The 72,089-nt window shown below is 38.6% G+C and overlaps 5 protein-coding genes and 2 long non-coding RNA genes across 7 annotated transcripts; 1 reads left to right on the forward strand and 6 right to left on the reverse strand.

Annotated features, from left to right (window-relative positions):
• The first annotated feature begins 9,699 nt into the window (after nt 1-9,699).
• Nucleotides 9,700-10,200, forward strand: LOC104236566 (ethylene-responsive transcription factor CRF1-like). The gene has a single exon (XM_009790511.2). It carries the CDS (start codon nt 9,700-9,702, stop codon nt 10,198-10,200), a length of 501 nt encoding a protein of 166 aa, XP_009788813.2.
• Nucleotides 10,201-15,380: 5,180 nt separating this feature from the next.
• LOC138877907 (uncharacterized) lies at nt 15,381-16,063 on the reverse strand. Its single transcript, XM_070157551.1, has 2 exons — nt 15,980-16,063; nt 15,381-15,878 (listed from the first exon to the last, which is right to left on the reverse strand). Exons 1-2 carry the CDS (start codon nt 16,061-16,063, stop codon nt 15,381-15,383), a joined length of 582 nt encoding a protein of 193 aa, XP_070013652.1.
• A 6,215-nt stretch (nt 16,064-22,278) lies between these two features.
• On the reverse strand, nt 22,279-23,203 carry LOC138877160 (uncharacterized). The gene is made up of 2 exons (XR_011402496.1): nt 22,914-23,203; nt 22,279-22,765 (listed from the first exon to the last, which is right to left on the reverse strand). It is a non-coding gene; the product is annotated as an uncharacterized lncRNA (long non-coding RNA).
• A 10,148-nt stretch (nt 23,204-33,351) lies between these two features.
• On the reverse strand, nt 33,352-33,942 carry LOC138877908 (uncharacterized). The gene has a single exon (XM_070157552.1). It carries the CDS (start codon nt 33,940-33,942, stop codon nt 33,352-33,354), a length of 591 nt encoding a protein of 196 aa, XP_070013653.1.
• Nucleotides 33,943-36,354: 2,412 nt separating this feature from the next.
• On the reverse strand, nt 36,355-38,292 carry LOC138877909 (uncharacterized). Its single transcript, XM_070157553.1, has 2 exons — nt 38,154-38,292; nt 36,355-37,649 (listed from the first exon to the last, which is right to left on the reverse strand). Exons 1-2 carry the CDS (start codon nt 38,290-38,292, stop codon nt 36,355-36,357), a joined length of 1,434 nt encoding a protein of 477 aa, XP_070013654.1.
• A 33-nt stretch (nt 38,293-38,325) lies between these two features.
• On the reverse strand, nt 38,326-38,910 carry LOC138877910 (uncharacterized). The gene has a single exon (XM_070157554.1). The coding sequence runs from the start codon at nt 38,908-38,910 to the stop codon at nt 38,326-38,328; it is 585 nt and encodes a 194-aa protein (XP_070013655.1).
• An 819-nt stretch (nt 38,911-39,729) lies between these two features.
• On the reverse strand, nt 39,730-44,623 carry LOC138877157 (uncharacterized). The gene is made up of 2 exons (XR_011402492.1): nt 43,948-44,623; nt 39,730-41,456 (listed from the first exon to the last, which is right to left on the reverse strand). It is a non-coding gene; the product is annotated as an uncharacterized lncRNA (long non-coding RNA).
• Nucleotides 44,624-72,089: the final 27,466 nt, after the last annotated feature.

A 72,089-nucleotide genomic window follows, 5' to 3' on the forward strand; every position in this document is an offset into this window, starting at 1 on the left:
TCTAGCACCTCTATCCCCACCCCTAGCTGGCGGAGCGGGCGGTGGAACACCTGGTGCCTGAACCATAGCACAGGAACCCTGCTGCTGCGACTGAGTACCCTCCAATCTCGGATAATCCCTCCGAATATGACCATACTCACCACACTCAAACAATCCACCTGAGTATTGCGGCTGAGGAAACTGAGACTGACCCTGGCGACCTAAATGACCATCCCGAAAACTCTAGAGCGGGGTACACCGATAGGAGCTGGTGGTGCATTGTAGGGATACTGATCAGAATACTGCATATGAGAACCACGACCACCTGAAGCGATGTGAGAAACCTGAAGTGCTGACTGAAAAGGCTTAGGAGGATGGCCTCTACCATATGAATCCTTGCCTCCAAACGAGGCACTACTGAATCTGCCTGAATGATGAGGCCTCTTGTCAGACCCCTGACCACCTCCCTGCGACAGAACCATCTCAACTCTACTGGCCACATTGGCCGCCTCCTGAAAAGAAATCTCACTCCCTGACTCCTTAGCCATCTGAAGACGAATCGGCTGAATAAGTCCCTCAATGAACCTCCTCCTCCTCTCTCTCTCTCTCTCTCTCTCTCTCTCGGTGGGAAGTATGATAAGAGTATGACGGGCCTAGTCGATGAATCTGGTCTCATACTGAGTAACGTCATAGAACCCTGCTGGAGATGCTCAAACTGCCTCCGATAGATCTCTCACTGAGTGATAGGGAGAAACTTCTCCAGAAATAGCTGAGTAAACTGCTCCCAAGTCAAAGCTGGTGATCCAACTGGTCTAGCCAAATAATAATCTCTCCACCAAGTCTTGGTGGATCCAGACAAGCGGAAAATAGCAAAGTCGACCCCATTGGTCTCCACTATCCCCATGTTCCTGAGAACCTCATGACAGCTGTCTAGATAATCCTGGGGATCCCTAGAAGATGCACCGCTGAAAGTAGTAGTGAAGAGCTTGGTGAACCTGTCCAATCTCCACAAAGCATCGGCAGACACAACTGCTCCATCACCAGTCTGAACTACCACATCCAGCTGAACTGATCCAACTGGCTGAGTTGCTGGAGTCTAGAACTTGGGAGCCATCTGCTCCAGAGTGCGAATAGCAGGAGTCTAAGCTCCTCCTCCAGCCTGAGAGATGACTGGTGCTACATGAAGCAAGCTTGCCCGAGTGACACTCTCCATAAGGCCCACTAGATGGACCAGAGCATCCTGGAGTACTGGGGTAGCAATAAACCCCTCTGGGACCTGAGCTAGGCCCACCGAAACTGTCTGGACCGGAACCTCATCATCAAAGTCAACCTGAGGCTCCACCGCTGGTGCTGCTGCTCTGGGCTGAGCTCTGCCCCTACCTCGGCCTCGCCCTCTGCCCCTCGTGGGAACTACTGCTAGGGGCTCGGGGATACTGATCAGTGGATGAGGAAGCGCATGTTCTCGCTATCTGCGAAAGAATAGAGTAAAAATTCAATTAGCATTGAGAAACCAAACCGCACGACAGGAAAGAATAAATGCGATGTTTTTCCTAACTCTATAGCCTCTGGGGATAAATGCAGACGTCTTCGTACCGATCCCTCAGACTCTACTAAGCTTGTCCGTGAATTGTGAGACCTATGTAACATAGAGCTCTAATACCAACTTGTCACGACCCGAATTTCCCACACTCGGGAGTCGTGATGGCACCTACTTGTGAAAGCTAGGCAAGCCGAGTATTATAGATTCACTAACTCTTTTATTTAGCCCTTTTTAACCGTTTAAATTAACATGCGATCAACAGTGAAATATTAATGATAATTAAATACATGCAGAAGATGTAAACTAATAACTTAACCAAAAATAGGTACGATAATACCAAGTACATCACTCCCCGGAACCGGTGTCACAATATTACTGATCGTCTACGAATCCTACAAACAATTGTCTGGCAAAAAAGATACAATCTGTCTCTGAAGTAAATAAAAACAGAATATAACGATAGAAGAGAACATTGAGGCCTACGGACGCCTGCAGGACTACCTTGGGATCTCTGACTGGACTGAAGGCAGCCACCCAAAGCTATGGTCCAAAAGTTGCCGCTCCGGGATCTGCACACTATGCAGAGTGTAGTATCAGCACACCCGACCCCATATGCTGGTAAGTGCCTGGCCTAACCCTGGCGAAGTAGTGACGAGGCTAGGACCTGACTACCAAATAAACATGTGCAGTTATATAATATACAACGAAAAATAAAACAGAAATAAACATATAAAGATGGGAGGGAGACATGCTGCGGGGGAATATCATTTACCAACAGTAATTTAAGAGAAAACATAAAGAACAATTTAGAATTCACAGCAAAATAATAAGGAACTCGTAACCAACTAATAAACACTTTTATTATCTATTGTTGCGGCGTGCAACCCCATCCAATCATATTATTGTTACGGCGTGCAAGCCGATCCAAATATATTATTGTTGCGGCATGCAACACGATCCAAATATAATATTGTTACGGCGTGCAAGCCGATCCAAATATATTATTGTTACGGCATGCAACACGATCCAAATATAATATTGTTACGGCGTGCAACCCGATCCACATATACAGTTCAACACCAATCACAAAGAATGTCCCGGCAAGGGATCAATAAAGAAACGACACTATCCCGGCAAGGGAATTGACAGTATAAGTAACTACATCCCGGCAAGGAAAAATCAGCTATAACCAAACTTGTTCCAACATCTAACTTCCTCAACTAGCACCAATACTCAATCATAAGTAATTTTCACGAGAACAATCATAATCCTTGCTCAACACAGAGAATCAACAACTTAGGCATTCGTAGTATTTGTTAAGACAATTTCAATTTAAGACTCACGGTCATGCTTGATACCAATGTATAGATACTCTTCACTATGCTTATACGTCGTACTCCACAAGTAACACGTAGCAAATAGGACACAACTCACAATCCCTCAAGCTAAGGTTAGACCAAGCACTTACCTCGAACTTCCACGGCCAACTCAAGCCTCAAACACCGCTTTTCCTTTTGAATTTGGCTCCAAATCAATTGTATCTAGACATAATCGACTTAATAACATCAATAAACGCTAAACAATTCAATTCCAATGCTTAATTATAGATTTCCTATCATTCTTCCCAAAAGCCAAAATCGACCCCGGGCCCGCTTGGTCAAAAAAAGAGGTTCGGACCAAAATCCGATCACCAATTCACCCATGAGCCCGAATATGTAATTAGTTTCGAAATCCGACCCCAAAATGAGGTCTAAATTCCAATTATACAAAAAGCCTTAACTCTACCCAAATCCCTAATTTTCTACCATTAAGAACATGATTAGGCCTAGAAATCTAATGGGTGTTAATGAAAATTGAAGAAAATGAGTCTAAGGTTACATACCTATGAATTTGTGGTAAAGTTCTCTTTCAAAAATCGTCCCATTTGGAGTTTGGAAGAAGAAGTTATGAGTTTTGGGCTAAATCACGTATGTGTTCTGTTACTGTTTAAATGACTGGGCAAAATTAGTCTCTGCGATCGCGACAAGGAGTATGCGATCGCATAGGGTAAGGGGGATCGGGCATTGCGATCGCGGACAACGAAGTGCGATCGCATAGAGGAAAAATGGTTCCCTTCCCAGGCTTGGTTTAACCCATTGTGATAGCGGGAGAAGCAATGCAATCGCATAGAACAACTGGTGACCCCCCAGAATTTACTCTACGCGATCGCGGAAGTAACTATGTGATCGCATAGCACAAATTAGGGCCCCCTGAAATTAAACTATGCGATCGCGAACCTTCTTATGCGATCGCATAATACAAAAGGACTGGACACCAGCAAACAACAGAAAACCAGATTTTCTAAGTCCAAAAACACTCTGATGCCTATCTGAAACTCACCCGAGCCCTTGGGGCTCCAAACCAAACATGTACACTACCTCAAAAATACCCTACAGACTTACTCGTGCGATCAAATCGCCAAAATAACATCAACTATGAATTTAGCATCAAAATCATGAAATCACTTAAGAACTTCAAATTTTCCAATTTTCTCAAATACGGTCCGATTCACGTCATTTCAAGTCCGTTTCTTACCAAATTTCACAGACTCGACTTAAACCACATATAAGACATGTACCGGGCTACGAAACCAGAATTCGGGCCCGATACCATCAAATTTTAAACACATTTCATTTTCAAAAACTCATAAATATTCCAGGAAATAATTTTCTTCAAAAATTCATTTCTCAAGCTTGGGACCTCGGAATTCGATTCCGGGCATACGCCCAAGTCCCATATTTTTCTACGGGCTCTCCGGGACCGTCAAATCACGGGTCCGAGTCCGGGTCCGTTTACCCAAAATGTTGACCGAAGTTAACTTAAATTCATTTTAAAGTCAAAAATTATCATTTTTCACATATTGGCTTTCCGGCTATACACCCGGACTGCGCACGAAAATCGAAATGATACTGAAAGAGATTTTTAAGACCTCTAAACGCAGAATTTATTTCTAAAACAAGTGATGACCCAAAAGGTACCATATCCAAGGGTAAGTGGGTCATCACAAGGTCAAATACATAAAAGTTCTTTTTAAGAGTAAGTGGTGGTCAAAGTTGAAGTCATGACCTTCCTCTGATTTGGTACCATATCCAAGTGTAACTTATTTAGAACTTTTAGGAACAAGTATGAAATGTTAACTTACAAACATATTAGTAAGCGTTTAGTTATAGTTTGTAAATTAAAACTATACTAATAATGTAAAAATATTTTATTTCACTATAACAAAATTACTTACGTACATCATTAATAAATTAATTCCATCTTAAATCGTTTAACTTAAACTTGTGAGTGGTAAATTTACTTACACTTGCCGTGCAAACCATAGGCTAGTATTTGAGTTTTGTGTTAATTAGCTGCTAGCTGAGCAAAAGGTTTGACTGCAGTAGATAGAAATTGAAAAGCAAATTCTGTAGTGATAATGATGAAACAAGTACTGATTAGTGTGGAACCGCACTTTGTCGCCTGAATTTTTGGCTTACCTAGTAAGTAATAATCAAACAGTTATTGCAAACTACTCCCTCCGTCTAATTTACTGCTTCCTCCGGTCCAAAATAAGTGATTTTTTGGATGTTTTCACACAGATTAAGAAATTCATCTTTTTGCATTAATTAGTAATGAAATTAACCATATTAACCTTTACTATCTCACATAAACACTCATAACACATATTCCAACACTAGTTACTCCAAGGATAATGTAGGAAAAAAATAATTAATTCATTCTTGAAATCTGGAAAAATCACTTATTTTTGGACCACAAGAAAAAAGCCAAAAAATCACTTATTTTGGACCGGAGGAAGTATGTGTTTCTCTTATTTGACTAAACGTGCAATTTAACAAGAAGAAAAAAATTATATTTTTAAATTGGATATTCATACAAGATATTAATTTCTCCGAGATAGACTAGGGACCTGTTTCTTCATAGATATTTTTTTATTTTTTCCAAAAAAAATTTCAAATACATGTTTGCCCATAAATTTTTGCAAACTTTTCGAAAATGAGTTTTTCAAAAGTTAAAAACGTGATTTTGACCACCTTTTTAAAATATTCAGTAATTTTATTTTCCTACTCATAAATCTGCAATGTTTTTTCAAGTGAATTGCATATCCAAACATAATTTCAAATTTTAAATATCATTTTTAATTAACTTCTAATACTTTTTTTTTTTCAAAAATTACAATTTTAATGTCCAAACGCCTACTAGATGTCACATAAGTTAAGATGAACGGAATAGTTCTAACACCTAAAACTTCCTTTGTTTCACTTTATATCTTAGTTTGACGATGCAAGAAATTTAAAATATGAATTATTTTTGAATTTTGTAATCTTAAATTAAAGATATTTATAATATATCAAGGAAGCAGACTCACTTGTTGAGCAAAGAGTGGCATTCTATTTTAAACAGACTATGGATAAAAGTAAGATACATAAATTAAAATCTAACCTTGAAGCATTTTTTTAAGACTCTTCTTCATATGTTGAAAGATTATTGAAAATTATATTTTTTACAAAATATTTATGATTTTTTTTTTTTGTAAAGTCTTTTCATATCTTTGAAGTAAATACCAGCTAAGATATTGGCACCTATATCTATTGTAAAGAATACATAAGACTAATAGAATTTCTATGCTCAATATAGGTAGATCAAGAAGGTCTTAAAAAAAAAATCACGTAAATGACAATTTTGACAAATTTCAAGGAAGCATGACTCTCTTATTAGACCTTATAGTTCTTTATTTTTATTTTTTTTTATTTTTTTTTATTTTTTTTTTCTGTTGGTAGTTTCTCTTGATAGGAGATTATCAAATTATGTAAGGATCGCTAACTGATCGATTCTTATCTTATTACCGAATTAAATATTATGTTATACTTAATATAGTCAACGAAATAAATTATTAATCGAGATATGCGGGGAATCTTAAATGAGAGGTATTTCAAACATTAGCGTCAAGGGTTGAAATCTAGCTTTTACTTACTCTATAATTGTAGCTACCTAGAATGTAGCCTAGCTATAGGTCAATGAAATCTGAAAGGAAGAAAACTTGCACCAACTCCGATCCTTGCAGTTGGTGAATAGCTTCTATTCTGTAGAGTAGCTGCGAATTTGTGTAAAATGAATTACGTTCCCATCGACTCCAAATGGTTAGTCTTCTTGGATGTTGAACAGTTACTATCCAGTTTCTTCCCAGGAGTACTTTTATTGGCAAAATGTCGAAATTGAAAATTTTACCCAGTTACATATTTTTTGGGTTTTACACTTAGTGGGCGTTTGAACATAAGAATTATAAATTCCGAAAAAGTAAAAAGATTCTTAAATGAAAATAATATTTGAAAATTTGAGTTGTGATTGGACATGAATAGAATTTGGAGCGATTTTTGAATTTTTGTAAGTGATTTCCAAAAAATTCCAAAATGCAACTTTAAGTGAAAGTTAAAATTTTCATTGATAAAAATTGATTCAGAAAAAAGTAATTTTTTTTTTCGAAAAAAACAAAAAATTTCTTATGACAAAACGGGCCCTTAATGTCCGCTATACCGGAAAATGTTCTTTACTAAATTAAAAAATAATTTATTTTTAGAGATTAATGTCGAACCTCTAATTAAGGTGGAGATCATATTCATCTCACAACTCTAGATATAAAATTTTACCCACATATATGAAATTTTATCCCGATTAAGTGTGACATGCACTGCATTCTTTTTGAGATCATTTGGTTAGTGGAACATGGGATAATATCCCTGGAATAAAATGTGAAGTTATTTATCATGTGCTTGCTTATATTTTTAATTTGGAATTAATAATTCATGGATTAATTATATACCGCAATAAAAGTATAATCCTATCCCACATTAAGGGTGGATAACATTACTGGGATTACATAATCCCGAGATTTAACACTAAAATATCAAAGATACTCTTCTCCTAGGTTCTTTTTTCAAAGTCCCTTAAAAAAATCAAGGTTAAAATTAAAATAAAAGTTTATTCCAACTTATCTAATATTAATAAAATACTACATGCTATCACGTGTATCTTGTTTTTGGTACGAAGTAATTTATGTTTGACTAATTAATTAAAAAAATACTTTTGAGCAGTAATTAATGTTTGACCAAATTTTTAAAGAGTGTTTTTAAATATATTTCTCAAAAGTATTTTTTGAATTTTTTTTTTTTGGGAGAAACTATTTTTTTTGTTTTTGCTTCTCAACAAACTGCTAATACTTCTAATTAAAAGCACTTTTTCATTTCAAAAGTTTGAATACTTTTAACCAAAAAAATTCTTTTGCTAACCAAGAAAAAGGTTAGCAACGCCAACTGCATTTGCTATAATGCAGGTGGTTTTTGGAGTAATTGATCTCCAACGCTGCTATATTTTTAGCTGCAAAATGGGGATGAATAATATCACTCCAATTTGGAGTAACACTGTTCATCTCATCCATTATTATTTCATATTACTTTATTATTTAACTCTTTTAATTTATCTCTTTATAGATAATTAATTATGTTAATATCTTTATAATTTAATCTTATATCTTAATTTTGGCGTATAATTTTGATTAATTAATTTTTGTACATTTATTATTTTTATGTAAAATGATAATTAATTTTATTATAAGTTATAATTCTACAAAAACATATAATCATCTCAAAAAATGAACGGTGCAAATATAAAATATTTGATGTTGCTATTGAAAGGTGCAAATATAAAATATAAGATGCTGCTAAAATTAAAAAGTGAAGATTAAAAATACATTAAATGAATATAAATTATATGTGATGAATATATAAAAAAGAAAAAAGATAGATTTTTTTTAATAAGAATAAGAAAATAAAAAATAATATTAAAGAGAGAGAAGAATATAAAATAAAATATATATTTTTTAAAGTAAAAAATAGACTAATGGTTGGAGTTGGAGATGGGAGATATATCCCGCCAAAATAATTAGTCGAAAGGTTTATAAATATCTTTATTGAGTAGATAGATTTCTCTGTTATTAGAATGATAAAATTAAATTTTCGAGTCGTCTTCAAAGGAGCTCAACAAGATGGTGGTCAGCAGTCCACTTAACAAAGAATTAAATAATTGTTGCTACCTAAGTTTTATTTTGTGTCTCATACAACTAGTGAAGTTGTATGAGACTCATTTTTGTCTCAAAAATTTGTAGACCCCAATCTTACACTTTTGGATTCAGAGAAATCTGAGTTCACAAAATTGTGAGACAAAAAAGTTGTCTCATACAACTAGTGTCAGTCGTACGAGATACAAAATATAAATTTTCGCCCATACCAATCAATATGTACCAATTGTCAGTTGTCAGCAGCCAGCCCCCTCGAGAATTAACCGCCGGCGTCAGAGGACCTCTTTCGCTGTAATTTGACTGCATTTACTCTCCTTGGACCCTATCATCACCTCGCATTTGATTTTCAACTTAACCCGCCGCCGTTTCCTTCAACTCTTATTTTTCCGAGACTTTTCACGAACATTACACTTTAAATCTTGATGCACATCCTATTAAAATACTTGGTCGCTATAGAATCAAGTGTCAAATCGAGGTGAGACGTGTTTAGTCAAACATAATTTACAGTAGTAATTTGTATAAAATATTAAAGATTAGCAATGTTACATGAGAGAGAATGTCGGGCTATTAAAATTCTACACATTTACAAGTTGAATGTTGCATAAATATAAATACTAAAATGAATGTATGATCATACAAGAATAACTAGATATATATAAAATCACATGAAAGGAAGTTGTTTTAAAGGATTTATACTTTATGAGAATTAATGTAAACTTAGCAAAAGAAAGATGCATTAATAATTAAAAAAATTATATAAGTGATGTTTATTATCATTAGTTGTTGAGATATGTATTAGACATAGCGGCATCGAAGAAAATGACGATCTTAAAATGAAAATCATAATATTAAATTCTCAGTTCCCCTTAAACTAAAAACTTAAGCCATAAACTAATAATCTAAAATTCTCAAATTCTGTCGGTGCAGCTATAAATATCACTTAAAACCTCTCAGCTGACCAAACCCTTTAGTCACTCTCTGTGATTAGTGGATTTTTGTCCCTCGTTTCTCTTTTGTTCCTTACAACTATACATTGGTCGTGCTCATGGTCGCTCAAAGTTCCACCATGTGCGGCGGCGATGGCGGCGGCTCTCAAGGAAACACTCGTCAGCCTGTTCGAACAACAAAGGAATCGCACTTCCGCGGCGTTCGGAAGCGGCCATGGGGGCGGTACGCGGCGGAGATTCGCGATCCATGGAAGAAGTCGCGGCGTTGGCTCGGTACATTTGATACGGCGGAGGAAGCTGCACTAGCCTACGATGAAGCCGCACGGAGTCTACGTGGACCCAGGGCGAAGACAAATTTTGGGCTAGATGGGCTTGCCGCAATCGGCCCACCACCGGCCCTACCAAAGCTTCCAAACTGGTGCTTTAATGCCCTTTATGGCTCTTACCTTGAAGATAGGAGCAGATTTGGTACAGGTGAGACTACGGTAGCGAGTTCTGAGTACTCGGGTTATAATTTAGAAGGCGTTGGTGTTGTAATGAACGAACATGAGAAGAAGACGAAAATAGAGAAGAAGAAACCGTTCTTGTTCGATCTAAATCTCCCTGCCCCACTCTTCTAATCAGCTAGCTTATTAAGGGTGGATTCGGTGGAAGAATATTCGGCATTATATGTTTATACCAAGTTAAAATACGTATAATCGTAGTAATTAGTTTGTAGTTTCGGCCAATGAATTAGCTTATGTGCGGTGAAGGACAGTATAAGCCGCAAAAGTTGGACAACAAAATCCCTAGTTTTAGAGTAAGATTTATCTCACGTTTTTTGAAATCTATGACTTCACTGTGTATTTTGTACAGCGGATACCACATTTCATCACTAATGACAAGCTATGATATGATATTAATACAACGTGCTTGTCAATTTGCGTTTATTTGTTTAATTTATGTTTATTATCAGTTTACTAAAATTGTTACACTAGCAATTTAATTTAACATACTGTAAAATGTTTCCGTTTCAATTGTGAGGTAGTTAATTTTACTTAATTATTAGTTTTTATGAACTTGCATTGCACGTTAATAATAACATATAATAGTGTATTTAATTATTTATGTGAAGGCACATCAAATACAATAATTATTATAATTCCAAAATTATCACTACATTAGCACAATATGTGAATTCACAATTATTGCAAAACATATGAACCTGCAAAAATGATCAACATAGTCATGTTAGTTAGCTAATATTATTATGTGCTTATAATTTAGAAATATGCAATGTGATGATACTAATCTAAGACTTTTATGGATGATATTTTTTTTTTGTCTATGTTCCCTTCTAATGTGTTGGTTGCTCGTTATGACTAGAACACTTGTTGTCGATGGTGATATCCCTATGGAAAGTACAAAATATAATTGTTTATATGGAAAAAAATATTGCAATAAATACAATCCAACATTTGAGATTATTTTTCCTATACTTTATTTATTCTCATTGCAAAGTATAAGCATACAAAAATAAGTTTCGGATAAATTTAAAAGGATATTCCTTATTTTTATGAGGGCAAAATTAAATTTTGGGGATAAACACATTCGTTGAAGCACATTGACCCATCATGGTTTCTTGTCACGACCCAGAATTTCCACCATAGGGACCATGATGGCGCCTAACATCACACTTGCTAGGCAAGTCAACGTTAAAGTATTATTAACCAATTTCTTTTACACTGCAGTGATTAAAAATAAACAAGCTAAATCAAGTAGGAATAAATGTGGACCTAAGTAAATAGCATCTTTGTTTATATATTATTACCAATACTATTGATATTACTACCCAAAATTCGGTATCACAATCTACGAATACACTATGATTTTTTACATACATCAGACTGAAAGAAATTACAACTGTTTTGAAAATAAAGAAAAAAAAGTAATATAGAGATGTAGAAGGGGATGTCAGGACCTGCGGACGCCAGCAGGACTACCTTGGGTCTCCTAATTGAAAATATCTGCAACCGACCTCTCGATCAGCCACTACCTGCTCCAAAATCTGCACAGAAAGTGTATAGCGCAGTATCAGTACAACCGACCCCTTGTACTGGTAAGTGCCAAGCCTAACCTCGACGAGGTAGTGACGAGGCTACGACGGGTCAAGTATAATATAACCTGCATACAGTGTATAATAAAAGCAGAAAGAAGAACAGGACAAAATAAAACAGTAACTTGCAAGGAATAAATATAGAACTCAAGTGTCTTATCCGGTATCCAACTATAACCAATCCTTAAGTAAAATGCAAAGCTACAGAATAACTTACACAATAGAAGAAAAACACATAAACACATAAACTGATGCGGCGCACATCCCGATCCCACTATATATCAATGTCAAAATGAATATTCACCCTTATTACTCCATATCAATCCACCCTTATTCCTCCTGTTGCAGCGTGCTACTCGATCCCACCGTATAATAGCATTTCACCCTTATTCTTCCTGTTGCGGCGCGCAACCCGATCCCACCATATAATAGCATTTCACCCTTATTCCTTCTCAATATATCACCCTTATTCCTCCTGTTGCGGCGTGCAACCCAATCCCACAATATCAATGTCAATTACTTATTAAGTACAGAAATTTCACAATTTAACCCAAACTATTCACAATATTTAAACCTCAAATCAAAACAAACGGAAAGCTTGTACATTATGAAACTTCACACAAATAATACTACTCAGCGAAAACAATCCAAAATATACCCTAAAACACCGATAAACCAGCTTAAGCCAACAATATGAGACAATAAAACTACGGGACAACTAATGCCTTCAACATTGAAAAACAATGTCTGACAAGTAGCAATTAAGCATGGCAATACCAGTAAAACATGTAGTAGTTAAGGCATGAAGACAATATAATAAGAACGGGAAGAAAACATATAAAACAGATAAATTGGCGGCGCATAGGTACTCGTCACCTCACCTATATGCCACTCACATGGATTTTCACATAACAACTAAGTCAAGGATTCCTAATCCCTTGAGTCAAAGTTAGAAACAAGACTTACCTCGATCCACATGCCACTCACTACTCAATTACCACTTTTCCTCTAGATTTCACCTCTAAACTACTCGTATCTAGCCATAATTAATTTAATAACATCAAATATTGCTAAAGAAATCAATTTCAATACATAAATTTTAGTTTCACAAACTTTCTCCCAAAAAGTAAAAAATCGATCTCGGTCCCGCTTGTTCAAAACTCGAGGTTCGGACCAAAACACATTCACCCATTTACCCTCGAACCCGAATATGTAATTAGTTCCAGAATCCGACCCCATCGAGGTCTAAATTCCCAATTTGCAAAAACTCCCAATTCTTCCAAAAATCCCTAATTCTACTATGAAAGAACAAGGTTTAAGACAAGGAATCTAATGGGTGATGATAAAAACTGAAGGAAATGAGTTAAAGAGTACAAACCTATGATTTGGTGTTAAATTCCCTCTTCCAAAATCGCCCTAGGTAGAGTTCTAATGAAAGAGATATGAAATTTTGAAGAATTCCCGTTTTTGGTCCGTTTTAAAATCACTGGGCAGGCGTTCTTTGCGTTCGCGAAGCCGTCGCTTGATTAGCCTACAAGTTCGCGAGATATTCCTCGCGTTCGCGAAGGCTTATTCCCCCTAGCCTATGCATTCACGAGGCAAGTGCCGCGTTCGCGATAGACATGCCGTGTTCGCAAAGGGTAATGCCCCCGTTGCTCCGCGTTCGCGAAGAAGAAAATCCCCCTGCCCCCATTTTACCTTTCACATTCGCGAGAGTACCTCCGCGAACGCGATGAAAGGCACACCAGAACAGCTGCTGTAGCGAAAATACCAGATTTTCTATGTCTAAAACATCTCGCAGCCTATACGAAACTCACTCTAGCCCTCGAGGCTCCAATCCAAACATGCACACAGGTCTTAAAACATCATACGAACTTGCTCGCTCGATCAAATTTCTAAAATAATGCCTAGAAATACGAATTTAGCACCAAATCAAATGAACTTCTCAAGAACACTTTAAAATTTCTATTTTCACAACAGGACGTCTGAATTATGACAAACCAACTCCGCTTCTCACCAAATTTCGCAGACAAGTCTTAAATATCATAATGAACCTATATTAGGCTCCCAAACCAAAATAGGACCTGATACCAACGAGATCAAACATTAACCAAATTCTTAAAATCATTTAATTTTCAATTTTTCATCAAAAATTCATATCTCGAGTTAGGGACCTCGGAATTCGATTTCGGGTATACGCTCAGGTCCCATATTTCGATACGGACCCACAGGGACTGTCAAAACAAAAGTCCGGGTCCGTTTACTCAAAATGTTGACCGAAGTCAACTAAATAAATTTTTAAAGGCAAAAATTATTTTTTGTATCAACTTTCAACATAAAAGCTTTACAGTAATACATCTGAACTACGCATGCAAATCGAGGAGGAATAAAATAAGGTTTTGAAAGCCTTGAAATACGGAATCGAGCACTAAAACATAAGATGAGCTTTTGGGTCATCACATTCTCCAAATATAAAACAATTGTTCGTCCGCAAACGGACAAAGTAAAAGTACCCAAGCTAGTGAAAAGGTGGGGATATCTGCTCCGCATATCGGGCTCGGACTCCCAGGTAGCTGCCTCAACAGGATGACCTCTCCGTTGCACTCAAATCGAAGGATAACTCTTCGATCTCAACTAATGAACCTACCGGTCTAGAATAGCTACCGGCTCCTCCTCGTTGGTCAAATCCTTGTCCAACTGGACAATGCTGAAATATAACACGTGGGATGGATCGTAGTGATACTTTTGAAGAATGGACACATGGAATACTGGATGTACCGCTGATAAGCCTTGTGGCAACGCAAGTTTGTAGGCCACCTCCCTCACTCGCTCAAGGATCTCAATAGGCCCGATATACCTAGGGCTTAACTTGCCCTTCTTTCCAAACCTCATTACACCCTTCATGGGCGATACCCAAAGCAACACTCTCTCTCCGACCATGAATGCAATATCACGAACCTTACGGTCGGGATAACTCTTCTGCCTAGACTGAGCTGTACGAAGTCTATACTGAATGATCTTAACCTTATCCAAGGCATCCTGTACCAGATCTGCACCTAATAATCAAGCATCCCCTGGCTCAAACCACCCAACCGGCGATCGACACCGTCTACTATATAATGCCTCATAAGGAGCCATATGGATGCTCGACTGATAGTTATTGTTGTAGGCAAAATCCGCTAGCAGCAAGAATTGATTCCAAGAACCTCCAAAGTCGATAATACAGGCGCAAAGCATATCCTCCAAAATTTGAATAGTACACTCGGACTGTCCGTCTCTCTAAGGATGAAATGTTGTGCTCAACTCGACCCGCGTACCCAACTCACGTTGTACTGCCCTCTAGAAGTGCGAGGTAAACTGCGTACCTCGATCAGAAATGATAGACATGGGCACACCGTGAAGACAAACGATCTCACGGATATAAATCTCTACTAACCGCTCCAAAGAATAGGAAACTGCTACAAGAATGAAATGCACTGACTTGGTCAGTCTATCCACAATAACCCAAACTGCATCGAACTTCTTCTGAGTCCGTGGGATTCCAATAACGAAATACATAGTGATACGCTCCCAATTCCACTTAGGAATCTCTATCTTCTGAAGCAAACCACCAGGTCTCTGATGCTCGTACTTTACTTGCAGACAATTTAGACACCGAGCTACATATGCAATAATATCCTTCTTCATCCTCCTCCACCAATAATGCTACCGTAAGTTCTGATACATCTTGGCGGCGCCCAAATGAATAGAATACCGGGAATTGTGATCCTCCACTAGAATCAACTTACGAAGTCCATCAACATTAGGCACACAAACACGACCCTGCATCCTCAAAACTCCATTATCTCTAACTGTAACCTGCTTGGCATCAACGTGCCGCACTGTGTCCCTAAGGACAAGCAAATGAGGATCATCATACTGCCGCTCCCTGATGCGCTCAAACAAAGAAGACCGAGCGACTATGAAAGCTAAAACATGACTAGGCTCAGAAACATCCAACCTCACGAACTGATTGGCTAAGACCTGAACATCTAATGCAAGCGGGCTCTCACCAACTGGAATGTATGCAAGGCTGCCCATACTAGCTGACTTCCTACTCAAAGCATCGGCCACCATATTAGCCTTCCTGGGATGATCCAAGATGGTGATATCATAGTCTTTCAATACCTCCAACCACCTTCTCTGCCTCAAATTAAACTCATTCTGCTTGAACAAATACTGCAAACTTTTATGATCCGTAAACACCTCACACGATACGCCATATAGATAGTGCCTCCAAATCTTCAGTCGTGAACAATGGCTACCAGCTCATAGTCATAAACATGATAATTCTTCTTGTGAACCTTTAGTTGCCATGAAGCATATGCAATAACCTTACCATCTTGCATCAATACCACATCAAGTCCAATACGAGATATGTCACAATATATTGTATAGGGCCCTGAACCTGTGGGCAACACTAACACTGGCGCCGTAGTCTAAACTGTCTTGAGCTTCTGAAAACTCACTTCACACTCATCTGACCATCTGAACGGGGCACCCTTCTGGGTCAACCTGGTCAATGGGGCTGCTATAGATTAAAACCCCTCCACAAACCGACGGTAATAACCCGCCAAACCTAAGAAACCACATATCTCTATGGCTTAAGTAGGTCTAGGCCAATTCCGAACGGCCTCAATCTTCTTAGGATCCACCTGAATATCCTCTGATGATATAACGTGACCCAAGAAAGAAACTGAACTAAAAAAACTCGTATTTTGAAAACTTAGCATATAACTGGCTATCTCTCAAAGTCTGAAGTACGATCCGAAGATGTTGCTCGTGCTCCTCTCGGCTACGGGAGTAGATCAAGATATCATCAATAAACACAACCATAAAGGAATCCAGGTAAGGCTTGAACACCCGGTTCATCAAATCTATAAATACTACTGGGGCATTTGTCAAGCCAAATGACATCACCAGGAACTCATAATGCCCATATCGAGTCCAAAAAGCTGTCTTAAGGACATTGGATGCCCTAATCTTCAACTGATGGCAGCCAGACCTCAACTTGATCTTTGAAACACCTTCGCACCCTAAAGCTGATCAAATAAGTCATCAATCCTCGGCAATGGATACTTTTTCTTGATGGTGACGTTATTCAACTGCCAATAATCTATGCGCATCCTCATCGATCCATCGTTCTTCTTTAAAAACAACACGGGCGCACCCCAGGGTGAGACACTAGGTCAAATAAATCCCTTATCAAGCAAATCTTGCAATTGCTCCTTCAATTCTTTCAACTCTAGCGGGGCCATACGGTGTGGCGGAATAGAAATGGGCTGAGTGCCCGGAACCAAGTCAATAACAGAAGTCAATATCCTTGTTGGGTGGTATCCCCGGCAGGTCTGCAGGAAATACTTCTGGAAACTCTCGTACAACTGGTACAAAATCCATGGAGGGAACCTCCGTACTAGAATTACGAACATAAGCCAAATAAGCAAAATACCCCTTCTCGACCATATGTTGATCCTTCATATAAGAGATAACTCTACTGGTAGAATGACCAAGAGTTTCTCTCCACTCTAATCAAGGCAACCCCGGAAAGGCTAAGGTTCTTGGCGTGATAGTCCAATATAGCATGATAAGGTGATGTCCAATCCATCCCTAAAATGACATCAAAATCGACCATATCGAGAAGTAGGAGGTTTACACGAGTCTCAAGACCCCTAATAACAACCACACACGAACGACAGACACGATCTACAATAATAGAATCCCCCATCGGTATGGACACATACACAGGAGCACTCAAAGATCACGAGGCACAACCAAATATGAAGCAAAGTAACATAACACATAGGAGTATGTAAACCCTAGATCAAATAGAACTGAAGCATCTCTAATGCAAACTGAAACAGTACATGTGATAACAACATCAGATGACTCAGCCTCAGGCCTAGCTGGGAAAGCAGAACATCGGGATTGGGCCCCACCACTCTGAACCATATCTCTGGGATGGCCTCCTGCTAGCTGGCCTCCACGTCTAGCGGTATGGCCTCCATCTCTAACGGCCTGATCTCCACTTCTAGCGGCCTGACCTCTACCTCTGGCTCCCTGACCCATACTCTAGCTGGCTAAGCGGGCGGTGGCATTCCCGGTGCCAGAATCATGGCACGAAAACTCTACTACTGTGGCGGAATGCCCACTAATCTCAGATAGGTCCTTCGAATATGCCCATAATCAACACATTCGAAACATCCATCCTGATACTATGGCTGTGGAAACTGAGACTGACCTAGATAAGACGAGTGACTGCGATAATAACTCTAAAGAGGATGTGCTCTGATAGGATTTGGTGGTGCACTATAAGCTGACTACCCCAAAGAAGGTACATAAGGACCACGACTCCCTGAAGCTCCATGGGATGCCTGAAGTGGTGAATGAAATGGCCTGGGAGGATGGCCCCTACCAAAAGTACCTCAACCTCCAGATGAAGCCCCACTGAATCCACCAGAGTGACGCATCCTCCTGTCAAACCCCTGACCACTCCCCTGAGCTAGAACTTTCTCAACTCGTCTGGCAAAATTGGCTGCATCTTGGAAAGAAATCTCATTCCTAGTTTCCTTAGCCATCTGCAATCTGATAGGCTGAGCAAGTCCTTCAATAAACCTCTTCACCCCCCCTCTCTCTCGGTAGAAAGTATAAGAAGAGCATGTCAGGACAAATCATTAATGCGGGTCTCGTACTGAGTGATAGACATACTGCCATGCTAAAGACGCTCGAACTGACTGCAATAGTCCTCTCTCAGTGTAACAGGAAGGAACTTCTCAAGAAATATCTGAGAGAACTGGTCCCACGTCAAAGCAGGCGACCCAACTGGTCTAGTCAACACAAAGTTATTCCACCATATCTTGGCGGACCCTATCATCTGGAACGCAAAAAATTCGACCCCGTTGGTCTCCACTATCCCCATGTTCCGCAACACCTCTTGGCAGCGGTCAAAATAATCTTGTGGGTCCTCAGAAGCTTCCCCACTATAATGAACTAGAAAGAGCTTGGTGAACTTGTCCAATCTCAATAAAGCCTTAGAAGACATAGCTGATCCGTCACCAGTCTGTGCTGTAACACCCGGCGGAACTACCCCAACTGGCTGAGCTGCTGGAGTCTGAAACTGGGGAGCCATCTGCTCTGTAGTGTAAGTACTAGCAATCTGAACTCCACCCGCAGCGCGAGAGACGGCTGGTGCTACAGGAAATGTGCCGATCTGAACAACACTCTCCATAAATCCCTCTAGATAGACCAAAGTATCATGAAGCACTAGGGTGGCTATGAACCCCTCTTGAACTTGAATTGGTACGGCAAGAACAGCCTCGGCTGGAACCTCATCATCAAATTCCACCTGAAGCTCCGCTACTGGTCCTGCTACTCGAGCTTTAGGCTGAGTCCTGCCCCGGCCCTAGCACGACGTCGGCTTCGTACTCTACCCCTCTTAGGAGTTGCCACTAGGGGCTTTGACTGCTGCTCAGCTAATAAAGCGGTACGTGTTCTCGCCATTTGCAAAGAAACAAGAGTATAGAGTTCAATTAGCATTGAGAGATCAAATCACACGACAGAGAAGAATAGAAGTGAAACTGATTCTAAACTCAGTAGCCTCTGGGGATAATGTGATGAGCCGGCCAGTCGTCTCATGAATTACTGCTCTGTTTCTCCCATTTCTACTTCATATTGCTTTGTCTATCAGTTCTAGGTGTGATTGAGTTGGTTGGCTCGGGTTCGGAAAGGATTTGATAAGGTTTGAGACACTTAGTCTCTTTTGAGGAAGCTTAAGTTGGAAAAATCAATCGGATGTTGACTTATGTGTTAGAGGGCTCGGATGTGAGTTCCAATGGTTCGGATAGCTTCGGGAGGTGATTTGGGACTTAAGAGCATGATCAGAATGTGTTTTGGAGGTCCGGAGTAGATTTAGGCTTGAATTAGCGAAATTAGATATTTGGCGTTTTCTAGTTGATAGGTGAGATTTTGATATAAGGGTCGGAATGGAATTCCGAGAGTTGCAATAGTTCCGTTGAGTCATTTGGGATGTGTGTGCAAAATTTCAGGTCATTCAGACATGGTTTGGTAGACTTTTTGATCAAAAGCGGAATTCGGAAGATTTTTGGAAACTTAGGCTTGAATCTGGTGTGTTTCTGTTGGTTCGATGTTGTTTGAGGTGTTTTGAAGATTGGTACAAGTTTGGATGGTGGTATGTGACTTGTTTGTGCTTTTGGTCGAGGTCCCGGGGGCCTTGGGGTGATATCGGATGGTTGATGGAGAGATTGGGAGTTTGGTGAAGCTGCAGATTTTGCTATTTCTGTTGTTTCCGCACCTGCGGATTGGGGACCGTAGGTGCGACGCTGCAGATGCGGGAAACTAGTCGCAGAAGCGGAAAAGCCTAAGAAGGCAAGGACCGTAGAAGCGGTTGAGGAGCCACACCTGCGATGGCGCAGGTGCGGGCAATGCATCACATATGTGATTTTGGCCGCTTAAGTGAAAACCGCAGAAGCGGTTCAAGGACCGTAAAAGCGGCACCGCAAAAGCGGTAGAAGGCGCCGTAGATGCAAAATGCCTGGGCCAGAAGGTATAAATTATTTCCTTCGTGATTTTTGAGCTATTCCACCATTTCTAAGTCATTTTTTGGAGCTTCTTGGGCGATTTGAAGAAGGATTTCAAGGGGATTTCATTGAAGTAAGGATTTTGGACGTAAAACTCGTTCCTGTGGTATTATTTCACGGATTAGAGCTGTAATTAATGGCATTTAAGGGTTAAAATTGGGGAAACTAGGGCTTGGTATTGGAGACCTAGACTTGAAGATTTGAGGGACTATTTGTGGTCGGATTTTGGTACTTTTGATATGTATGAAGGGAGATAAGGAATCTATTGATGTAAATTTTATCGAATTTCGAGACATGGGCCTGAGGGTCGGGTTTTGGTAATTTTCGGATTTGTATTGTAAATTGATTATTTTCATGGGCTTCGTTCCCTTAGCGTATTTTGACGTCGTGATTCTGATTTTGGATAGATTTGACGCGAGTGGAGGCCGATTCAAGGGGCAAAGGCGTCGCAGACTAGAGTTTGGACCGGATTGAGGTGAGTAATGATTTTAAATGTTGTCCTGACAGTATGAAACCTCAGATTGCACATCGTTGTGCTATATTGAGGTAATGCACACGCTAGATGACGAACGTAGGGTCGTGCACTGTTGGGGATTGTGACTTAGTCCATCCCGAATGATTGTTTTTCCACGTATTTGACTGAAAACAATTTGCTATCATCATGTTTTGGGCTGAATGCCATATTTGGGCTTCGTGCCAACTATTTGAATCCTTAGGAAATTTTACTGATATTTCCTCACTGTTTTGACTTTATACTTGTACTCAGTCATGCTATATTCTACTGTTTTCATAACTCAGCCATGTCTGTTCTGTTTTAACACTTAGAATGATATTTTGGGATGAGCATCATGTTTCACTATTGTTCGAGTAGCTTGTGAGTATTTTGACTGAGTAAGGCCGAGAGCCTATGTTGTGAGGAAACACCTGATTATGATTATGAGGTCGAGGGCCTGATTGAATCGTACGCCACGAGGTGGCTTGTTGATATAAGGCCAAGAGCCTATGTGATTATGCCACGAGATGGCTTGATATTGCGCTTGGGCCATAAGGGGCCCCTCCAGGAGTCTGCACACCCCTAGTGAGCGCGGGTACCCATTGTGATGTGAGATATACCCCGAGGGGCTAGTTATTGTTCCATGTGTTGCCCGAGGGGCTGATTCTGTTGGTATTGTGCCCGAGGGGCGTCTCTTTATGTGTTTACCTTTTCTAGTTGCATGTCTTTTACATGCTTAACTGCTTAAAAAGGGATTTTAAGAAGCTTAAACTGAACTGAAGAGACTTTGCATATTTTCACTGTTTCATTACTTTTCTGGCTTTTTCTGTTTCCTTATAGCCTGTGATGTGCCTTACGTGATTTCTTATTTCTGAGTCTTCATTTATTATTATTAGTCACTGAGTTGGAGTACTCACTTTACTCCCTACACCCCGTGTGCAGATTCAGGCACTTCAGGTCCTGCTGGCGAGGGTTTAGAGCTTCCAGCAGATTCCAGAGTTCACAAGGTAGCTGCTCGGCGTTCGCAGCCCCATGCTTCTCCCCCTATTTCATTTCTTTCTCTCATTAGTGTTCTGTAATAATTTGAGTTGACTCTTCAAACTTGTAGTATTTTGATAGATGCTCATGACCGGTGACACCCCGATGTCGGGCTGTGTTAGTTTTATTTCCGCAAATTGTACTGTTCACCGATTATTTTGGGATTTTATCATGTTTAAGACTTAATACTTATTCTTTTAATTGTTTAAAAATAAAGTGGGAATGTGTTGGCCGGCCTTGTCTTCACGAAAGGCGCCATCACGACCTGGTCCGGGTTTAGGGTCGTGACAGATAAGCACAGACGTCTCTGTACCGATCCCTCAGACTCTACTAAGCTTGTTCGTGAATTGTGAGACCTAGGCAACCTAGTGCACTTATACCAACTTGTCACCACCCAGAATTCCCACCATCGGGACTGTGATAATGCCAAACATCACACTTGCTAGGCAAGCAAATATTAGATTATTATTAACAAATTTCCTTTACATTTTAGTGATTAAAACTAAACAAGCTAAATCAAGTAGGAATAAATGCGGAAGTAAGTAAATAGCCTCTTTGTTTATATACTATTACTAATACTATTGATGTTACTACCCAGAATCCGGTGTCACAATCCATAAACACACTATGATTTTCTACAAACATCAGACTGAAAGAAATTACAATTGTTTTGGAAATAAACAAAAAATAGTAATATAGAGAAGTAGAAGGGGACGCCAGGGCCTGCGGAAGCCAGCAGGACTACCTTGAGTCTCCTAATTGAAAATATCTGCAACCGACCTCTCGATCAGCCACTACCTGCTCCAAAATTTGCACAAAAAGTATAGAGCGCAGTATTAGTACAACCGATCCCGTGTACTGGTAAGTGCCGAGCCTAACCTCGACGAGGTAATGACGAGGCTACGGCAGGTCAATTATAATATAACCTGCATACAGTGCATAATAAAATCAGAAAGAAGGACTTGATAAAATAAAGCAGTAACTTGCATGGAATGAATACAAAACTCAAGTGTCTTATCAGTATCCAGCTATAACCAATCCTTAAGTGAAATGCAAAGTTACTGAATAACTTACACAGTAGAAGAAAGATACATAAACACATAAACTGATGTGGCGCGCATCCCGATCCCGCTATATATCAATGTCAAAATGAATATTCACCCTTATTACTCCATATCAATCCACCCTTATTCCTCCTGTTGCGGCGTACAACCTAATCCCACCGTATAATAGCATTTCACCCTTATTCCTCCTGTTGTGGTGCGCAACCCGATCCCACCGTATAATAGCATTTCACCCTTATTCCTCCACATTATATCACCCTTATTCCTCTGGTTGTGACGCGCAATCGGATCACACCATATCTGCATCATTTACTTAATAAGTACAGAAATTTCACAATTTAACCCAAACTCTTCCCAATATTTAAACCTCAAACTAAAACAAATGGAAAGCTTGTACATTATAAAATTTCACACAAATTATACTACTCAGCGAAAACAATCAAAAATATAACCTAAAACACCGATAAACCAGCTTAAGCCAATAATATGAGACAATAAAACTACGGGGAAGCTAATGCCTTCAACAATAAAAACAATGTCTGACAAGTAGCAATTAAGAATAACAATACCAGTAAAGCATGTAGCAGTTAAGGCAGGGAAAATAATATAATGAGAACGGGAAGAAAACAGGCAAAACAGATAAATTGGCGGCACATAGGTACTCGTCACCTCACCTATACGCCACTCTCATGGATTTTCATATAGCAACTAAGTCAAGGATTCCTAATCCCTCGAGTCAAAGTCAGACACAACACTTACCTCGATCCACTGGTCACTCACTGCTTAATTACCGCTTTTCCTCTGGATTCCACCTCCAAACCACTCGTATCTAGCCATAATTAACTTAATAACATCAAATATTGCTAAAGAAATCAATTTCAATACATAAATTTAAGTTTTCCAAACTTTCCCCCAAAAATCAAAAATCGACCCCGGGCCCGCTTGGTTAAAACTTGTGGTTCAGACCAAAAACTATTCATCCATTCATCCCCGAGCCCGAATATGTAATTAGTTCCGAAATTCGACCCCAAATCGAGGTCTAAATTTTTAATTTGAAAAAAACCTCAATTCTTCCAAAAATCCCTAATTCTACCATGAAAGAACAAGGTTTAGGACTAGGAATCTAATGGGTGATGATGGAAGTTGAAGTAAATGAGTTAAAGAGTACAAACCTATGATTCGGTGTTGAATTTCCTCTTCAAAAATTGTCTTAGGTTGAGTTCTAATGAAAGAGATATGAAATTTTGAAGAATTTCTGTTTTTGGTCTGTTTTAAAATTACTGGGCAGGCCTTCTTCGCACTCGCGAAGGGCCTGCCGCGATCGCGAAGCAGCAACTCGATTAGCCTACGCGTTCGCGAGATATTCATCGTGTTCGCAAAGGCTTATTCCCCCCAGCCTACGCGTTCGCGAAGAGTATCAGTCATTTCCCCTCCCCTAGGTCCCATTTCTTCGCGTTCGCGATAGATAGATGGCATTCGTGAAGGGTAATGCCCCCGTTGCTCCGCATTCACGACCAGTCCTTCGCATTCGCAAAGAAGAAAATACCATTGCCCCCATTTTAACTTCTGCGTTCGCGAGAGTACCTCCGCGAGCGCGATGAAGGGCATACCAGAACAGCTGCTGTAGCAAAAATACCAGATTTTCTACGTCTAAAATATACCATAGCCTATCCGAAACTCACCCGAGCCCTCGGGGCTCCAATCAAACATGTACACAAGTCTTAAAATATCATACGAACTTGCTAGCGTGATCAAATCACCAAAATAACACCTAGAACTACGAATTTAGCGCCAAATCAAATGAAATTCTCAAGAACACTTTAAAATTTCTATTTTCACAACCGGATGTCCGAATCACGTCAAACCAACTCCGTTTCTCACCAAATTTCACAGACAAGTCTTAAATATCATAATGAACTTGTATCGGGCTTCGAAACCAAAATACGGACCCGATACCAACAAGATCAAACATTAACCAAATTCTTAAAACCATTTAATTTTCAGTTTTCAAATTTTCATCAAAAATTCATATCTCGAGCGAGGAACCTCGGAATTCGATTTCGGACATACCCCCACGTCTCATATTTCGATACGGACCTACCGGGAATGTCAAAATATGAGTACGAGTCTGTTTACTCAAAACGTTGACCGAACTCAACTACATCAACTTTTAAAGGCAAAAACTATTATTTTTATCAACTTTCAACATAAAAGCTTTCCGAAAATATGTCCGGACTGTGCACTCAAATTGAGAAGGAATAAAATAAGGTTTTGAAGGCCTCAGAATATGGAATCGAGTTCTAAAACGTAAGATGACCTTTTGGGTCATCACATTTCTATGTATGACGTTATTTGTCAAAATCTCTACATACTATTCTTGTACCATTATATAAGCCATTTGATGAATGTATTTTTTCTTCAAAATTAACCTATATTAGATGGAAAATGAATTTTAACTTTGTCCAATATATACATAACACTAAAGCCCATATCAATTATTTTAATTGTCTGATGCTTCGCAATGAGCGCTACATCCTATATTACTTATGATTTTCTTATAAATTTAATATTACCATTATACTTTTATATATTTGTGATGGTTATTCAGTAGTTTGAAGAGATATGTTGAAAATAAATGAGTTGTACATCCCTTAATAAAATTGTTGCTACTACACTACTTGTTGCTGTTGCTAACAGTTCTTAGTCAACCATTTTCAAGTAATGCATGCTATATGAATATTTTTTCGATCTCTTGGGGGATATCTACAATGGATAATCCCGTTCTACAACAGTCTTCTCTTGCAATATAATCCCTATGTTTCAAAAAGAATGAACCTCTTCCTTTTTAGTCAGTTTAAAAAGAATGATCCTTTTTAAATTTAGAAAGCTTGTAACTTTAAACTTCTAATATTTCCCTTAATAAAATAATTACTAGCCACACAAATATTTATAGGTTGCTTTAGATGACAAGTTTCAAAAGTTTTCTTCTTGTTTTAATACTCCACATCCAAACAAATAGGTTCAAACAAATTGAAACTGAGGGAGTAATCTTTAAAGCTGCTCGTGTTAAGGATTTAGCTTTGATTGTGGATTAAAATCTTCCTCGAGCGCTTATATAGCCTTTTGACTCTTGATACTATCCTAATCGATTTTGTGTGTTTTCTAAATTTTGTCACCTTTCTTATGTAATAAATTTGTGTACCCCAAGAGTTTTATAAACTTAGAAAAATAATTTTATGTTTTGATTAATTTGAAAAAGAATGAATGGGGTTCTCTCGCTAAATAGTTAACTGAAAAACTTAATTATTTGGTCTTAGTATTTTTTGTTGATTTAAATTTTTAATATTAGTTCATCTCATATTTTAAATATTCAACTGTAATTATAATTCAGTCACTAAATATTGATTTGATACTCCACTTTTGAATCTTTATGATTGTAAAAATATTAGTATTATTAACTCTTACCAACTAGTTTTCGTTCTCTCTCATACATTTATATTCATAATTCTTTCTTAGTTATTTGTTTTGATTATTACTTGTAGTTAGTCAATACTACAAAATATTTTATGATTAGTATTTGGTAAGAAATATATTCATATTATTGTTCATATATATAGTTTTAAGATATATAGGGAATTACAGTTATATTACATTTTCTAAATAAAAATAATGAAAATATTAACTAAACCTTTGGTTGGTGGGATTATGGTATGACATATATCGAATAGAAAAGGGAACTGGAGATCGAACTTATTCATAGCAATATTGATGCTGCTCATTGTTCACGTCAAAATATTAGTAGGATTAAATTAATAATAGTAAATATTGCCGAACGTGTATGTCCTAAAAGTGGCCTAATGTGTATGTGTCACGACTCAAAAATCACTGGTCGTGATGACATCTAATTTGACCCGCAAGACAAGCCAATTAACTAATAGAAACAACCAAATAACTTATAGAAAAAAAAGAAAGTTAGAATTTATTTGAACTTTCACAGATTTTACCCAGGAACTGGTAGTACAAGTCATGAACATCAAGAATTTAGGATTTTCAAAGCTAATACAACTTTTCACACAATCTGTTCGAAAACTACGTAAACAGATTAAGAATGTCTAAAACTACCAAGAACAAGTGGCGGCTTCAACTGTTATACCCCATTTTAACACGGGTCAAACCAGAGTATAACATATTGGTAATTCTGAAGGTTTAATTAATTAAGAGAGTCGCCACCTAATTATTTTTAAAGGTGAATTAGGACACCTAGTTACAAAATAATGCTTAAAATCAACTATGTTTTATGATCTGCTTAACCTTAAGATTATGAGTAAGGGTTCTAATTAATCCTATAGGGAAGATTGTTAAAGCACCCTATATGATCCGTTAATTACGGTTAACCAGCCAAACTTAGGTTAATTAGTAAAACAACTAAATGATGAGAATATACTTATTAGAAAAGGGTTAATAGTAAATCATTCCAAAGTAGAGATTTACAATCGGAGCAAGAAAATTGTTTTAGACTGTTTCAAACTCATAAAAGAAAAGTCCAAAACTATTTGAAAACAAAATTAAAAACTCATTAAGTTTCCAATAATTAGCTAAGAAAAACAGTTCAACAAAGTGAAATAAAATTTAAAGCTTGCTTGGGTCAAAAAACATCTTCCTAACGAGAAGAGATTAATCACTAAACTTGAAACAAATCTAAGATTCACAAAATGTTTAAGGAAAATTACTTTCGCGTGAGGAAATACTTTACAAGTTCAAAATCACAAATCATTCCAGCCAAGTGCATTTAACATTTAAAAGCAAAGGGATATTAAATTATTGAACTCCCAAAAAATCAAACCTAATGTAGATAAATTTAGGATAACTATAGACTTCTAGACCTCTACCCCATATTCTTCTTGATAAAACAAACATCCTTATTGTTACCTAGTAATAACTCCAAATGATCTAAGACCCAGCTCTTATAAACAAACAAATAGTCACAACAAACACACAAGTAAATATTAGTCAGTAAGGATAAACCAAAATAAGTTAAAATAATGTAATAAAGCTTCTATCCAATTGTCAGGAGGATAAATCTCCCCAAATTTCGCTATTCAAAGGGACGAATAAAGGTATGAGGGTTCACTTCGGCAGCGGCGTGGAGTCTAACTTTGAGACTCTTTGGCTCCGGTGTGTGTAACATGCAAAGAAAAAAAAATAAAAGAATAAAATTAGCAGAGGTCTTAAATCTTCAACAAACATGAAGAAAATGAAACAATGAAGCTAGGCAAAGACAAGATTGCATTGAGTGTGTGTCCCAAGTATTATAGAGACAAGAAACAGATCTCAAAAACTTCAAATAGGATACATGTTGCAAGAAAAGGATGTTTTTATAAAACTTAAGAACGTAATATTTACCTAGCAAATATACTTGTAAGGATCTAAGAATGATCTTTAACTACCACTCTAAGAAATACTATGGGCATGCTTTTATATATATATATATATATATATATATATATATATATATATATATATATATCACTTTAACATGCTTCCGATCAGTTGGGTCAAGCTACTGCTACTCCATATAATATTTAGTTGATTAATTTAAAAGTAACACGTTCTCTTAACAAGATCCATGTTCACATACTATTTAAAATAGTGAATCATTTTCTTAAACAATATTTTAGCAGAGTACTTCTTCCATATGACATTTAAATAAGTAAATAGTGGTTAATCCATAAAAATTCATGGCCTACAAACATGGTTCTTAAATAGTTGAAAAAAATTCCATACGCAAGTTCATATGAGAATTTAGTCAAACACATGGCATTCTTATTCAAACTTTCTATTGCCAGAATACGCAATGAACCACAAATCATGATTTTTCAATAAAATAATTCCTCAAGTATGATTTATACATAGAAAGCAAGTCACATTCTTAAGCAAGCATTTATTCTGGAACTCAAAATAAAAATTAAAAAAAAGGGAGAAGGAAATTTTTAAGGCTACGGACCTGCTTGGGGGCAGTGAACCGGAGCTTCAACCTCGAATCTACTCTATATTGTCACCAACAGATCCGACTTCTAGCTGAGTTCGAGTATTCTGTTATGGCTAAAGTACGCTGAGACAGAAGCAAAAGTTCCAAAGAAACTTTTAGAGTTTTTGGGAGATGATATCAACAACGAGAAAATGATAGTATTCGTCAGGGGCACAATTTGTGTGAAGTAGGCTGCTCCCTCCCAGAACTCTCCCAAATGCGAGTATTTATAGGAGATGTAGAGGTAGGGATTGTATTTTAGGCGGGATATTTTTCAGATTTTGATTTTGAAATGGAGTCAAAAAGCCGTTCGAATCCGAACGTTGGGAATTTAATGTTCATGTGGCTTGGTATGAGAAAGTCCTCTGAGATCGAATCAAATCCCTGAAAATCAGTTCTTTCCATCTCAGAAAATCAAAATGCCAAAAGTCTTTTGGCCTCTTTTGTTGGCTAAATCATTGAAGACAAAAGAGATACTTGGAATTTGCTCAAAAATAGAAGGGACAAAGTTTGTCCTTGGCTAAAGTGAAGCTTGACTTTGCATAACAGTGGAAGAGAGAGAAGAGGAGTGAGGAAGATGGTAATAAAGGATGTGAAGAGAAAATAAAAATGAAAGGGAGAACCTAGTTATGTTTTGGGCTGATCTTGTTGGGCTCGTTTTTGGGCTTGAGGGAAATAATTGACGAGGAAACATTGGGGCCTTGTATTGACTGAATTTATGGCCATGTTCTTTCTTCAAATCAGTTTCTTTTGGGTTTCTAAATAGAACAATATTCTCATAAATTAATTAAAGTATTTAAAAGCCTTAGCAAGATTATAATTTATAGCAACTTAATATAACAGTTATGAAATTAATACTAGAAAATAACTATTGCATGAAACGTCATAATATTATTATAGTAAATATTATAAATTATAAGATGAAAGGAATGTTATTATTTCTCCTAAAAGTTATATTTTCGCAAGAAAGTGATAATAAGAATTATACTTTAAAAAATAATAATGATGACGCTGAGTGATAATAATAACAATATAAAGAAGAAGTAGTAGTCATAATAACAATAGTGATAATGATAATAGTAATAACAGTAATAGTGACAAAATAATAATAATAATAATAATAATAATAATAATAATAATAATAATAATATTATAATAATAATAATAAAATAGTAATTATAAGGATAATAATAATATGAACACTAATACTAATACTAATAATAGTAGCAGTAACAATTATAATAAAAATAGTAGTAAAATAGGGTATTCAGCTTATTAGTAACTTAGAAGCTCAAGAAAATTAAATAGAAGAAAGGAGGGACAAAATTGGATGTCAACAGCTGCCCCTCTTTGACCGAAGACGATGAAAGAGTTTTCGGGCAAAAAATATTGACTTAGTAGCCAATTTTGTCCCGACCATAAATACAGGGTAAGGGTCTGATTGAGCTGATATAGATGTTGGGAAGATTACTTGTATAAGGAGGTTATGGAAAAATTATGGCCGTACCCCGATTTCGAGTTGCCTACATATCTCAGGCTTCACGAGACCCAGGCCGTATGTAGTTCGAGAATTATATTGGAAAAGATTATTTAAGAGTCGAAAACAGGTCATGAGAGTATTTGAGAGTGGGGAAATGCTTTGTAGCCTCCTAATTATAAAATATGGCAGATAACACACGAGTAGAGCTCTACTAGATACGATTTTTGACACCTTAGGATTGAATGAACTTACTGATTTTCAAAATCTGCCCCAGTGTCGAGTTATGATGACACTGGGTTACGAAGAATTATGAGATTATGAAAGCGATTGATCGAGAAAAATATAGGGGCAAATACGATGAAAAATTTAGAATTACTTGGATTACCTACATATCCCGTGTTTTTGGGATGTAGGTGGAGTAAAGTTTGAGAGTAGATCCTTGATCTTACTTTTGAGTTTGATATTCCTCTTCAACAAATTTGTCCTAGTTCACTTCTAAGAGATAGTTCCACGTTGTGCTATATTTTCTGTTAAGCTCAATAGACTAGGTAAACTTGTTAATAAACGAGATATAAAAAATAAAAAATATAAAAATATAAAAAATTATAAAATTCAGCGATGACTTTAGAAAATGAAGTATTCAACCGCATGATTGATAAAAATGAGGCATTTAAGACAATGATTGATGAAAATGAGGCATTTAAACTAAATGATGATGCAATTTAGGTGTATTTGAAACATTTGCTTTGTGCATTTGCAAGCAATGATATAGTATTGTTGAAAGTATTTGTGCAGTGCATTTGCGGTGCCTTTGAAAGCGATGGTGCAGTGCATTTGAAAGCATTTATGTTGTGCATTTTGCAGGCAATGGTGCATTTGAAAGAAATGGTGCAATGTATTTAAAAACATTTGTGCAGTGCATTTGAAAGCAATGGTGCATTGCATTTGTGGTGCATTTGAAAGCAATGGTGCGGCGCATTTGAAAGCATTTATGTCGTGCATTTTGCAAACAATGGTGCATTCGAAAGAAATGGTGCAATGTATTTGAAGCATTTGTGCAGTGCATTTGAAAGCAGCGGTGCAGTGCATTTGCGGTGCATTTGAAAGCAATAGTGCGGTGTATTTAAGAGCATTTATGTAGTGCATTTTGCAAGCAATGGTGCATTCGAAAGAAATGGTGCAATGTATTTGAAGCATTTGTGCGGTGCATTTGAAAGCAGCGGTGCAGTGCATTTGAAAGCAATGGTGCGGTGTATTTGAAAGCTAATGTGCAATATATTTAAAGCCATGTGCGATGCAGTTTGCATTCAAATGCCAGGATTATCATCATTCAAGAGGTGTAGTTTCCTATAAAATAATATAAAGAAATTCAAACCGCTCGACCAATGGTTTTGGTAGTTATACTCGTTATTGATTTTTGCTTCTGCTATCTTGAAAATCTGCATTCAAAGAAAAAACTTGAGTTTTTAGGGGAAGGTTGATTCGAGTTGACTTTGATGCTCTGGCTTTTGATAATCTTGCGCTTCCAACTTTGTTTGGACTTGCACCCTCTGCCCAATACCGAATCTTGTTGAACGAATAGTTAAGAGATTTTGATAAAAAAAATAATAAATAAATAAAAAAAACAAAAAACAAATTTTAATATGCATAAATATATATAAAAATAAAGTTGTTGCCGAACTCTATATTGTGACATGCTTTGTGAAACAAAGTGAACGTCCTCATCTTAATTCCTGTATTCGTCTTGCTTGACCATCCTTTGTTGATGACTGATGCCTCCTCATGACGACGCCTTCAAAAGCTGCCCCAATTTCCAATTTGGGAAAATGTTGATTTTTATTATGATGAGACCGAACCCACAGGGCTGTCTACGTATCCTCTCTTAAACGAGAATCAGGTCAAACATAGTTCATTTACATTAAGAAGTATTACATGAAAAAGAAAGAGGTTGCTAGATATGCCTCTAGATGTAGTATCTCTTGACCGCATCTGCGTTGATGGGCTTGGGCCACACTTCTCCATCCATTTCTGCTAGAATCAATGCTCCTCCAGTCAATACTCGATGCACCATGTACGGACCTTGCCAATTTGGTGCAAACTTTCCTTTAGCTTCATTTTGGTGCGGGAATATGCGTTTCAAAACCAGTTGCCCCGGTTTGAACTGACGTGGTTTCACTTTCTTGTTGAAGGCTCTGGCCATCCTGTTTTGATAGAGTTGACAATGGCAAACTGTATTCATTCTGTTCTCGTCAATAAGCATTAATTGCTCATACCGATTCTTCACCCATTCTTCATTGCTCAGCTTGATTTCTTGGATGGCCCTCAAAGATGGTATTTCAACTTCCGTTGGTAATACGACTTCAGTTCCATAGACCAGAAAATAAGGCGTTGCCCCAGTTGATGTTCTGACAGTAGTGCGATATCCAAGGAGGGCAAATGGTAGCTTCTCATGCCAATGCCTATAATTATCAATCATCTTCTGCAATATCTTCTTTATGTTCTTGTTGACTGCTTCAACGGCTCCATTCATCTGAGGTCGGTAGGGAGTGGAATTTCGGTGAGTAAACTTGAACTTATCACATATTTCTTGCATCAAGTCACTATTGAGATTGGCTCCATTATCTGTAATGATTGACTCAGGAATTCCAAATCGGCAAACGATGTTGTTGCGAACAAAATCTGCTACCACCTTCTTTGTAACTGACTTGTAATAAGAGGCTTCTCCCACTTTGTAAAGTAATCAATAGCTACCAAGATAAATCTATGCCCATTCGAGGCGGCCGACTCAATAGGGCCAATGACATCCAGGCCCCAAGCTGCAAACGGCCAAGGATAACTCATCACATTGAGTTCATTTGGTGGGACTCGAATCAAATCACCGTGGATCTGACACTGATGACATATCTGTACAAAACGAATGCAATCTGTTTCCATGGTCATTCAAAAGTAACCTGCTCGCAAAATTTTCTTTGCCAAAGTAAACCCATTCATGTGAGGCCCACATGTTCCTGCGTGTATCTCTTCAATCAACTTGGTTGCTTCCCTGGCACCTACACACCTCAACAGTCCTAAATCCGGGGTCCTCCTATATAGGATTTCACCGTTTAGGAAAAAGTGATTTGCCAATCTCCTAAGCGTTCTCTTCTGGGTACTGGTTGCTCCTTCAGGGTAATCCCTTGTTTTGAGATACCTATTAATGTCATAATACCATGGTTCTCCGTCTGGCTCTTCATCCACATGGAAACAATAAGCTGGTTGATCTTGTACATTCATCTTGATAGGGTCTATGTAGTTTTTATTTGGATGTTGAATCATGGACGACAAAGTTGCCAAAGCATCTGCAAACTTATTTTGAACCCTTGGAATATGCTTGAAGTCCACCTTGATAAACTTCTTACACAACTCCTTTACACAATGTACGTACGGTAGGATTTTGGTGTTCTTTGTATTCCATTCGCCTTGTACTTGATGAATCAGCAAGTCTGAATCACCTATAACCAATAACTCTTGGATGTTCATATCAACGGCCATTCTGAGCCCAAGTATATGAGGCCTGCCATGTTGTTGGTGCATGGAAATCGAAGTTTTGCTGAGATTGGATAATGTTGTCCAGATTCTGAAACTAGTACTACTCTAACTCCGACTTCTTTGAAGTTTGCGGCTCCATCAAAGAACATTCTCCAACCAGAATATGCTTCTGAAATGTCTTCTCCAGCGAACAATACTTCTTCATCTGGGAAGTACGTCCTAAGTGGCTTGTATTCTTCATCCACAGGAGTTCTGCGAGGTGGTCAGCTAAAACTTGTCCTTTGATGGCCTTCTGAGTAACATACACGATGTCAAACTCACTTAGCAAAATCTGCCGCTTTGCCAGCTTCCCTGTAGGCATAGGTTTCTGAAAGATATACTTGAGCGGGTCCATTCTGGAAATGAGATAAGTGGTGTATGCTGACAAGTAATGCCTCAACTTTTGTGCAACCCAAGTTAAGGCACAACAGGTGCGTTCCAACAAAGTATATCTTGCTTCATATGGTGTGAACTTCTTGCTCAAGTAGTATATGACTTGCTCCTTCCTCCCAGTTTCATCATGTTGCCCCAAAACACATCCAAATGCATTATCTGATACGGACATGTATAACAACAACGACCTTCCAGGTTCCGGAGGTACCAGCACCGGTGGGTTAGATAAGTATTCCTTGATCCTATCAAAAGCTCGTTGACATTCTTCTGTCCATTTGGTAGTGGCATCTTTCCTCAACATCTTGAATATCGGCTCACAAATCACTATTGATTGGGCTATGAAACGACCGATGTAGTTGAGGCGACCAAGGAAGCTCATCACGTCCTTCCGATTCTTTGGAGGTGGCAGGTCTTGGATAACCTTTATCTTTGAAGGATCCAACTCTATGCCACTTCTACTGACAATGAAACCTAATAATGTTCCAGCTGGAACTCCGAATGCACACTTTGTGGGATTCAGCTTCAAATTGTATCGCCACAACCTATCAAAGAACTTCTTCAGGTCTACCAAGTGATCTGAACTCTTCCGTGACTTGATGATGACATCGTCCACATAGACCTCAATCTCTTTATGGATCATGTCATGAAAAATAGTTGTCATATCTCTCATGTATGTAGCACCTGCATTCTTGAGTCCAAAAGGCATCACCCAATAACAATACACCCCCAAGGTGTAATAAATGTTGTCTTCTCAGTATCATCTTCATCCATCAAAATCTGGTGGTAACCAGCAAAGCAATCCACGAATGACTGCAACTCATGCTTTGCACAATTATCAATGAGTATGTGAATATTCGGGAGTAGGAAATCATCCTTTGGACTAGCCTTGTTAAGATCCCAATAATCCACACATATTCTGATCTTTCCGTCCTTCTTTGGTACTGGTACTATATTGGCCAACCAGGTGGGATACTTCGTGACTCGGATGACATTTGCCTTAAATTGCTTGGAGACTTCTTCTTTGATCTTTAAACTTAAGTCTGTTTTGAATTTTCTTGTTTTTTGCTTTACCGGGGAACAAGATGGATCCGTTGGCAACTTATGGGAACAATATTAGTGCTTAAACCAGACATGTCATCATACGACCAAGCGAACATATCGATGTATTGTCTCAGAAGATCCACATATTTCTCCTTTTCTGATGGTGTTAAATGGACACTAATTCTTGTTTCTTTTATAGACTCTGAATTCCCCAAATTTATAAGCTCTGTTTCATCCAAATTTGGTTTTGACTTGTTCTCAAACTGCTCAAGTTCTTTAGTTGATTCTGCGGGCGGCACGTCTTCTTCATATTCTTCAAAATCTGGTTTGTTATTTTGTTCACTTGTTTCTTTCACTGCCACATTCATGATGTCGGCATTTTTATTAATTTGTTTGCTGAAAAATAAAATAAAAAAGAAAGAAAATTAATAAAGACAAAAATTTAAATGTAAAATGAAAAACATATTCAGATTTTGCATTTAAGCTTCCAAAAGATCGAGACAAACAACATAAAATCGTAGACACGATTCAGGCCTCAATTTTGAATCGCGTTGTTTAAAAAGTACTAATACAATCCATCTACCAAGACTCCCTGCGAACCGGGCACGGGGTACAAGTCCAATTGTTCAAAACATCTCCAGGTGCGACATCCCAAATAGTTAGCGTCTCAGTGCAATCTTTCAGAATCACGTTGCAATCAGCAATAAATAGGTTCCTGATTCCTTCAACGAGGTCATCTTCATCTAGCTCATGAATTGTAACTGTCTTGGGGAATGACTGGCTCAACAGCGAGATAGGCTGTGGCAGGACAATGTCACCTTTCTTCTTGAGACGAGCCTCCGATACTTCTTTTGGAGTGGGTTCGTACCCTAGGCCAAAGGTGTTGTTCTGCCCCGGTAACTGAATTGGCTCCACTATTCCATGCAACCTTACTCCAAGTCCTCAACCAGGCTCGAAACCATTCTTCAACATTTCTGATGCCACCATCACGAACACACTTGGCAACTTTATATCTTTACCTCGAGTAACAGTCACAATTTCTTCAATGTGGAAGGTGGCTCTATCCAGCCTCTCCACACTTTCAATGACAGGGATTGAATTCCCGGGGTAAATGGGATTGCTTGCTTCTCCATGAATCATAACCTCCTGGTGATTCCACAGAAACTTCACGTTCTGGTGCAAAGTGGAAGGGACTGCACCGGTCATGTGAATCCACGACCTTCCCAACAACAAATTATAAGTAGCAGATATGTCTAACACTTGAAATTCAATGATAAACTCCACAGGCCCAATTTGTAATGCTAAGTCAATTTCACCAATAGCGCTCATTTGCGCTCCATCAAAAGCTCTAATATTCACATGACTTTCACGAACTTTTCCAACGTCAATTCCCAAAGCTTTGAGGGTACTGATAGGACATATAGTGAGTGCAGAACCGTAATCGATCAAAACCCTAGAAACAATCTTATCCCTGCACTTGACAGTGAGATGCAAAGCTTTGTTGTGACTTAGACCTTCAGGTGGCAATTCATCCTCGTGAAAAGAAATCTTACGGGCTTCTAGAATTTGGGCTACCATAGTTTCCAAATGTTCACTAGTTGTCTCGGCTGGCACATATGCTTCATTGAGTACTTTTACCAGAGCATTCCTGTGGCTGTCGGAACTCATCAATAATGACATGAGGGAAATTTGAGCTGGCGTCTTCTTCAGTTGGTCTACAACAGAGTATCCGCTACATTGCATTTTTCTCCAAAATTCTTCTGCTTCAGCTTCTGTCACAGACTTCTTCTGGTTGTTGTCCTTACTTGAAGATCCTTGTGATTGTTCTTCAGGAACATGACACCGATCGGATCTCGTCATACCTGCAGCAGCAACTTCTACAACTAATTTTTCCTTTCCTTTGTTCCTTACATCAGACTGATAGTCCCAAGGAACTGCGTTGGTTTCAAATGAGGGCGTCTGAGCAACTAGAGCCATGATCCTGGGTTTCAGAGGGAGAACATCCACCTCAATTGGTGCTCGCACTTGCACTGTGATGACAGGAGCAATAAAGGCAGATGACATGGCCTTTTTCTCGTCTTCAATTGGTACAATTGTACCTTCCAAATTCCAATCTTCATCAGTAGATATCATGTTAATACCAGTATTATCGTGATTTGGAAGAGGGTTGTTGTTCACATTCGGGGGAGCTCCCTTAAGCTGAATGGTTCTTGCTTTGATCAACTCTTCGATCTTATCTTTGAGAGTAAGACAATTTTCAGTATCATGTCCAGTCACACCAAAGTGATATGCACAACTCTTAGTCCCATCATACCATCCTGGGAGGGGGTCGGGAACTCTTCCTGGGACTGGTTGGAGTACTCCTGCGGCTTTCAACCTTTCATACAACTGGGCTAGAGGTTTAGCTAGGGGTGTATAGGTTTTGGCTGGTTTTCTTTCAAAGCTGGGGCGAGGTCTAGGTGCATTTGAGCGGTTTTGGGACTGGTAGCGGGGTTGAGATGGATATGTGGGTTAGTAATGTGATGGATTCGGGTATATGGGTGCTCGGGGTGGATAATAGGTTGGTTGGGCATTATAAATAGGATAGGGAATGGGTGAAGACTGGTAATAAGGTTGAGGGGTTTGGGTGTATGGGCTATAGTATGAAGGTTGGGGTAACGGGTTTTTGTAGGTTAACATTTGGTTAGGCCTGCGGTCCTGGACGGTCATAACAGCGGATATTTCTTTCTCCTTCTTCTTACTTGCTCCTCCAATAGTTCCTGACTGAATTGCCTTACTCGTTGCTTGTAGTGCTGCCAAATTTGTAATCTTTCCAGATTTGAGACCTTCCTCTATGACGTCTCCCATCCTAAAAACTTCTGAGAATTTCTGCCCCAGCATGCTTATCAGTCTCTCATAGTATGTGGCATCCGTTTAAGATCGAATAAAATTAGTTGTCATCTCATCCTCTCCCATTGGAGGTTGGACTCTTGCTGTTTCTGCCCTCCATCTCATGGCATACTCTCTAAAGGATTCTATTGTTTTCTTCTCCAACGTCATCAAATAGAATTTATCTGGATTGGTCTCAGTGTTAAATCTGAATCTGTCCATGAATTCTTGCGCCATGACACTCCAGCTGCGCCATTTCTGTGGGCCTTGAATTGTGTGCCAATCAATGGCTTCCCTTGTAAGACTCCTTATAAAAAGTTTCATCCTGATAGCTTCATCCTTTCCCACTCCAACTAACTTATGACAATATGACCTCAAATGAGCTCGTCGGTTTCCTTTTCCATCAAACATGTCAAATTTTGGTACTTTATATCCTGCAAGTAAATCGACATCGGGATGAACACATAGATCCTCGTACTCTAAACCTTCCATACTCCTAACGATTTTCAGATTTTTGAATGCTTTCTTTAACTCATGGATCTCCTTGGCCATATACTCGTCGGCTTTGGCCCTTACTTCCTTTTCTGCTTCCCGATGCTGATTCACTTCGGAGTGAAGTTGGTGAGGCATAGGGGTAGTAAAAGGTTGTGCTTCTGCTACATATACCGGTGGCACATGATAGTGATATGTGGCATCGGTAGGTGTTGGGTTACATGGTGGTTTTGGGTGAGCAAGGTGCTTTGGGCTAGTGGTGGTTGGAAAACATATGATGTGTTGAAGTTCGATGGGTTGGCTTGTTGGGGGTTAGCATGTGCGTTAGTGGATGTTGGCTTGTTGTTGTGAAGTGGAGGGTTTGGTGGAAGGTGTTCCGATATAGGTGATTCAAATGATGGGAAAGGTGGTGGGATATGTGCATTTGTCCTTTCTTCAGAAAGTGGTGTATTGAGGCTGATAGAAAGATTGGTAAGGTTACGAAGCCGTTCGATTTCACCTTGCAAGTTAACCACTTGTTGCGACAACTGGGCGATGTGCTCATCATGAAGGGTAACCTCCCTTCCTTCTGAAGCCTCGGGTTCGTCTCTTTGAACGGTGACAAGTCCCAAGCCTATCATATTAGATGTGTTTGAACCAGTTATGTTGGTAGCTACTCGTGCCTTGGATCTCGTGAAGTATGGGTGTTCAGCCAGTTCGCAGTCAACAAAAATCAACCTTGGGGAGTAATAAAATAGAAAACCTCTAAACATGAAATAAAAGATAATGTTACTAAGTGGTGATTAGATTTAAAAGCAAGTATATCACATAGCAAACAAATCACGTAACAATACAAACAAGTCAAGCAATGTTAAGCGTATCCTAGTATGCACGGGACCTCTTTGTGCCAGAGGTAGGCCTAGCGAAAATTTGAGAGATAAACACACCATTATATATCATTCCATTGCTCCTTAATTAGATACCCCCAAAATAAACTTTTATTGAATACTAACATCGCCTTAGTCTAAAACGATTACAATGGCATAGCCTTAATAAAGATTACAACATAGTTCTAATCTAATTGACTGAGGATGGTTCTCCATTGCCCCTTAGCCTCTTCGCTGCTCTTATTGCCTCGTCGATTTTTTGGCGATTCTTCACAAGGTAAACCATGGCAACTTTCCTTCTTCGTCGAGTCCTCGACAATAACATTCTATGGATTGCTCCTCGAGGTCTCCATCCAAACTTTTGAGTCCTTGCTCCATTTCCACAGCTTGTTGTTTCCACATTTCTATTTGTTGCTTCTGCATTTCCTCTCGTTGTCTCAACATTTCAATTTCTTTGTTGTCCTTCTCATGCTGCTCCATGTGCTTTGCTTCAGACTCGGACACCCTTCTTTTCAGCCAACAGTACTTGATTTCAGCTTCGACTACCTTATCTTTGATTCGGCCTCCTATATTAATTCCTCTTGTGACAGAACCTTCAAGGTTGGAAAGTAACCATTCTAAGTAAAAAATGTCACATCCAACTTGGTACCTATCTGGTGCAATTTTATCTTTGACCATAACTCTCTTGTTTCTCCACATCCTAAGAATTTCTTTCGCAAAAGGAATCTTATCATTATCATAGTCAATTCGATAATGATCCATGTTATCAACTTGCGGTATGACTTGCGTTCTTCCAGCTTGTCTCATAACTCACAATAGAGCATATGGTTGAAGTCCTCGAAGCTCGATGAAAACCAAGTAAGGTAGCATTTTTCCACGGATTACAAAATTCTCAGAAGGATACCAAGAAAACATCCATTGAATCGTGGTGACGTTCAGCTTGCTAAGTAACTTGCCCCATCCTTTAACACTATTTGGGCGCTTGAATGCAACCACTGGGATCGTGTATGACGTGATATGATTAGCACCATTTTGCTTGTAAAGCTCTTGGCTTCCACTGATCTTTTGGAGATGCCCCATAAACCACAACTGTAGCAACAAATTACATCCCTCAAAATGTTTAAATCCCTTCTTGCAAAGGACCAAAGCTCGGTATATATCTGCAACAACCATTGGCACTATGGTGTATGGCTTTCAATCAATGTCATTAAATAATGCATCAGTAACCATGACAAGTCGGGTGTGAATCTCATGTTTTGCTCCTCAGGGAAATACTAGGAGCCCGAGAAAACAAACCGAAAAAGCGAATACCCTCTTTTCACTCTAAGAAGCGTGTGAGGAGAACACCTCTCAATGTCGTAGAAAAGCATCTGAATGGCCAAAGATGTCGAACAAATAGTCAAGGGGTATCTTGGATTCTTTCAAATGCTCTATCCCAATTTCTTTCTCAAAACCAAACTTTTCAAGGAACTGTTTTGTCAGGGGATTTTTTGGAATAATCATGCAAGCGTTTTGCCAAGAATGTCTGCCTTTCCATAACAAACTTACATTCTCTATTAAGCCTCTAATTTCTTCTAACAATGGTGTCATCTCATTTTCCCCAAATTTGAATACGGCTCTTTCTTCATCCCAAAAGGTGACTGTTGCTTCAATAATTTCCCTACATGATGTGACTTCCATAAGTAACGGTAGGTGACCCAACTTCTTTCGTACTTCGGACTGTGCATTCTCTCCTATGTTTCTCCACCATGCCTTTAGTTTGGGAGGGATGTCCAACACCATGCCAATCTTTGGGTAAACAACTTGATTCATGATTTCCTGCATTACAGAAAAGGTTAATCCTACCCGTTTTCCCTTTTAGGAGTAAATGGTCCATATAATCAATGTGTTTATCTTTCAAATAGTGCACATAAAGGATGAATAGGTGTTGCTTGGGTTTATAAACCCGCTTGGACATTTGGGTAAGGCTAACTAATGGACTTAATACACTTAGGGTATTAAGCCTCCTAAGGTTGCGTGATGTATGCCCCTAAGAAGGGATTTGGTTTAGCTCTATCCTAGGTCGGCTAAGAGTGGATTTTCTAGACTGGTCTTTTCCCAAGTGGACAACTTGAGAGTGAAAAGTTGTGACTGTTAACTGCACTGCTGATCGACTTACCCACAAACTTTCCCCTAAAAGGTATTTTTGAAAAAGTGCACGGCCGTAAACCGCATAACTGCTAGGTGTGTGCTCAGTGTGAATTTTCCAAAAGTGGAGGAAGTGAAAACGGAATGACAGTTTATAAAATATAGTAATTACATTTTACAAGAAAGAACACATTTTCAAATAAGGCAACAAACAAAAACATTCACAAAATACAAAAGCCATTTTTATTAACCTAAGTTTGTTATGGATTAAAACCTAAACTCCCCAGCAGAGTTGCCATGCTGTTATACCCCATTTTAACACAGGTCAAACCAGGGTATAACATATTGGTAATTTTGAAGGTTTAATTAATTAAGAGAGTCGCCACCTAATTATTTTTAAAGGTGAATTTGGACACCTATTTACAAAATAATACTTAAAATCAACTATATTTTATGGTCTGCTTAATCTTAAAATTATGAGTAAGGGTTCTAATTAATCCTATAGGGAAGGTTGTTAAAACACCCTATATGATCCGTTAATTTCGGTTAACCAGCCAAACTTAGGTTAATTAGCAAAACAACTAAATGGTGAGAATATACTTATTAGAAAAGGGTTAATAGTAAGTCATTCCAAAGTAGAGATTTACAATTGGAGCAAGAAAATTGTTTTAGACTGTTTCAAGCTCATAAAAGAAAAGCCCAAAACTATTAAACAAAATTCAAAACTCATTAAGTTTCCAACAATTAGCTAAGAAAAACAGTTCAACAAAGTGAAAGAAAATTTAAAGCTTGCTTGGGTCAAAAAACATCTTCCTAACGAGAACAGATTAATCACTAAACTTGAAACAAATCTAAGATTCACAAAATGTTTAAGGAAAATCACTCTCGCGTGAGGAAATACTTTACAAGTTCAAAATCACAAATCATTCCAGCCAAGTGCGTTTAACATTTAAAAGCAAAAGGATATTAAATTATTAAACTCCCAAAGATCAAACCTAATGTAGATAAATTTAGGATAACTACAGAGTTCTAGACCTCTACCCCATATTCTTCTTGATAAAACAAACATCCTTATTGTTACCTAGTAATAACTCTAAATGATCTAAGGCCCAGCTCTTATAAACAAACGAATAGTCACAACAAACACACAAGTAAATATTAGTCAATAAGGATAAACCAAAATAAGTTAAAATAATGTAATAAAACTTCTATCCAATTGTCAGGAGGATAAATCTCCCCAAGTTTCGCTATTCAAAGGGACGAGTAAATGTATGAGGGTTGGCAGCGGCGTGGAGTCTAACTTTGAGACTCTTTGGCTCCGGTGTGTGTAACATGCAAAGAAAAAAAATAAAAGAATAAAATTAGCAGAGGTCTTAAATCTTCAACAAGCATGAAGAAAATGAAACAATGAAGCGAGGCAAAGACAAGATTGCATTGAGTGTGTGTCCCAAGTATTATAGAGACAAGGAACAGATCTCAAAAGCTTCAAATAGGATACATGTTGCAAGAAAAGGATGTTTTTATAAAACTTAAGAACGTAATATTTACCTAGCAAATATACTTGTAAGGATCTAAGAATGATCTTTAACTACCACTCTAAGAACGTGTATATATATATATATATATATATATATATATATATATATATATATATATATATATATGTCACTTTAACATGCTTCCGATCAGTTGGGTCAAGCTACTGCTACTCCATATAATATTTAATTGATTAATTTAAAAGTAACAAGTTCTCTTAACAAGATCCATGTTCACATACTATTTAAAACAGTGAATCATTTTCTTAAACAATATTTTAGCAGAGTACTTCTTCCATATGACATTTAAATAAGTAAATAGTGGCTAATCCATAAAAATTCATGGCCTATAAACATGATTCTTAAATAGCTGAAAATGACATATTACCTAAAGGTTTAATAATAGGATGTACTATGAGCAAATTCCATACGAAAGTTCATATGAGAATTTAGTTAAACACATGGCATTCTTATTCAAATTTTCTATTGTCTACGCAATTAACCACAAATCATGGTTTTTCAATAAAATAATTCCTAAAGCATGATTTCTACATAGAAAGCAAGTCACATTCTTAAACAAGCATTTATTCTGGAACTCAAAATAAAAATTAAAAAAAAAGAGAGAAGGAAATTTTAAGGCTACGGACCTGCTTGGGGGCAGTGAACCGGAGCTTCGACCTCGAATCTACTCTATATTGTCACCAACAGATCCGACTTCGAGCTGAACGAGTCCGAGTATTCTGTTACGGCCAAAGTACGCCGAGACAGAAAGCAAAAGTTCCAAAGAAATTTTTAGAGTTTTTGGGAGATGATATCAACAACGAGAAAATGATAGTATTCGTCAGGGGCACAATTTGTGTGATATAGGCTGATCCCTCCCAGAACTCTCCCAAATGCGAGTTATAGGAGATGTAGAGGTAGGGATTGTGTTTTAGGCGGGATATTTTTCAGATTTTGATTTTGAAATGGAGTCAAAAAGCCGTTCGAATCCGAACTTTTGGGAATTTAATGTTCATGAGGCTTGGTCTGAGAAAGTCCTCTGAGATCGAATCAAATCCCTGAAAATCAGTTCTTTCCATCTCAGAAAATCAAAATGCCAAAAGTCTTTTGGCCTCTTTTGTTGACTAAATCATTAAAGACAAAAGAGATACTTGGAATTTGCTCAAAAATAGAAGGGACAAAGTTTGTCCTTGGCTAAAGTGAAGCTTGACTTTGCATAACAGTGGAAGAGAGAGAAGAGGAGTGAGGAAGATGGTAATAAAGGATGTGAAGAGAAAATAAAAATGAAAGGGAGAACCTAGTTATGTTTTGGGCTGATCTTGTTGGGCTCGTTTTTGGGCTTGAGGGAAATAATTGACGAGGAAACATTGGGGCCTTGTATTGACTGAATTTATGGCCATGTTCTTTCTTCAAATCAGTTTCCTTTGGGTTTCTAAATAGAACAATATTCTCATAAATTAATTAAAGTATTTAAAAGCCTTAGCAAGATTATAATTTATAGCAACTTAATATAAGAGTTATGAAATTAATACTACAAAATAACTATTGCATGAAACGTCATAATATTTTATAGTAAATATTATAAATTATAAGATGAAAGGAACGTTATTATTTCTCCTAAAAGTTATATTTTCGCAAGAAAGTGACAATAAGAATTATACTTTAAAAAATAATAATGATGACGCTGAGTGATAATAATAACAATATAAAGAAGAAGAAGTAGTAGTCATAATAACAATAGTGATAATGATAATAGTACTAATAGTAATAGTGACAAAATAATAATAATAATAATAATAATAATAATAATAATAATAATAAGGATAATAATAAGGATAATAATAATATGAACACTAATACTAATACTAATAATAATAGCAGTAACAATTGTAATAAAATAGTAGTAAAATAGGGTATTCAGCTTATTAGTAACTTAGAAGCTCGAGAAAATTAAATAGAAGAAAGGAGAGACAAAATTGGATGTCAACATCAACCATACGCACGAACATCTTCTGAAACCAGCACCCGACGTCACCAACAGCTTCGCTCCAAAATCTGCACGGGACGTGCAGAAGTGCAGTATCAGTGCAACCGACCCCATGTACTGGTAAGTATTTTCTCTAACCTCGCCGAAGTAGTGACGAGATTTTGAGTTAAAAGATGCTTATTATTATAACCTGTGCATTAGTTTAACAGTAAAAACAGTTCGAAGCATAACAAATAAAAATATCATAAACAACTCGGCGCGATAGTCAAAATATGCAAAAGAAGAACCATAGTAGAATATTTACGATCTTTCCTGGTATGAAATGTATGTCCAAAATGTCAACTGAGAAATCATATGACACGGTAACACCCTTCATGCTTCTATTTCATCCTCACTCTGTATAAATAAATTATGTAACATTTCAATTAGCACGGCAACACCCTTCGTACGTTCAACTCATTCGTTCAAATGAACGTATAACAGAACCCACCATATGACAGAAACACAATGATAGAAATTATAAAGTAGGGAATACGCAAATAACAACAATGGATAAGGATATACATATGAGCAACAATAAAGAACTAAACGGAAAGCACATGAGTAATAACAACAACTAGAAAGCAAGGAATATCAACTTCAATTAACTAGCATATTGGAGCCTAAGTACAATTATAACAATTAAAACGAAAATACGTGATCTTCGCAAGTTAACAAGTAAGGGCATGAATGGCTAGTATGGTGAAAAACTTAAACTAAAGCGCAACAGAATGGATACAACATGAGTATAACTATAAAATCAGGAAATAGACACAGTATTCGTAATTTAAGCAAGTAAAAGACATGGACAGTGCAACAACATTTGAGATAAAGGTCAAGTGCAGGACAATAACAATAAGTTACACAAAACACGTAAATACATCAAGAACAGCTCAAGGTAAGGCACAAACGTATACACGAAAAATATATATCACATCATAATACATGTCCCTCGTCCTCAGTTGCACGGAAACACCCTTCGTGCCATGACCTCACCATAATGTACAAGTATAACAATATAAATGAAATGTCATGAAATCACCCTTCGTAATTTTACTCTCAAATGATATGGCACGACATCACCCTTCGTGCTTTTACTCTCAATAATATGGCACGACATCACCATTCGTGCTTTTACTCTCAATAATGTGGCACGGCATCACGCTTCGTGCTTTTACTCTCAATAATATGGTACGACATCACCTTCGTGCTTTTACTCTCAATTTAGTCTTTTTCTCTACAAATTTGCCTTTGCTCGACTCAATCTAGCCAATGACGACTTGAATACACCACATAATGCAAGAGAAATCAATTCCAATTAATAAAACTATTATTTTCATTCAATTTCTAAAAAGTCAACAAAAGTCAAACCCTAGGCCTGCCTGGTCAAAATCCGGGTCCAAGGATAGGTCTTGACTACCCATAGCCTCACGAGTCCAAATATGTGTTTTGTTTCCAAATTCGAGTCTTATTCGACTCTTAAATTTAAAATTTTTATTTTTCAAAACTTTGACAAAATCACCAAATTTTTCCATAGACTTCCCATGAATTTGATGTTAAATCTTATATAAAATCATGAAATATAGTTGAAAATTGGTTAAAGATACTTACCCAATGATTTGGTATGAAAATCCCCTCTCAAAATCGCCTCACCTCGAAGCTAGGGTTCAAAAATGTGAAAAATGAAGCAAAAGCTTGAAATTCTCAGCACTTAACATGCTGCAGATGTCGCATTTGCGACAGGGGGTTCGCAAATGTGACCCTCAGAAATGCGGGAAAACTATCGCAATTGCGAACATGACAAATTCTTGCTGAGGTCACATTTGCGACAAAATCTTCGCAAATGCGATGGAAAGACTTTCGCAAATGCGGCAGAGTCCTTCGCAAATGTGAACTTTGCCCAGCAGCTCAGACCTCGCAAATGCGATGGCTGCTTCGCAATTATAGCTGTCGCATTTGCGACCAATACATCGTAAATGCGATGATACCAGTACCAACTATCAAAAACTATGAAAAATTATTCTGAAACTAACCCAAGCCCTCGGGGCTCCAAACCAAATACACACACAAGTCTAAAAACACAACACAAACTCGCTCACACATTCAAATCATCAAAATAACTTCTAAATCCACGAATCGGATGCCAAAACGCATGAAAACTTAAACTTCAAGAACATTTAGAATCACAACCGAGCATCTGAACCCTATCAAATTGCATCCGAATGACCTCAAAATTCACACACAAGTCACATTTGACATTACGGACCTATCCCAACTTTCGGAATTAGAATCCGAACCCGATATCAAAAAGTCCACTCCCGCTCAAATTTTCCAAAAATCCAACTTTTGCCATTTCGAGCCAAACTCAACTAGGACATCCAAATCACAATCCGGACGCGCTCCTAAGTCCAAAATCACCCAACGAAGCTAACGGACCGATGAAACTCCATTTCAAGGTCAAATGCTAAAAAGTCAAACTTGGTCAACTCTTCCAACTTAGAACTTAAATCTTAAAGTTCATTTTTCCAAATTGCTTCCGGATAACTTGAAAATCAATACCGACGATTTATGCAAGTCATAATACATCATGAGGAGATACTCGAGCCCTCAAAATACCGAGCAAAGTGCAGATACTCAAAACGACCAGTCGGGTGGTTACATCCTCCACCACTTAAACTCACGTTCGTCCTCGAACGTGCTAGGAGTCATTCCAAATCCATACAATCACGATGTAACCTTACTAAGCATAAACCCGGGGGTGATCCCACGTCACCCTGCTCTACATAAGCCCGGCAACACAACACAATTAGAGATCCTTATTTCAACCTTGGTCTTGAAACCTTAGAACTCAATCTCTATCATCCAGAATTCATTGCAAAAACCGAATCCCAAATCTACACACTGTATAGGTATGAACAAGCTGTATCAAGTCACAACCATAACCCAAGATATAATCACATGATATACTCCATCACTTCGACACTCACAATAATAACTGATGACCACCAATACTGCCCAAACACGAGTCCAGTGTTGGTAGAAAACCTCATACTTATTAGAACCTCGTTCAAAACCCTCATACCCTACCACTGACAAAAGAAACATGCATAACCACTTAACCACTCATTTGATCAATAAGCCAAGAAACTCGTTTTCCCGACTAGGGGCATTGTCCAAATCCTCAACAAATCATAGTGTTACTTTTCCAAACCTTCCTTGTCCCAATACAATAGCGCAACCTCAGGTCTAGAAACCTCATCTCAGCCAATACAAGCTGCCACACCGACAAGTATCAACAATAAACATAGGAGCCACACACAACCCGGTTCCGAACACTAACAAGTAATAATTCAGACAAAGCAGATAACAGTAAGAGAAATAAATAAGAAAACTACTAAGCAAGTTAAGTAGGCATGGAAATTTTAACATTTTACTATGAACCACCCTCAATAAGGTTAAAGCAAAATACACAAAATAGAAATAAGGAGTCATTTTTCATCACTGTATAGTTGCGGTGTGCAAACCCGATCCCATCATATCAATCCACATAGGGTACCCATCGAACCAAAATACTCGGGCTCACTGATCACATGTGCGTCAACATCAAGCACAACAGAGTGCACAAAATATAATTGTGGGGAAAATCATTAGGGACAAACTATACTGAGAAGACAAGCACAACGATGGCGCAATAAGCAAATCAACCTCACAAAGGCTATCTCGCCCCAAATGCCATGAGGCCTAGACTGAATCACAATATGCGTACGAAGAATCATGTAACCCTCACAACCCGCCATAGTATAAGAGAGGAACATATAACATAAACCAAGGCGTAAATGACATCCATTCCACCTGATGATATACACATGGCAACAACTGCGCAAAACGAACAGGTCCGATCCGACACAAAGTACACACTCTCATTAGGCTCAAAATAATCCCAAACCAAATTTTGATCTTCCTCGAACATGTAGTAAACCTTCCAAAAATTCTGTAGCAACCTTTCTATAACACCTACCATTGATCAACCAATCTTCGTCATTCCTTCACAACTCGCAATCAAGGGATAGTCCGCCAACAAAAACATTCAGCCTCAGAGCCTCACGAATACCAGAATTTCACACTGCTACTCAAATAGCTGACGTGTAATTCATACTCCATCATCTCACGGAGAAACACCCATAAGTCAAAACACAATGTACTGCCAACATGCAAACTCAACTTCAATGGGAACACATAGTGCTAGCAAAACCGTAAACACCCGAAATCGTCGGTGCCATCAAGAACCATATCCTTCCCTCCGAAACTATCTGTAGCCTTATACCTGCAAATTTAAACCCCTCACGGCTCATCGCCTCTAACATGCTACTCGCAACACTACAAAAATCTCATAGCTAACACTGAACCATAAGCAAATTGAACACCTCATCAACTGGGGATCTTTCATTTAACTCAATCTAGGAAAACACCCCAACATGCAATATAGTCTCTATACTTGTAGAAAGCATCATGTCATGACCCTAAATCTGGACCCAGTCATGATGGTGCCTGTCGTGAAACAAGACCAACCGACACAACACCCAATTCATTTTTAACAGTTATAATAATACAATTTAAGTCATTAACATACTATAATTCCCAAAATAAAAGTGAGATAGAACATTTGCGGAAAGAAACACAGCCCGACATCAAGGTGTCACCAGTCATGAGCATCTACCATAAGTCTATGAGTATGAAAAAAAAGACTACACCATCTATTACAGAATCCAATACAAGGGAAAATAAAGATAAAAGGGATAAACACTGGGCTGCGAACGCCAAACAGCTACCTAGTGAACTCCAAACGGCCCGCTGGAAGCAATCAGCCCTCGCTAGCAGGATCCGAGGCTCTTGTATCTACACACAGGGTGTAGGGAGAAATGTGAGTACTCCAACTCAGTGAGTAATAAAAGTAAAAGCAGCTGAGAGATAAGAAAGCACGTAAAACACAACAAAATGTTATAAAGAGGCAGTGTAAAATCGATACAATGCAATAAAACAGTGAAAACTTGTAAAAACCCTCAATTCAGTAAAAACCTATGTAAAACATCTTTTAACAATTTAACAAGTGAATGAAAAGCAGCGAGAAAAGATAAACACATAAAATCAGCCCCTCAGGCACAATATCAATAGAAATCAGCCCCTCCGGCAATAACATGGAACAACATCAGCCCCTCGGGCTATATCATACATCTCATTGGGTACCCGCACTAATTGGGGGTGTACAAACTCCGAGAGGGACCCCTTACGGCCTATGCACAATATCAAGCAATCTCGTGGCATAATCAATAGGCTCTCGACCTCATATCAAGCCACCTCGTGGCATAACAACTCGGGCTCTCGGCCTTATAATCATAAATCAGTACAACACTGTTGCGGCATGCAGCCTGATCCCATAATAACCTTACAACACAGGCTCTCGGCTCTACTCAATCAGAAATCTCTAAAAGCCACTCGGCACCATAAAATATGATGCTCAGCCTAAATTATCATTTAAGATGTCAAAACAGAGTAATCATGGGTGAGTTATGAAAATAGTAAAATATAGCATGACTGAGTACAAGTATAAAGTTAAAATAGTAAGGAATAGTAGTAAAAATCCCCTAAGGGTCCAAAATAGTTAGCACGAGGCCCAAATATGGCATTCAACCCAATACATGATGATAGCAAACAATTTTCAATCAAATACGCATTAAAATAGTCATACGGGATGGACTAAGTCATAATCCCCAACAGTGCACGACCCACGTTCGTCGTCTAGCATGTGTGACACCTCAATATAGTACCACGATGTGAAATCCGGGGTTTCATACCCTCGGGACAACGTTTACAATCATTACTCACCTCTATCCGGTCCAAACTCTAGCCCGCGATGCCTTTGCCTCCCGAATCGGCCTCTAGATGCTCCAAATATAACCAAAATCAGTGCAAAACCATCAAAATATGCTAAGGGAACAAAGCCCACTCGAAAGAAAACAAATTACAACACAAATCCCTAAATTGGCCAAATTCGACCCCCGGGTCCACGTCTTGAAATCTGATAAAAATTACATCAATAGACTCCTTATAACTCCTCGAGTTCATTCATATGAAAAGAATAAAAATCTAACCACAAACGACCCCTCAAATCCCAAGTTCTAGGTCTCCAATTACAAGCCCTAGTTCTTCAATATTTAGGTTTAAATTCTACAAATTCCATGATTAATTAGGTAGAAATCACATTAGGATTGAGTATTAAGTCCATAAATCTTACCTCCAAGTGTTCCCCCTTGATTCCCTCTTCAATCCCCTTCAAAAAGCTTCAAAATCGCCCAAAAATGGAGGAACTTAGACCCAAAATCGCGGAAATGAGTCTTTTAAACATTCTGCCCAGCACTTAAAAATCTTTCATCGTGAACGCGGTCAACGCCTCGCGTTCGCGAAGCACAATTTGAGTTGACCAATTTTCACTTCATCGCGAATGTGAACCTTTAGCTTCACAACTCTTCACGAACACAACCACCCACATGCGAACACGAAGACTAATCTGACCTGGACCTAGCTACTAGCTTTTTCTCTACGCGAACGCGATGACCATTGAGCTCAACCCTTCGCGATCGCGGGACTTCCTTCGCGAACGTGAAGGCTAATTTCACAACCTCCCATCTTAACCCTTCGCGAACGCGAAGGCCAAAAGTCTTCAACACTCATAGCAGATTTTTTGCAACTTTTTTCAACTTGAAATGATCTGCTTAACCACCCGAAACTCACCCGAGGCCCTTGAGACCTCAACCAAACATGCCAACCTATCCCATAACATCATTCAAACTTCTTTTATCCTTCTAAATGCTCAAAACAACATCAAAACACCAAATTTGCATCGGATTCAAGCCTAAGAATTCCAAAATCTTCCAAATTCTGCTTTCGATCAAAAAGTCTATCAAACAATGTCCGAATGACCTGAAATTTTGCACACACATCCAAATAACACAACGGACCTACTGCAATCCTGGAATTCCATTCTGCTCTATAACCAATCGGAAAATGCCAAATTTCAATTTCTCCAATTCAAGCCTAAATCTACTCCGTACCTCCAAAATACATTCCGATCACGCTCCTAAGTCCCAAATCACCTTCCGAAGCTATCAGAACCACCGGAACTCACATCCGAGCCCTTTATCACGTAAGTCAACATTCGGTTGACTTTTCCAACATAAGCTTACTCAAAAGAGACTAAGGGTCTCAAACCTTACCAAAACCTCTCCGAACCCGAACCAACCAACCCGATAACACATAATACAATTGAACAAGGCAATAATAAGCATGAATTGGGGGAACAAAGCGGTAACTCGTGAAACGACCGACCGGGTCGTTACATCCTCCCCTTCTTAAACAAACTTTCGTCCTCGAACGAGTCAAGAAACATACCTGAAGCCTCAAATAGGTGAGGATATTTGCTCCGCATCTCCCGCTCGATATCCCAAGTAGCCTCCTCCACATGCCGACTTCTCCACTGCACTTTCACTGAAGCTATATCCTTTGACCTCAACTTTCAACCTGATACTCCAAGATGGCTACTAGCTCCACATCATAAGTCAAGTCATCATCTAACTAAATCATGCTGAAATCCAAAACATGAGACAGATCGCCAATATAATTCTGGAGCATAGAAACATGAAATACCGGATGCACACTCAACAAGCTGGGTGGCAACGCAAGCTCATAAGACACCTCCCTAATCCTCCGAAGCACCTTAAAAGGCCCAATGAACCGAGGACTCAATTTACCCTTCTTCCCAAATCTCATAACACCCTTCATGGGTGAAACCTTCAACAAAACCTTCTCATCAACCATGTAGGACACATCCCGAACCTTCCTGTCAACATAACTCTTTTGTCTCAACTGCGCTGTACGAAGCCTCTCCTGAATCACCTTCACCTTCTCTAAAGCATCCTATACCAAGTTTGTACCCAATAGCCTAGCCTCACCCGGCTCAAACCAACCCACTGGAGATCTACACCGCCTCCCATACAAAGCCTCATATAGAGCCATCTGAATACTCGACTGATAGCTGTTGTTATAAGCAAACTTTACGAGTGGTAGAAACTTATCCCATGACCCTCCGAAATCAATGACACAAGCGCGCAACATGTCCTCCAATATCTGAATAGTGCGCTCGGACTACCCGTCCGTCTGAGGGTGGAAAGCTGTGCTCAACTCAACCTAAGTACCCAACTCTTGTTGTGCAGACCTCCAAAACTGTGAAGTAAACTGAGTGCCCCTATCTAAAATGATGGAAACTGGGACACCATGCAAACGAACAATCTCCCGGATATAGATCTCTACCAATGACACTGAAAAATGGGCAGTACACACAGGAATGAAGTGCACGGACTTGGTCAGCCGATCCACAATCACCTAAATAGCATCGAACTTCTTCAAAGTCCGTGGGAGCCTAACTACAAAGTCCACGGTGATCCGCTCCCACTTCCACTCTACAATATCCATCTGCTGAAGAAAGCCACCCGGTCTCTGATGCTCATATTTCACTTGCTGATAGTTGAGACACCGAGCTACAAATCCCACAATGTCCTTTTTCATTCTCCTCCACCAATAATGCTGTCTTAGATCCTGATACATCTTTGTGGCACCCGGATGAATGGAATACTGCCAGTCACATGCGAACGTGAAGACTAATCTGACCTAGACCAAGCTGTTAGCTTTTCCTCTACGCGAATGCGACTAAACACACGCGAACGCGATGACCATTGAGCTCAACCCTTCGCGAACGTGGGACCTCCTTCGCAAACGTGAAGGCCAACTTCACAACCTCCCATATTAACCCTTCGCAAATGCGAGGTCCCACTCGCGAATGCGAAAGCCAAAATTCTACAACACTCATAGCAGATTGTCTACAACTTTTCTCAACTTGAAATGATCCGTTTAACCACCCGAAACTCACCCGAGGCCCTCGAGACCTTAATCAAGCATGCCAAACTATCCCATAACATCATTTAAACTTGTTTCAACCTTCGAAATGCTCAAAACAACATCAAACACCAAATTTGCATCGGATTCAAGCCTAAGCATTCCAAAATCTTCCAAATTCCGCTTTCGATCAAAAAGTATCAAACCACGTCCGAATGACCTAAAATTTTGCACACACATCACAAATGACACAACGGACCTACTGCAACTCCCGGAATTCCATTCCGACCCCTATATCAAAATCTCACCTACAAACCGAAAAATGCCAAAATTCTAATTTCGCTAATTCAAGCCTAAATCTACTCCGTACCTCCAAAACACATTCCGATCATGCTCCTAAGTCCCAAATCACCTCCCGAAGCTATCCTAACAATCGGAACTCACATCCGAGCCCTTTATCATATAAGTCAACATCAAGTTGATTTTTCCAACTTATGCTTACTCAAAAGAGACTAAGTGTCTCAATCCTTACCAAAACCTCTCCAAACCCGAACTAACCAACTCGATAACACATAATACAGTTGAAAAAGGCAATAATAAGCATGAATGGGGGAAACAGAGCGGTAACTCATGAAACAACCGGCCAGGTCATTACATATCAACTCCTACCGTGGTCATAACCATAATAAATTCCTCGGAACTCATTAATATATAATCGAGGAATAAGAACCAATCGCCTCTAACTCAACTGAGTTACGCGGACTGCCAACCCAAAAGTAACTCAATCCGATACGCCCGCCCTAAGGGAACTTCCTGGTAACCCAAAGCCATTTCTTGTATCACCCTAATATTGACTTGTAGACCTTTCTTGACAAGGAAATACCACTCCGATTACCATTCACTGCTCCATAGACGAACTCGAAAGTCCTTAAATTCGCTCATCAAATTCTGATCTTCAATACGTAGCTAATACGCGTTAAGCAACCCGTGCTTCACCAGCATGTGCCCACAAAGAAATAAACATGAAAGCTCTCGGTCAAAAAACTGATACGGCCCATGATCCTACAATACGATCATCATTAGCAGCCTCCACCACTTAGCTTGAAGCCATATAACACTTCAGCAGCAACCCAAAGTACCATATCTTCACAGCATGCCTCGATACTACACGACTATTTAGATGAATACTTCAAAAACTCACGCAATGCTGATCATAAAACACCCCGAAGACTCTTACAAGTGCTTACCCATCATTACAATAGTCAAGCAACATTCCCTGAATGCTTCAAAATGATGACATATGCACCCCACCGAATGGAAACATCATACAAGACACACGATCCAAACTCATCATGCAGAAGATGGCCCACCGCTTATACTCAAATCAACGCCTTGCCATGAACTCACCCTAAACACAACAACCTAGCCACCAACCAATCTACCCAAATCTGTGCTCACCAACTAGACATATGAACCCCCCTCCTACCACAAATGAACGACTAGAAGATTTAACACAGCATCTGTTTTTGAGGCTAGACAACACATTGCGATGATAATCAAGCATCCATAGCCCATCACAATCCTTCTACAGCATCACCAATCACTAGCACATAGCGGATACTAAGCGCATGGCATCACATATGAGCGATTGAGAAGAGTCAAAGTCATAGATTTCAAGCTGAAGAAAAGCCGCATGATAAGAAAAGAAGAAAGGGAAATATTTTCCTTACTGCCTTGTAGCCTCCCGAGGATAGGTATGTACGTTATCATACCGATCCATAGGACTCTACTAGACACATGCTCATGGCTCGTAAAACCTACGAACCTAGTGCTCTAATACCACCTTATCACGACCCAAAAATCACTGGCCATGATGACACCTAACTTCACCTGCTACGTAAGCCAACTAACCAAAATAAACAACCAAATAACTTATAGAAAAAAAGGAAGTTAAAATTTATTTGAACTTTCACGAATTTTACCCAAGAATTGGTAATAAAAGTCATGAACATCTAGAATTTAGGATTTTCAAAGCTAATACAACTTTTCACATGATCTGTTCGAAAACTACGTAAACGGATTAAGAATGTCTAAAACTACCAAGAACAAGTGGCAGCTTCAACTAGATGCATGAACATCTTCTGAAATCAGCACCTGACGTCACCAGCAGCTTCGCTCCAAAATCTGCACGGGACGTGCAGAAGTGCAGTATTAGTACAACCCACCCCATGTACTGGTAAGTATTTTGTATAACCTCATCAAAGTAGTGACGAGATTTTGAGTTAAAAGAAGCTTATTATTATTATAACATGTACATTAGTTTAATAGTAAAAGCAGTTCGAAGCATAATAGATAAAAATATCATAAACAACTCGGCGAGACAGTCAAAATTTGCAAAAGAAGAACCACAATAGAATATTTACGATCTTTCCTGGTATGAAATATATGTCCAAAACATCAATTGAGAAATTATATGGCACGGTAACACCCTTCGTGCTTCTATCTCATCCTCACCATGTATAAATAAATTATGTAACATTTCAATTAGCACAACAACACCCTTCGTGTGTTCAACTCATCCTTTCAAATTAACATATAACAGAACCCACCATATGACAGAAACATAATGACAGAAATTACAAAGTAGGGAATGCACAAATAACAACAATGGATAAAAATATACATGTGATCAACAATAAAGAACTAAACGAAAAGCACATGAGTAATAACAACAACTAGAAAGCAAGGAATATCAACTTCAATTAACTAGCATATTGGAGGACTAAGTATGTCACTACCCTAAACCCGGACGTGATGGCGCCTCTCGTGAAGACAAGTCCAGCCGAAACACTCCCAATTCATTCTTAAGCAATTAAATAATACAAATTAGGTCTTTAACATTATAATAATAATCCCAAAATAAGGTAACTAATATAGTTGCAAAATAGACATAGCCCTACATCAAGGTGTTGTCACACCTCCTTTTTCACCTACACCCCCCGGAAGAAGGGCGTAAAGGAGTTTTTCCAATTAAAGGACAATCGGAACGGGATTTAATTATTAATTATTCAGAGTCGCCACTTGGGAGATTAATGGTGTCCCAAGTCACCGATTGCATCCCGAACCGAGGAAATTTATGACTCTGTTAACAGTCCGCGAATCAGAAATCCAGGTAAGGAATTCTGTTAACCCGGGAGAAGGTGTTAGGCATTCCCGGATTTCGTGGTTCTAGCACGGTCGCTTAACTGTTGTATTTAATTTTTATCTGATTTTAATACATGTTAACTTATGTGCTTTTTATTTGTAAACCGCTTTTATTATTATTTATTTTAGCAGAATTACGACGTCGTGAAAACGCGTTTCGAACCACGTCGCAATCAATACACCCGTAGTTATCAACACATTTTGACTTCGTCGAGATTTGGATTTGAGCTACATCAATGCGCACCCGAATTTTAAGAAGGTTATTTAATTAAATCGTGCCTAAGATACTAACATAGTGTTACTTTGGGGAAAAGCCATGAAGTTCGCTAAACGGCCATCCCAAATTTTAATTATTTCGATAACTATTTACTAAGGGCCCCACATTCATTCATTTTGTGCGGTAAGGCCCATATCAATTTGTAAAGCTCTTTTCTATCATTAATATTTTTTATAAGAATTACGATGTCGCGAAAACATGTTTCGAACCACGTCGCAATCAATGCACCAGTGATTGTCTACACATTTTGACTTCATCGAGATTTGGATTTGGGTCGCATCAATGCGCACCCGAGTTTAGGAAAATAATATTGTTAAACTAACGCGCCTAAAGCAACTACGCGTTTTTTTTAAATTTGCGAGGGCCATAGAAATTCAACTAAATAGCGCGCCTCCAATTCTAAAGGAAAAGCAATTAGTTAAACTACAAATATTCATTTTTACAACTAATTAATTTAAGCACCACAACCACGCCACGAGAACCATACCTATAGTTGCAATTATTTAATTACGCGCAAAGAAGTCTGCCTACCCACACGTGGTCAACCTATAACATACTACTAGCAAGCAATAAAATAAGCAACTTAAAATAGAACTAAATAAAATAAAGCTCAATTCATCTCCACATATTAACAACCCAAAATCAATGATCAACCAACCCAAAATTTAGTGAAACTTCTATAGTACTCCTTTTTCTCGCAATCACACTTGTGCCATGGAAACATGAATACTCCTTGACTTTGATCGGTCACGATTTGAACCAGAACATAACTTAACACAATTTGTCCAAAAAAAATCTATATTGTTTCGATTTAGCATTTTAATCTCTCACAGTGCATTTCAACTCATCGTCATGGTCTAATTCTTTTCATTAGAACTCTGATTGTATTTTAGCAACAATGACAAAAAGGGAAAATTAATTCAAACTACATATGCAAAGAAACTAACCAAAACATAAATTCAAAATTCATGTTAAATTTATATCACAAATGAAACAATGAATCACGTAGGAGTAACAAAATGAACATAGGAGGAAGATAACCTTGAACAAATTGTTGACCTTCCCAGTATGTGAATCCAAGAGCAAACGAGATGACAATTCAGGACCTCAACGAAGCGAAATCTCGTCGGACGACACTCGAACCTCGACGGAACCAACAAACGGAGTGTGATTTCAATGACGAGGAACAAAACGTGACTTTATCGATATTAATGGAGGCCTCTAGTCGGACCCAGACAGATGTCAAACTATTTTTACGCATGAACACGAATGGCGACGTTATTCTACAGATTCGCTGCTGCTAGTGGTGTTGTTACTCACCAGTTATCAATTCCGGCGAAGCAACAACTCGAGCGGGGAACTAGTGAACGCTGGCTGTGGTGATTGGCTTGAGAGAATGGAGCTTTATTTGGGTTAAGCAGCCATGGGAGATGCTTCGGAAAGGACGTTGAAGCTTTTCGGAAAGATGTCGTGAGGAATAAGAAGCCAAGGCTGGGGGGGGGGTCTCCGAAGAAAAGCTATGCAGCTTTGCTGCTTTCTAGCTTCTTTTAACGAGCGCAGCTTCTGCCTTTTCCCCCAAGCTTTTCCTCCGTCTGTTATTTCAAGCCATGGATGGCTGCTTCAAGCAAAGGATGAACGATGGGGTAGGGTTTGTTTGGGGTGGATCGGGGAAGACGATGGTCAGGGGGGTGGGGTGCGACGGGGAAGATGATGTGCGGGGGGTGGGGTTGTTTGTTTTCACGCAGATCCGCTGCTTTGCAGCTTCCTCCTTCCGTTTCTTTATTTCATGGGCAGCTGCCTTCCTTCCCAGCCCTCTCTTTTCTTTGTTTAATCTTTTAGCTTGTTTTATAGTGTAGAATCTAGGGTTTTTGGGTAGGGTTTTTGGGTTAAGGGGTGTGGGCCTAGGAGTTATGGGCTTGACAATTGTTGGCTAGGTCCAAAATTAGGCTTAAAGCTGGGTTGCTCGAGCCCAAGCTCTATTCTTTTGTCGCGGATGAGATTAAAAATACGCGCCCATTTATTAATTAGTCCTATTATTAAAATAGTTTATTATAACAAAACTAATCATTAAAACAAATCTATTTTTTTGTATTTTCAAACATTATATTAAAAATAAAAATACGATACTATTTTTTATATTTTTTCTTTTGGATTAAAAATGACTACAAATATTAATGAACTTATTATTATATTATTATATTTTTTTTTTGTTGTAATTTTTGTTTTCTTGTGCTAAAATAAAGTAAAGAGTCAAAATTACTTAAAATATCTATATTATGCCTAAATTAAATATTTTACGCTAATATATGAAAGATCTTGGGGAGGGTCAAAAATCACATGTCTACAGTTGCCCCTCTTTGACTGAAAACGTACAGAGTTTTCAGACAAAGACTGACTAGACAGGTTTTTGACCTGACCCTTATTTGGAGAGACTAAGACTAAGAGAGAAGGGAGTGTGACCGAGCCCCGGTATCTGAGCTGCCTACATATCCTTGGCTATAAAGGAATCAGGCCACGTGTAGTTCAGAAATGAGTGAGATGACGAGGTATGCCGAGGTGGAGATCCGGTTGAGGTGCCGTTCCGTCGAGGTTCCGGTCTGCGGTCCCTGTTATTACATCAAAAATCAAAAGATGAAAAAGACTAGCTAAGCCTATCGACTACGAGCTACAAGATTCCTATCTATAAGTCTTCTGAAGCTTGATCTTGAGTCTTGAATGGTTCTTCATACAGACTTTAGATTTGAACCTTGACACTTGTTAGCTGCAGGTGCTAGCTCATTCTTCTACAGCTTTTGGGTCAGGACCGGTCATGTAATGCTTGTGACCTCGGCCATGTCTTGAGCAGCTCACATCCTTCATCAACTTCTGAATTGCATTCCCTTTTTCTTTTTCAGGTGGGCGCGTGATTGCTGAACCTGAACTGTCTTCCCTTGTTACTTGACACTATTTTCCCTTACACTTTGAACCATTTTCCCTGAAACTCGAACTATCTTCCTTTGAAACTGTCTTCCCTAGAAACTTGAGTTGTTTTCCCTTGTTCTACAGGTGAGCTCCTGACTTCAAAACTTGAACTGTATTCCTCTGTTCTCCAGGTGGGCTCCTGACTTTACAAAACAAACACAACAAAGAAGACTTTCTGCCCCAGTTTGAAAACTGGGTACATGTTACTGGATGAGAATTTAAAAACTAAAACTTGAATTGTAATACCTCTATTCTCCAGGCGGGCTCCTGACTTCAAACTTGAAATGTATTCCTCTGATATCCAGGGGGGCTCCTGACTCTAACATGGACAAAGAGATTGATTGAAAACTAAACAGAATTGTATCACCTCTGTTTTTCAGGCGGGCTCCTGACTTCTGAATTTTGAAATTGTATGCCTCTGTTCTCCAGGCGGGCTCCTGATTTTCTGAATCTTGAAATTGTATGCCTCTGTTCTCCAGGCGGGCTCCTGACTCTAACATGGACAAAGAGATTGATTGAAAACTAAACTGAATTGTATCACCTCTGTTTTTCAGGCGGGCTTCTGACTTCTAAATTTTGAAATTGTATGCCTCTGTTCTCCAGGCGGGCTCCTAATTTTCTGAATCTTGAAATTGTATGCCTCTGTTTTCCAGGCGGGCTCCTGATTTCAAAAGACAAAAAGGTCTATTGAAAACTAAAATTTGAATTATATCACCTCTGTTCTTCAGGCGGGCTCCTGATTGCTGAATTTGAAATTGAATGTTTTCCTCTATTATCCAGGCGGGCTCCTGACTTCACAAAAATAGACAAAACAAAGAAAACTTTCTGCCCCAGTTTGTTACTACATACCAATAAAAACTAAAACTTGAAATTCATCAGACTAAGATTTTCATCTTAGGAGAAAGATTCAACAGACTAAGATTTTTATCTTTATCTTAGGTGAAAAATTCATCAGACTAAGATTTTCATCTTAGGAGAAAGATTCAACAGACTAAGATTTTTATCTTTATCTTAGGTGAAAAATTCATCAGACTAAGATTTTCATCTTAGGAGAAAGATTCAACAGACTAAGATTTTTATCTTTATCTTAGGTGAAAAATTCATCAGACTAAGATTTTCATCTTAGGAGAAAGATTCAACAGACTAAGATTTTTATCTTTATCTTAGGTGAAAAATTCATCAGACTAAGATTTTCATCTTAGGAGAAAGATTCAACAGACTAAGATTTTTATCTTTATCTTAGGTGAAAAATTCATCAGACTAAGATTTTCATCTTAGGAGAAAGATTCAACAGACTAAGATTGTGACTCTAGGAGATAATTCATCAGACTAGGTCCATTTTTGTGTGATCCCGACTTTCTTAATTTCCAAATTCCAACTACCTTTCTTTTCAAATTCTGCCTTCCTTTCTTGTTCCCAAATTATGTCTTCCTTTCTTTTTTTCGACTTCTGCCTTCCCCTTTCTTTAAATTATGCCTTACTTTCTTTCTCCTCAAATTCTGCCTTCATCTTTTCCAAATTATGCCTTCCTTTCGTTTTTCCAACTTCTGCCTTTATCTTAGGTGAAAGATTCATCGGACTAAGATTTTTTTGTTAAGTGAAAAATTCAACAGACTAAGATTTCTCTATCTTAGGTGAAAGATTCAACAGACTAAGATTTCTTTATCTTAGGTGAAAAATTCATCAGACTAAGATTTCTTTTAACCATTTTCCTTCAAAATTTGTTTTATCTACCCACTAACTTGAGTTATCTTCCTTCGGAACTGCTTCCCTAAAAACTGGTGTTGTCCTACTTCAAAAAACCAATTCCCTAAAAACTAGTGTTTCATCCCTCCAAAAATTACTTTTCTTAGAACTGGTGTTTCTTTCCTGAAAACTACTTTCCTCTCTTTTTCTCTTTTTTTTTTAAAAACACTTGTATTGACCTTCATGTTCTTCAGATGGGTACCCGAAAAAATTTCAACACGACAGAAAATTTTCTGCCCCAGTTTGGTAATCCTCCTGTAGCATATCTTTCTACTACCAATATCATTTCCATGCCCCTGTTTCAAATCAAAGAAAATTCTGTCAGTTTAAAAGTACGGTGGTTGGTTGTGGTACTCTCGCTGTGATGGCTTTCCTTTTCTCCTTTCCACGCTTTGCGTTCTCCGACCCTCTTTGAAACTTGGCTGATAACTTCCGCCCTTCTTGGCGACTATCTCTCAATTATTACTTCTAATCTTCTTATCTGACCCCATATGTTTTCCGCGACAACTGATTCTTCTTGAAGGTCTTGCCTGTTTACTGATTAACCACTTTCCCCGTCATCTGTGTCACTGAAATACCCTTTTTCCCCGTTCAATCCCAATACCCTCTATCTGTTGCATTATTCCTGAACCGACATCTACCAAACTTTGTGTTTCATAAGGATCCCAAACTATGTGGATTATTACCAGCTCAGTGCTCTTGTTATTTTTCCTGACTTGTGACCCCATTTTGTGCAATTGGAAAGCTGATGGCCAATTTTGAAGTCATTCCTCACTTGTTACGACCAAAAGACTCAGAAAGGGGACATAAACAAAACAAAAGGAATAGAGTAAAGGACAAATAGAAAGAGATGATTCCTAACAAGAAAACTACATAGTAGAAACCTATCGGATGTGGATACCGACTCTAATGACCTTGACATGCACCTGCGACCTAATCTGTTAAGCAAACCTGATGTTCAGCTCTTGTTGTTCCTTTTTGCCGTGAAACTGGGCTTCATTGCTCCACTTATCCAATTTGATTCGCATTCCTTATTCGGCTTGTAGTGCCCCAAAGGGTTTTCACCATCAAACCTCTCTCATTTCGTTCTTTCTCTCAACTTACTGTCGTCTCAAGGTGCCCGTGAAGGTTTTCACCAATAAGACTCTCTCATTTTTTATTTCTCTCAGCTTTCATCACCTTGCGATACCCATGAGGATTTTTATCGATAAGATTCTCTCATTTTCATTTTCCTTGTTTGGACCGGAATGTTGCCCTTGACATGAATTACCTTACCTGCTTGACTTGGTATTTCTCAAAGACTGATCAGAAGGTCTTTCTTTGGACCGTAATGTAGGCTTTTGGATGGGTGAGAAAGAAAGGGTATAAAAGGCTCAAAACAATTTCAAAATGGGTTAAAATTACAAATTTCGGAATCCAACTTCTCATAACAACCACAATTTCCGCCCCAGTGTCTTGCTTGGGGACTTTTGGATTTTTGTTTTGGTATGACTGAACCTCAGAGAGGCTGCCTACGTACCCTTTCGGGATCAAGTCAAACGTAGTTCACATCGTAGAAACTACGTTGTTGCGATTCTCTTTCTCTCTCTTTCTTTTTTTTGTGTTTTTTTTCTTTATTTTCTTCATTTTCTTTTTTCTTTCTTTTCTTTTCTTCCCTTTCTTTTTTTTTTCTTCTTTTCCTTTCTTCCTTTCTTTCTTTCTTTCTCTTTTTCCTTTCTTCCCTTTCCTTTTTTTTCTTTTTCCTTCTTTTTCCATTTGCGTATCTCCGGCACTTGCATTTTTTAATTGTGTCGTTGATTCCGAAAGAGGGGTATGAAAGAAAACAAATAAGGCTCAAAGAGGTTGACAAAAGGGTAAAGTGTTTAGATAGCAGAACAAAACGCCTTCGTCACTTCAAACTTCAAAATATGCCAAATACAAACAAGTACAATCAGAATAAGGAACCCATACACATCATCTCTTGACCGTATCGGAATTGACGGCCATTTCCACACATTTTCTTCTACATCTGTCAGATATAATGTGCCATTCGACAACACTCTTACTCTTATTACCACGACTAACCCCCTGTCAATTTAGCCACCTTGCTTTTACGGGGATTTTTATGTTTTACTTGCCCCAGTTTCACATGGTTCGGGCAAACCATCTCAAAATGTCCCAATCTGTTCTCATTTCCTCAAGTGTCCTTATCGTTTTCAAAAATGGTCTCATTGCTTCGCAACTTTTGAAAATCAGACTGAGAATTATGCGTGCATGTCATGTCACTAGAACCGGCAAAAGGCAAAATAAAATGATAGAAAAGAACTAAACGAAGAACAATGATTGGAAATAACAAATGACCGGAACTTGCATTAGACAACAATGAAACAGTTCAAATAACAAAACAAAACAAACTGGATTGCAACCCTAAAATGAACTGAAACAAACCTAGACAACCCTAGACAAACCACTACGACTAAACAAGCTAGACAAAAATGAAAGGATAGACGGGTTTGAATCACAAGACAATCTACGGATTACAACCCTGCAAATAATTCGGACAACAGAAATGACAGCCAAATGGACCACCAAAGCTCCTCCCCAACTGACTTAGGAATGGAGCGTTTTTCCAATTACAAGCACGGAATCTTAGCCACTAAGCTTCGCATCCATATTGCCATGACCACTATCTGCTTCAGTATTTTCAACTTCAGTCAACAAGTTCCCAAGAGTATTCTCATACCCCATGTCACCGGGCATCATCCCCACCAAGTGTGCCTCCTCACGTAAGGGATGCAACATGATATTCTGGGTGCCACTGTCTTGAATCGAATTTTCCTGTATCATCCTTTCTATTTCTCTTTTCAAATCCCGACAATTTTCCACATTGTGCCCCAGAGCATTGGAGTGGTATTCACACCTTTTAGATGAGTCAAAGCTTCTCGCACGTCGGTCCACCTGATTTGGAGGAATGGGTGCAATCATGTCATGTTGTTTTAACTTCTCAAATAGGCTTGCATAGGACTCTCCTATTGGTGTAAAACTATCTTTCAACTTTTGTTCCCTTCTATACCCTTGGCTTGGATGTGGGTTACAAGGTAATTGAAAATTTTGCGGAGGCTGGTAAAGATTTTGTGATACTCGTGCTCGCTTTCTTGGGTGATCTGGTGGCGAGTGTGAGGGGTTCGGATGTAGATAGTAATTCTTAGGTGGGTCATGGAAAACCTGATGAGGTTGCACATACCTTCGAGATGTTCTCCTAGGACCTCTTCTCGACCCTGATATCACCATGATTTCTTCATCCCTCTCATTCGTGTTACCAGATTCAATTTGGACAGCTTGAGCTACAGCTTTGAGAGCTGTTTGACTTATAATTCTGCCTGTCTTAAGACCGTTCTCCACCATCTCTCCCATTTTGATTGCTTCCGGGAAGGATTTACCCACTGCGGACGTCATGTATTGAAAATAATCTGGCTCTTGAGCCTATAGAAAGACAGTGATTAACTCGTGGTCATCCATGGGTGGCTTAGCTCTAGCTGCCTGCTCTCTCCATTTGATGGCATATTCCCTGAAACTTTCAGTTGGTTTCTTTTTTAGGTTAGAAAGGGAAATGCGGTCTGGGGCGATGTCGATGTTGTATTGAAACCGTTTGACAAAGGCTCGTGCCATGTCCTCCCAGACGTACCAGCAAGATGTGTCTTGATCCAAAAACCATTCAGATGCTACACCCGTGAGGCTTTCCCCAAAATAAGCTATAAGCAATTCCTCATTTCTTCTCACACCTCTCAATTGATTGCAATACCTTTTCAGGTGGGCTATGGGGTCTCCATGTCCATTGTACTTTTCAAATTTGGGGATCTTGAAGCCAGGCGGCAAGTGGACATCGGGGAACATGCAGAGATCTCTGAAGGCAACACTCTTTTGACCTGCCATTGTTTGCGTGTTTTTCAACCGTTGTTCCAATCTTTTCACTCTTTGGGTTATTTCTTCCTGTACTCTCTTTCGGGCAGGCTTCTCGATGTTTACAGGAAGCTCAAACAAGTACGAGTGGTACTCGGGATAGTGGTATTGTTCTTGCTGTGTAGCAAATTGTGACTCGTGACAAGGCTGTCCTTGGCCATTGGCCCAGGCTTGATGCATTTTGGTCATTTGTTGTTTCAGTGTTCTATTTTCCTCAACCACAGTAGACCCTTGTTGAACCCTCTGACCCTGAGTCTCTTGGGCACTCGTAACAGCTTCGATGTCAGTTATCATTTTCCTTGGATCTTGTGTTTCCATCGTACCACAACCGACCACCTCAACTTTCTTCACAATTCAAACCAAAACATGTTAGAACGGATTGGGTCGGTCCTCATTATTCACAAAATTTTTTCCCATTTTTTCAATTCTTCTTTTCCATTTTTCACTTTTCATTTTTCATTTTTTTTGGTTGCGGTCGAATCTTATGGAGACTGCCTACGTATCATGACCCCGCATGAATCAGACCGTGCGTAGTTCTTGCAAATAAAAGGTAAACGACAATAAAACATTTTTTTTTTGGAATTTTCCATTTTCATAATAACAACAAAACTAAACAACTTAACGATGAAATACAGACTCGAAAATCAAACGACTCATATACTCTAATCAAAAGAAATACAAACCCCAAAATGACAGGTTCCTTCCTCTATATGCCAATTTTGACCCAAAATCTGAACGATATTCATTTGACCACTGACTTTTTCTTGTGTTTTTTTTTCAAATTAAAATAAATGACCCGGTATTGCAAACATGGCCTTCCTGCGCCTCGGGGGCGAAGATTTTAAGGCTGTGAGGGTCAAAAATCAAAATACGACCAAAGGTGGCTGTTTATGCAAAGTCAGCCTTCCGGCGCCCCGTTTGGGAACATTTGGCTATTTTTGACAAAAACGACATCACCTGGTTTATTTATGACAAAAATTAAAATTTTGATATTTTTTGGTTATTCTTGCAAAGGGGAGGTTGGATCCGATGAGGGTTGCCTACGTATCTCACGCCCTGTGATAATCAAACCATGCGTAGTTCGGGCAAATTAACCGAACTATTTTAAAACATGACTCTCTTTTTTTCTTTTTCTTTTCAACAAATGAGACAGCCTATTTTTCCAAGATAAAAATAACAGACTCTTTTTTCTTTTTCGTTTTCCACAGACAATAAAACAACCTGTTTTCCAAACTAAAAATAAAAGACTCTTTTTCCTTTCCTTTTCCACAGACAATAAAATAACCTATTTTTCCAAACTAAAAATAAAAGACTCTTTTTTTTTCCTTTCCCTTTTCAACAAACAATGAAACGACTTATGTTTTTCAAACTAAAACAAAGACTCTTTTTATCCTTTTCTTTTTCAACAACCAACTTTCCAAAATTAAAAGACTCTTTTTTTGTATATATTTTTCTTTGCTTCTTTTTTTTAGTAAAACAAAATAAAATATTTTCCTTTTTTTTATTTCCTCAAAATTTCGGCAGAGTTTCGCCAGTAATTGGTCATTGATTTTTATTTCTAAAATAATCAATTAACTCCCTAACTGATATTTCTTCTCTCTCTTCTTCTTTTTTTTTTCTTTTTTTCTTTTTTTTTTCTCAATTTTCCAACATTCCCGAGATTCAGAAACCGGTCAACATGCAGGTTCGAAACAAATATATGTACAGAGCAAGTAGGATGCATCAGGATGGTCTTTTCATTTCAGGTTGCTAGTCCTAGACGGACCCAACCCCTGTGTTGAGTCCCCTAAGTCAAATGCAACGTGATGCAAATAAGCGTTCCTACTAGGGATCCGGCATGAAGTCATGTTATTCTATGTTCCAAACCTGGGTCGGTGTTCTAGACTGTGTACCCGAGCGGACAACTCGAGTCGAGGAGGGGGCAACTTACCGGTAACCAAAAGGCCATCCGGCTTCGTAACTTATCCGGCCTCTTTCTTATTTCAAGGTATGACACCAACAGAATAGGGAGTCTCAACCAGTAAGCACATCCCCGAAGGTGAAGAGAGAAGAGTGTCAGCACGGTTTATATACAGTTCAGATAATATCAAAGCGGTAACATTTAGCACATTCAGCACAAAACATGTAGGAAAATCAGATACAACTAAATACAACAATTTATCTAAGCTCGAATTCTGAACCCTGAACCAGAGATTCTGGGTTCGATCCCCAGCAGAGTCGCCAGAGCTGTCACACCTCCTTTTTCACCTACACCCCCCGGAAGAAGGGCGTAAAGGAGTTTTTCCAATTAAAGGACAATCAGAACGGGATTTAATTATTAATTATTCAGAGTCGCCACTTGGGAGATTAATGGTGTCCCAAGTCACCGATTGCATCCCGAACCGAGGAAATTTATGACTCTGTTAAGAGTCCGCGAATCAGAAATCCAGGTAAGGAATTCTGTTAACCCGGGAGAAGGTGTTAGGCATTCCCGGATTCCGTGGTTCTAGCACGGTCGCTTAACTATTGTATTTAATTTTTATCTGATTTTAATACATGTTAACTTATGTGCTTTTTATTTGTAAACCGCTTTTATTATTATTTATTTTAGCAGAATTGCGACGTCGTGAAAACGCGTTTCGAACCACGTCGCAATCAATGCACCCGTAGTTATCAACACATTTCGACTTCGTCGAGATTTGGATTTGAGCCGCATCAATGCGCACCCGAATTTTAAGAAGGTTATTTAATTAAATCGTGCCTAAGATACTAACATAGTGTTACTTTGGGGAAAAGCCATGAAGTTCGCTAAACGGCCATCCCAAAATTTAATTATTTCGATAACTATTTACTAAGGGCCCCACATTCATTCATTTTGTGCGGTAAGAACCATATCAATTTGTAAAGCTCTTTTCTATCATTAATATTTTTTATAAGAATTACGATGTCGCGAAAACATGTTTCGAACCACGTCGCAATCAATGCACCCGTGATTGTCTACACATTTTGACTTCATCGAGATTTGGATTTGGGTCGCATCAATGCACACCCGAGTTTAGGAAAATAATATTGTTAAACTAACGCGCCTAAAGCAACTACGTGTTTTTTTTAAATTTGCGAGGGCCATGGAAATTCAACTAAATAGCGCGCCTCGAATTCTAAAGGAAAAGCAATTAGTTAAACTACAAATATTCATTTTTACAACTAATTAATTTAAGCACCACAACCACACCACGGGAACCATACCTATAGTTGCAATGATTTAATTACGCACAAAGAAGTCTTCCTACCCACACGTGGTCAACCTATAACATACTACTAGCAAGCAATATAATAAGCAACTTAAAATAGAACTAAATAAAATAAAGCTCAATTCATCTCCACATATTAACAACCCAAAATCAATGATCAACCAACCCAAAATTTAGTGAAACTTCTATAGTACTCCTTTTTCTCGCAATCACACTTGTGCCATGGAAACATGAATACTCCTTGACTTTGATCGGTCACGATTTGAACCAGAACATAACTTAACACAATTTGTCCAAAAAAAATCTATATTGTTTCGATTTAGCATTTTAATCTCTCACAGTGCATTTCAACTCATCGTCATGGTCTAACTTCTTTTCATTAGAACTCTGATTGTATTTTAGCAACAATGACAAAAAGGGAAAATTAATTCAAACTACATATGCAAAGAAACTAGCCAAAACATAAATTCAAAATTCATGTAAAATTTATATCACAAATGAAACAATAAATCACGTAGGAGTAACAAAATGAACATAGGAGGAAGATAACCTTGAACAAATTGTTGACCTTCCCAGTATGTGAATCCAAGAGCAAACGAGATGACAATTCAGGACCTCGACGAAGCGAAATCTCGTCGGACGACACTCGAACCTCGACTGAACCAACAAACGGAGTGTGATTTCAATGACGAGGAACAAAACGTGACTTCATCGACATTAATGGAGGCCGCTGGTCGGACCCAGACAGATGTCGAACTATTTTTACGCATGAACACGAATGGCGACGTTATTCAACAGATTCGTTGCTGCTAGTGGTGTAGTTACTCACCAGTTATCAATTCCGGCGAAGCAACAACTCGAGCGGGGAACTAGTGAATGCCGGCTGTGGTGATTGGCGTGAGAGAAGGGAGCTTTATTTGGGTTAAGCAGCCATGGGAGACGCTTCGGAAAGGACGTTGAAGCTTTTCAGAAAGATGTCGCGAGGAAGAAGAAGCCAAGGCTCGGGGGGTTCTCCGAAGAAAAGCTATGCAGCTTTGCTGCTTTCTAGCTTCTTTTAACGAGCGCAGCTTCTGCCTTTTCCCCCAAGCTTTTCCTCCGTCTGTTATTTCAAGCCATGGATGGCTGCTTCAAGCAAAGGATGAACGATGGGGTAGGGTTTGTTTGGGGTGGATCGGGGAAGACGATGGTCAGGGGGGTGGGGTGCGACGGGGAAGATGATGTGCGGGGGGTGGGGTTGTTTGTTTTCACGCAGATCCGTTGCTTTGCAGCTTCCTCCTTCCGTTTCTTTATTTCATGCGCAGCTGCCTTCCTTCCCAGCCCTCTCTTTTCTTTGTTTAATCTTTTAGCTTGTTTTATAATGTAGAATCTAGGGCTTTTGGGTAGGGTTTTTGGGTTAAGGGGTGTGGGCCTAGGAGTTATGGGCTTGGCAATTGTGGGCTAGGTCCAAAATTAGGCCTAAAGCTGGGTTGCTCGAGCCCAAGCTCTATTTATTTGTCGCGGATGAGATTAAAAATACGCACCCATTTATTAATTAGTCCTATTATTAAAATAGTTTATTAAAACAAAACTAATCATTAAAACAAATCTATTTTTTTGTATTTTCAAACATTATATTAAAAATAAAAATACGATACTATTTTTTATATTTTTTCTTTTGGATTAAAAATGACTACAAATATTAATGAACTTATTATTATATTATTATATATATTTTTTTGTTGTAATTTTTGTTTTCTTGTGCTAAAATAAAGTAAAGAGTCAAAATTACTTAAAATATCTATATTATGCCTAAATTAAATATTTTACGCTAATATATGAAAGATCTTGGGGAGGGTCAAAAATCACATGTCTACAGGTGTCACCAGTCATGAGCATCTATCATAATAACTACAAGTCTGAAAGAGTCTACACAACTATTACATAACCAAAATAGAAGAAAATAAGATAGAGGGAGAAGCACTGGGCTGCGAACGCCGAGAAGCTACCTAGTGAATCTCTAAAATCTGTTGGAAGCTCTCAACCCTCGCAAGCAGGACCTGAAGTGCCTGAATCTGCACACGGGGTGCAGGGAGTAAAGTGAGTACTCCAACTCAGTGAGTAATAATAATAAATGAAGACTGAGAGATAAGAAATCATGTAAAGGCACATCAACATGCTATAAAGAAGCAGTATAAAACAAGTAAAAACAATTAAAACATGTAAAAAAAACACTTAGTTCAGAAGAAGCTTCTTTAAAACACCTTTTTAATAGTTAAACAATTAAATAAGAAGCTGCTAGAACAGAGAAACACATAAAAATCCACCCCTCAGGCTCAATGTCAACAAAATCCGCTCCTCGGGCAACACATGGAACAATACCAGCCCCTCGGGCTATATCTCATACTACAATGTGTACCCGCACTCACCGGGGATGTACAGACTCTTGGAGGGGCCCCTTACAGTCCAAGTGCAATATCAAGC

Source organism: Nicotiana sylvestris, chromosome 9, assembly GCF_000393655.2.
Source record: "Nicotiana sylvestris chromosome 9, ASM39365v2, whole genome shotgun sequence".
Taxonomy (NCBI): domain Eukaryota; kingdom Viridiplantae; phylum Streptophyta; class Magnoliopsida; order Solanales; family Solanaceae; genus Nicotiana; species Nicotiana sylvestris.

Coding starts and splice junctions, on each gene's coding strand:
- LOC104236566 (XM_009790511.2), top strand. CDS start 9,700: ATGTGCGGCGGCGATGGCGGCGGCTCTCAAGGAAACACTCGTCAGCCT.
- LOC138877907 (XM_070157551.1), bottom strand. CDS start 16,063: ATGCAAGATGGTAAGGTTATTGCATATGCTTCATGGCAACTAAAGGTT. Junction 15,879..15,979: donor ATGTTTATGACTATGAGCTG/GTAGCCATTGTT, acceptor TTGTTCAAGCAG/AATGAGTTTAATTTGAGGCA.
- LOC138877908 (XM_070157552.1), bottom strand. CDS start 33,942: ATGGCCGTTGATATGAACATCCAAGAGTTATTGGTTATAGGTGATTCA.
- LOC138877909 (XM_070157553.1), bottom strand. CDS start 38,292: ATGCTGGGGCAGAAATTCTCAGAAGTTTTTAGGATGGGAGACGTCATA. Junction 37,650..38,153: donor AGGAACTATTGGAGGAGCAA/GTAAGAAGAAGG, acceptor TTACTCTCAAAG/ATAAGATCGAAGAGTTGATC.
- LOC138877910 (XM_070157554.1), bottom strand. CDS start 38,910: ATGCCTCACCAACTTCACTCCGAAGTGAATCAGCATCGGGAAGCAGAA.